The sequence below is a fragment of the Cheilinus undulatus genome, linkage group 20 (assembly GCF_018320785.1).
Source record: "Cheilinus undulatus linkage group 20, ASM1832078v1, whole genome shotgun sequence".
In the NCBI taxonomy this organism is placed as follows: Eukaryota; Metazoa; Chordata; class Actinopteri; order Labriformes; family Labridae; genus Cheilinus; species Cheilinus undulatus.
The window spans coordinates 41,867,421-41,921,482 of NC_054884.1; the positions used below are offsets into that span (position 1 = coordinate 41,867,421).

General features: G+C 41.8%; 2 protein-coding genes across 2 annotated transcripts; one reads left to right on the forward strand and one right to left on the reverse strand.

Moving 5' to 3' along the window:
• Window positions 1–12,889: 12,889 nt before the first annotated feature.
• LOC121528051 (interferon-induced protein with tetratricopeptide repeats 5-like) lies at window positions 12,890–19,439 on the reverse strand. Its single transcript, XM_041815157.1, has 6 exons — window positions 19,308–19,439; window positions 18,461–18,628; window positions 17,722–17,911; window positions 13,771–13,962; window positions 13,229–13,453; window positions 12,890–12,931 (listed from the first exon to the last, which is right to left on the reverse strand). The coding sequence occupies exons 1-6, from the start codon at window positions 19,310–19,312 to the stop codon at window positions 12,890–12,892; spliced, it is 822 nt and encodes a 273-aa protein (XP_041671091.1). The 5' UTR covers window positions 19,313–19,439.
• An 869-nt stretch (window positions 19,440–20,308) lies between these two features.
• On the forward strand, window positions 20,309–25,117 carry ch25h (cholesterol 25-hydroxylase). The gene is made up of 2 exons (XM_041815990.1): window positions 20,309–20,748; window positions 23,826–25,117. Exons 1-2 carry the CDS (start codon window positions 20,326–20,328, stop codon window positions 24,159–24,161), a joined length of 759 nt encoding a protein of 252 aa, XP_041671924.1. The 5' UTR covers window positions 20,309–20,325; the 3' UTR covers window positions 24,162–25,117.
• The last annotated feature ends 28,945 nt before the right edge of the window (window positions 25,118–54,062 follow it).

Consider the following 54,062-nt stretch of genomic DNA (forward strand, 5'->3'; position numbering starts at 1 on the left):
TAGGATCACTAATCGCCATTCATTAGACTTCACAACAACTATTTACCAAGAACCAAGTGCTTGATCAATCAAAAAGAGCTGTGCAAAGAAATCCCAGAAGTAGAGCAGGACAGTGCGAGCTAACTATAGTTGGGAAACTCATTCAACCACTGGGGGCAGCAGTGGAGAATAGTCTGGCTGAGACTCAATCTACTACTGGGGACAACAGTAGAGAATTGCCTAGCTATGTGCTTTGTGTTCTCTGAAGAGCTGGGTCTTTTGCCTTCTCTTGAAAGTAGTCAGGGAGTCTGTAGATCGTATGGTGTTGTGTTATTACTTCCACCATTTAGTGACAACAGATGATAAGAGTCTAGCTAGTGACTTAGGAGCATGATGTGCTGGAAGTACCAGGCGCCTTTCGCTGGCTGAGCGTAGTGGGCGAGAAGGGTGTAGACCTGGATGAGGGACGCCAGGTAAACATGAGCAGTTTTAGTTACTGCTTTGTAAGCAATGATTAGAGTTTTGAATTTAATGCGAGCTGCAACTGGAAGCCAGTGTAGAGAGATTAAAAGAGGCGTGACATGAGCTCTCTTGGGTTGGTTGAAGACCAGGCGTGCTGCTGCGTTCTGGATCAACTGCAGAGGTATAACTGTGCATGCAGGTAGGCCTGCCAGTAATGAGTTAGAGTAGTCAGTACGTGATATTATAAGAGCCTGTACCAGGAGTTGTGTAGCATGCTCTCTCAAGTAGAGTCTGATCCTCTTGATGTTGTAGAGGCGAAGCGGCAGGACCGAGCAATCGAGGCCACATGGAGCTTGAAGGTTAGCTGGTCATCAATCATGACACCCAGATTCCGGGCTGACTTAGTGGGCAAGAGATTATTTGATCCAAGCTGGATACTGATCTGCGGTTCCAATAGTGGGACTGGCTGGGATGATAATGAGCTCAGTTTTGGGCAGGTTGAGCTGAAGGTGACGTTCCCTCATCCATTTAGAAATATCAGCAAGGCAGGATGAGATCCGAGCTGAGACAGTTGTGTCATCTGGTGGAAAGGACAGGAATAGCTGTGTGTCGTCTGCATAGCAGTGATAAGAAAAGCCATGGGAGCGGATGATTGCACCAAGTGAGGTGGTGTATATTGAGAAAAGTAGGGGACCAAGCACAGACCCTTGAGGCACCCCTGTTGATAAGCCATGCAGTTTAGACACTCCTCCCTTCCATGATACTCTAAAAGATCTCCTGTGAGGTAGGACTTAAACCACTGTAGGGCAGATCCTGAGATACCAAGTGAAGAGAGTGTGGAGAGGAGGATTTGGTGGTTTACTGTGTCAAAGGCAGCAGACAGATCCAGCAGTAAGAGAACTGAGGACTGACCAGCTGCTCTGGCCAAGCGAAGTGATTCCGTTACCGACAAAGTGCAGTTTCAGTAGAGTGGCCCGCCTAAAGCCAGACTGATTCTGATCAAGTAGATCATTGTTCTGCAAGTGTTCTGAGAGCTGGTTGAAGACTGTGCGCTCCAGTATTTTTGATAGGAATGGGAGAAGTGAGACCGGCCTGTAATTTTCAACCAGGGCTGGGTTGAGAGTGGGTTTTTGAGCAGTGGTGTAACCGCGCTTGCTTGAAAGCAGCTGGGAAAACACCTGTGGACAGAGAGGAGTTAATGATACAACTCACAGCAGGGCTGATTGTGGGCTCAATCGCCTGCAAGAGATGTGATGGTATCGGATCGAGGACAGGTTGTGGGCTTAGAGTCAAGCAGAAGCCTGGTGACCTCGCTCTCACTTAGTGGAGAGAATGAGCTAAGTGATGCATCACTAGCTGGTGGCAGAAAACTGAGTTGGACAGGCTCAGAGAATTGGTTGCTGATGTTAGAAACCTTGTCAGTGAAGTAGGAGGCGAACATGTCTGGAGTCAACCTACTGGAGGGTTGTGGGTTTGAAGGAGAGGAGCGAGTTAAAAGCAGAGAAGAGTTTGCGTGCATCAGTGGCAGCACAGATCTTTGATTGATAGAACGCCTTCTTAGCAGATTTTAGAGCAGAGGTAAAACAGGACAGTTTTTGCTGATAAGCACTCAAGTCAGTGGTTTGTTTGGATTTACGCCATTTTCTCTCTGCCGCTCTGAGCCCTGCCCTTTGGGTTCTGATGACCTCAGTGAGCCAGGGACAAGGTGGAGTATTTCGAATAGGCTTAGACACCAGAGGGCAGAGTTTGTCCAGAGAGGAGGTCAGTGAGGAGCAGAATGTGTCTGTGGCCTCGTTAACAGTGAGTGTGAAGGACTCGTTACATGAGGCTAGTGCAGCTGAGACCTCGTCAGACAGCTGTGTTGGGTCAAGTGACTGAAGGTTTCTGCGGTATGATCTTAACTGAGTAGTAGATTGTTGAAGTTCAGGTAAGCCAAGTGAGAACTGAATGAAGTAGTGGTCAGAGAGGTGAAGTGGTGTTACACTCAAATTAGCCGTGGAGCAATTGCGAGTTAGAATCAAATCCAGTGTATTACCAGCCTTGTGTGTAGGAGGCGTTTGAACCAGTTTCAAGTCAAAGGAGGACAGTAGTGAAATAAAATCAGTAGCCTGGGCTCTATCCAAGTGGATGTTCATGTCACCCATGACAACCAATGGTGTGCCATCATCAGGATGTCTGAGAGTAACATGTCCAGTTCCACAATAAAGTTGTCCAGGTGACCCCAGGTGGTATACCACAACCATGTAAGCCTTTATTGGGGCAGTGACCTGTACTGCATGATATTCAAATGAGGTGTTATTGTCCAAGGGTTTGAACTGGCTGAAGTTCCAGCTATGAGAAAGAATAATGCCTGTGCCACCTCCTCGCCAGAAGAGCGAGGTGTATGAGAGAACACTGCATCAACTGATAGAGCAGTTGGTGTTACAGTGTTCTCAGGACGGACAAGTTTCTGTCAGGGCTAGAACCTGAATGTTAGACAGTTTAGTGAGGGAATTGATGAATTCTGCTTTGTTAACTGCAGACTGGCAGTTCCAGAGGCCAACTGTGATAAAAGGTTGTGGAAAAGAGGCATTCTGCAAAGTGGATAGATTATGCAGGTTTCGTTTTCTGTAACTATTGTGCTTCTTTCTGTTCCCATATATGACTTGTATTTTTTGGTTGCACATGTTGCGTTAGACTGCTGAGGTGCGTTAGACTGTTATGAGGCAGTGCTGCCTGTCTGTGGCCTTGCTCGGTGGACTCGCACAGGTAGACTCGCTGGTCTTTACCCAATGTGGTCTTCACACAATTGGGCTTCCACAAGGGCTGACGCTTCAGCGCAGTCTGTGTACTTATATAGAGAGATATGCCACAGATGTGCACAATTGAGTTGATTGTGCACAGCCGCTAACCGCCCCAGCTGGCAAATTTAGATTCAAACTCTCTTAAAGCTTGGACTACAGTGAAACTCCGCCCCGGCAGTTTACACTTTAGCAATCAATAGAGGGAGCCACACGCGTCAACTGCCTCACCTATTGTTGCGGAGAGAGTGAAACTAACACGTTCAGCCTAAGCAAAACTGCCAACAACCTACTTCCTACTTTGGGTTTTTTTTTCCACATTATTGCTGTTTAAATTTATGTTATTATTGTTTTTATTTAAGTTGTTGTTTTTAATTTGTTATTGTATTTTATTAATATTATTAATGTTTTTATTTGTTATTGTGTTTTCAATTATTTTATTGTTGTTTATATTTATGTTATGATTGTTTATATATTTGTAATTGTTGTTTATATTTATTTTATTATTGTTTATATATATGTTTTGTGTTTTTTATTTATGTTATTGTTTTTATTTATACTATTGTTGTTTTAATTTATTTATTGTCATTTTATTTATGTTATTCTTGTTTATATGTATGTTATTGTTCTAATTATGTTATTGTTGGGGGGATTTTTTACATTTTTTTAATGGTATTTTTTCTTTCTGTTATTAGTGTTTTTATTTATAAAGTTATTGGTTTTATTTCTGTTTCTTATGTATGTTGTAATTGTTCTTATTTATGTTGTCATTGTTTTTATTTATGTTATTACTGTTATTGCTTTTATCATTGGTTTTATTTAATTTATTTTTGTTTTTTTATGTTGTCGTTTTAATCATTATTACTGTTGTTATGTATGTTATTGGTTTTTTATTTATGTTATTAGCGCTATTTTTTTTGTTATTGGTTTTATTAACATTATTATTTTTTTCAGTTGCATGAATAATGTTTTTATGCGTATTATGATTTTTATTTCACATTTTCATGCCATGCTGGAGGCTTTATCTTCATTCAGGCTTTTATTGTGAAGGTCTAGAGGGATTTTTGTTGAGCTTTTATTGTGAAGGTTTAGATACATTTTTGTTGAGCTTTTATTGTGAAGGTTAAGATAGATTTTTGTTGAGCTTTTATTGTGAAGGTTTAGATACATTTTTGTTGAGCTTTTATTGTGAAGGTTAAGATAGATTTTTGTTGAGCTTTTATTGTGAAGGTTTAGATAGATTTTTGTTGAGCTTTATTTGTGAAGGTCTAGATAGATTTTTGTTGAGCTTTTATTGTGAAAGTCTAGAGAGATTTTTGTCGAGCTTTTATTGTGAAGGTTTAGATAGATTTTTGTTGAGCTTTTATTGTGAAGGTCTAAAGAGATTTTAGTCGAGCTTTTATTGTGAAGGTTTAGATAGATTTTTGTTGAGCTTTTATTGTGAAGGTTTATATAGATTTTTGTTGAGCTTTAACTGTGAAGGTCTAAAGAGATTTTTGTCGAGCTTTTATTGTGAAGGTTTAGATAGATTTTTGTTGAGCTTTTATTGTGAAGGTCTAGAGAGATTTTTGTTGAGCTTTTATTGTGAAGGTCTAGAAAGATTTGTGTCGTGCTTGTATTGTGAAGGTCTAGAGGGATTGTTGTCGAGCTTTTATTGTGAAGGTCTAGAGAGATTTTTGTCGAGCTTTTATTGTGAAGGTCAAGAGAGATTTTTGTCGAGCTTTTATTGTGAAGGTTAAGAGAGATTTTTGTCGAGCTTTAATGGTGAAGGTCTAGAAAGATTTTGTGACGATTTCTTTATTGTGAAGGTCTAGAGAGATTTTTGTCGAGCTTTTATTGTGAAGGTCAAGAGAGATTTTTGTTGAGCTTTTATTGTGAAGGTCTAGAAAGACTTGTGTCGTGCTTTTATTGTGAAGGTCTAGAGGGATTGTTGTCGAGCTTTTATTGTGAAGGTCTAGAGAGATTTTTGTTGAGCTTTTATTGTGAAGGTCCAGAGAGATTTTTGTCGAGCTTTTATTGTGAAGGTCCAGAGAGATTTTTGTCGAGCTTTTATTGTGAAGGTCTAGAGAGATTTTTGTTGAGCTTTTATTGTGAAGGTCTAGAAAGATTTGTGTCGTGCTTTTATTGTGAAGGTCTAGAGAGATTTTTGTTGAGCTTTTATTGTGAAGGTCTAGAGAGATTTTTGTCGAGCTTTTATTGTGAAGGTCTAGAGAGATTTTTGTCGAGCTTTTATTGTGAAGGTTAAGAGAGATTTTTGTCGAGCTTTTATTGTGAAGGTCTAGAAAGATTTTGTGACGATTTTTTTATTGTGAAGGTTTAGATAGATTTTTGTTGAGCTTTTATTGTGAAGGTCCAGAGAGATTTTTGTCGAGCTTTTATTGTGAAGGTCCAGAGAGATTTTTGTCGAGCTTTTATTGTGAAGGTCTAGAGAGATTTTTGTTGAGCTTTTATTGTGAAGGTTTAGATAGATTTTTGTTGAGCTTTTATTGTGAAGGTCTAGAGAGATTTTTGTTGAGCTTTTATTGTGAAGGTCTAGAGAGATTTTTGTTGAGCTTTTATTGTGAAGGTTTAGATAGATTTTTGTTGAGCTTTTATTGTGAAGGTCCAGAGAGATTTTTGTCGAGCTTTTATTGTGAAGGTCCAGAGAGATTTTTGTCGAGCTTTTATTGTGAAGGTCTAGAGAGATTTTTGTTGAGCTTTTATTGTGAAGGTCTAGAGAGATTTTTGTTGAGCTTTTATTGTGAAGGTTTAGATAGATTTTTGTTGAGCTTTTATTGTGAAGGTCTAGAGAGATTTTTGTCGAGCTTTTATTGTGAAGGTTTAGAGAGATTTTTGTCGAGCTTTTAATGTGAAGGTCTAGAGAGATTATTGTCGAGCTTTTATTGTGAAGGTCTAGAGAGATTTTTGTTGAGCTTTTATTGTGAAGGTCTAGAGAGATTTTTGTCGAGCTTTTATTGTGAAGGTCTAGAGAGATTTTTGTCGAGCTTTTATTGTGAAGGTTTAGAGGGATTTTTGTCGAGCTTTTATTGTGAAGGTCTAGAAAGATTTTTGTCGAGCTTTTATTGTGAAGGTCTAGATAGATTTTTGTTGAGCTTTTAATGTGAAGGTCTAGAAAGATTTTTGTCGAGCTTTTATTGTGAAGGTCTAGAGGGATTTTTGTCGAGCTTTTATTGTGAAGGTCTAGAGAGATTTTTGTTGAGCTTTTATTGTGAAGGTCTAGAGGGATTTTTGTCGAGCTTTTATTGTAAAGGTCTAGAGAGATTTTTGTCGAGCTTTTATTGTGAAGGTTAAGAGAGAATTTTGTCGAGCTTTTATTGTGAAGGTCTAGAGAGATTTTTGTTGAGCTTTTATTGTGAAGGTTTAGATAGATTTTTGTTGAGCTTTTATTGTGAAGGTCTAGAGAGATTTTTGTTGAGCTTTTATTGTGAAGGTCTAGAGAGATTTTTGTTGAGCTTTTATTGTGAAGGTTTAGATAGATTTTTGTTGAGCCTTTATTGTGAAGGTCTAGAGAGATTTTTGTTGAGCTTTTATTGTGAAGGTTTGGATAGATTTTTGTTGAGCTTTTAATGTGAAGGTTTAGATAGATTTTTGTTGAGCTTTTATTGTGAAGGTCTAGAGAGATTTTTTGTTGAGCTTTTATTGTGAAGGTTTAGATAGATTTTTGTTGAGCTTTTATTGTGAAGGTCTAGAGAGATTTTTGTTGAGCTTTTATTGTGAAGGTTTAGATAGATTTTTGTTGAGCTTTTATTGTGAAGGTCTAGAGAGATTTTTGTTGAGCTTTTATTGTGAAGGTCTAGAGAGATTTTTGTTGAGCTTTTATTGTGAAGGTTTAGATAGATTTTTGTTGAGCTTTTATTGTGAAGGTCTAGAGAGATTTTTGTTGAGCTTTTATTGTGAAGGTTTAGAGAGATTTTTGTCGAGCTTTTATTGTGAAGGTCTAGAGAGATTTTTGTCGAGCTTTTATTGTGAAGGTCTAGAGAGATTTTTGTTGAGCTTTTATTGTGAAGGTCTAGAGAGATTTTTGTCGAGCTTTTATTGTGAGGGTTTAGATAGTTTTTTGTTGAGCTTTTATTGTGAAGGTCTAGAGAGATTTTTGTCGAGCTTTTATGGTGAAGGTTTAGATAGATTTTTGTTGAGCTTTTAATGTGAAGGTTTAGATAGATTTTTGTTGAGCTTTTATTGTGAAGGTCTAGAGAGATTTTTGTTGAGCTTTTATTGTGAAGGTTTAGATAGATTTTTGTCGAGCTTTTATTGTGAAGGTCTAGAGAGATTTTTGTCGAGCTTTTATTGTGAAGGTCTAGAGAGATTTGTGTCGTGCTTTTATTGTGAAGGTCTAGAGGGATTTTTGTCGAGCTTTTATTGTGAAGGTCTAGAGAGATTTTTGTCGAGCTTTTATTGTGAAGGTCTAGAGAGATTTTTGTTGAGCTTTTATTGTGAAGGTCTAGATAGATTTTTGTTGAGCTTTTATTGTGAAGGTCTAGAGAGATTTTTGTTGAGCTTTTATTGTGAAGGTTTAGATAGATTTTTGTTGAGCTTTTATTGTGAAGGTCTAGAGAGATTTTTGTTGAGCTTTTATTGTGAAGGTTTAGATAGATTTTTGTCGAGCTTTTATTGTGAAGGTCTAGAGAGATTTTTGTCGAGCTTTTATTGTGAAGGTCTAGAGAGATTTTTGTCGAGCTTTTATTGTGAAGGTCTAGAGAGATTATTGTCGAGCTTTTATTGTGAAGGTCTAGAGAGATTTTTGTTGAGCTTTTAATGTGAAGGTCTAGATAGATTTTTGTTGAGCTTTTAATGTGAAGGTCTAGAAAGATTTTTGTCGAGCTTTTATTGTGAAGGTCTAGAGAGATTTTTGTTGAGCTTTAATTGTGAAGGTCTAAAGAGATTTTTGTTGAGCTTTTATTGTGAAGGTTTAGATAGATTTTTTGTTGAGCTTTTATTGTGAAGGTTTAGATAGATTTTGTTGAGCTTTTATTGTGAAGGTATAGATATTTTTTTGTTGAGATTTTATTGTGAAGGTTTAGATAGATTTTTGTTGAGCTTTTATTGTGAAGGTCTAGAGAGATTTTTGTTGAGCTTTTATTGTGAAGGTTTAGATAGATTTTTGTTGAGCTTTTATTGTGAAGGTCTAGAGAGATTTTTGTCGAGCTTTTATGGTGAAGGTTTAGAGAGATTTTTGTTGAGCTTTTAATGTGAAGGTTTAGATAGATTTTTGTTGAGCTTTTATTGTGAAGGTCTAGAGAGATTTTTGTTGAGCTTTTATTGTGAAGGTTTAGATAGATTTTTGTCGAGCTTTTATTGTGAAGGTCTAGAGAGATTTTTGTCGAGCTTTTATTGTGAAGGTCTAGAGAGATTTTTGTTGAGCTTTAATTGTGAAGGTCTAAAGAGATTTTTGTTGAGCTTTTATTGTGAAGGTTTAGATAGATTTTTTGTTGAGCTTTTATTGTGAAGGTTTAGATAGATTTTTGTTGAGCTTTTATTGTGAAGGTTTAGATAGATTTTTGTTGTGCTTTTATTTGTAAGGTTTAGATAGATTTTTTGTTGAGCTTTTATTGTGAAGGTCTAGAGAGATTTTTGTGAGCTTTTATTGTGAAGGTTTAGAGAGATTTTTGTTGAGCTTTATTGTGAAGGTCTAGAGAGATTTTGTCGAGCTTTTATTGTGAAGGTCTAGAGAGATTTTTGTTGAGCTTTAATTGTGAAGGTCTAGATAGATTTTGTTGAGCTTTTATTGTGAAGGTTTAGATAGATTTTTGTTGAGCTTTTATTGTGAAGGTTTAGATAGATTTTTTTTATCATTTATTTTGAAGGTTTAGATAGATTTTTGTTGAGCTTTTATTGTGAAGGTTTAGATAGATTTTTGTTGAGCTTTTATTGTGAAGGTTTAGATAGATTTTGTTGAGCTTTTATTGTGAAGGTTTAGATAGATTTTTTGTTGAGCTTTCATTGTGAAGGTTTAGATAGATTTTTGTTGAGATTTTATTGTGAAGGTTTAGATAGATTTTTGTTGAGCTTTTATTGTGAAGGTTTAGATAGATTTTTGTTGAGCTTTTATTGTGAAGGTCTAGAGAGATTTTGTCGAGCTTTTATTGTGAAGGTCTAGAGAGATTTTTGTTGAGCTTTTATTGTGAAGGTTTAGAGAGATTTTTTTTGAGCTTTTATTGTGAAGGTCTAGAGAGATTTTTGTTGAGCTTTTATTGTGAAGGTCTAGAGAGATTTTTGTCGAGCTTTTATTGTGAAGGTTTAGATCGATTTTGTCGAGCTTTTACTGTGAAGGTTTAGAGAGATTTTTGTTGAGCTTTTATTGTGAAGGTTTAGATAGATTTTGTTGAGCTTTTATTGTGAAGGTTTAGAGAGATTTTTGTTGAGCTTTTATTGTGAAGGTTTAGATAGATTTTGTCGAGCTTTTATTGTGAAGGTTTAGAGAGATTTTTGTTGAGCTTTTATTGTGAAGGTTTAGATAGATTTTGTCGAGCTTTTATTGTGAAGGTTTAGAGAGATTTTTGTTGAGCTTTTATTGTGAAGGTTTAGATAGATTTTGTCGAGCTTTTATTGTGAAGGTCTAGAGAGATTTTTGTTGAGCTTTTATTGTGAAGGTTTAGAGGGATTTTTGTCGAGCTTTTATTGTGAAGGTTTAGATAGATTTTGTTGAGCTTTTATTGTGAAGGTCTAGAGAGATTTTTGTCGAGCTTTTATTGTGAAGGTCTAGAGAGATTTTTGTTGAGCTTTAATTGTGAAGGTCTAAAGAGATTTTTGTTGAGCTTTTATTGTGAAGGTCTAGAGAGATTTTTGTTGAGCTTTAATTGTGAAGGTCTAAAGAGATTTTTGTTGAGCTTTTATTGTGAAGGTTTAGATAGATTTTTTGTTGAGCTTTTATTGTGAAGGTTTAGATAGATTTTGTTGAGCTTTTAATGTGAAGGTTTAGATAGATTTTTGTTGAGCTTTTATTGTGAAGGTCTAGAGAGATTTTTTGTTGAGCTTTTATTGTGAAGGTTTAGATAGATTTTTGTTGAGCTTTTATTGTGAAGGTCTAGAGAGATTTTTGTTGAGCTTTTATTGTGAAGGTTTAGATAGATTTTTGTTGAGCTTTTATTGTGAAGGTCTAGAGAGATTTTTGTTGAGCTTTTATTGTGAAGGTCTAGAGAGATTTTTGTTGAGCTTTTATTGTGAAGGTTTAGAGAGATTTTTGTTGAGCTTTTATTGTGAAGGTCTAGAGAGATTTTTGTTGAGCTTTTATTGTGAAGGTTTAGATAGATTTTTGTTGAGCTTTTATTGTGAAGGTCTAGAGAGATTTTTGTTGAGCTTTTATTGTGAAGGTTTAGATAGATTTTGTCGAGCTTTTATTGTGAAGGTTTAGATAGATTTTTGTTGAGCTTTTATTGTGAAGGTCTAGAGAGATTTTTGTTGAGCTTTTATTGTGAAGGTTTAGATAGATTTTTGTCGAGCTTTTATTGTGAAGGTCTAGAGAGATTTTTGTCGAGCTTTTATTGTGAAGGTCTAGAGAGATTTTTGTTGAGCTTTAATTGTGAAGGTCTAAAGAGATTTTTGTTGAGCTTTTATTGTGAAGGTTTAGATAGATTTTTTGTTGAGCTTTTATTGTGAAGGTTTAGATAGATTTTGTTGAGCTTTTATTGTGAAGGTTTAGATAGATTTTTGTTGAGCTTTTATTGTGAAGGTTTAGATAGATTTTGTTGAGCTTTTATTGTGAAGGTTTAGATAGATTTTTGTTGAGCTTTTATTGTGAAGGTTTAGATAGATTTTTTGTTGAGCTTTCATTGTGAAGGTTTAGATAGATTTTTGTTGAGCTTTTATTCTGAAGGTTTAGATAGATTTTTGTTGAGCTTTTATTGTGAAGGTTTAGATAGATTTTTGTTGAGCTTTTATTGTGAAGGTCTAGAGAGATTTTGTCGAGCTTTTATTGTGAAGGTCTAGAGAGATTTTTGTTGAGCTTTTATTGTGAAGGTTTAGAGAGATTTTTTTTGAGCTTTTATTGTGAAGGTCTAGAGAGATTTTTGTTGAGCTTTTATTGTGAAGGTCTAGAGAGATTTTTGTCGAGCTTTTATTGTGAAGGTTTAGATCGATTTTGTCGAGCTTTTACTGTGAAGGTTTAGAGAGATTTTTGTTGAGCTTTTATTGTGAAGGTTTAGATAGATTTTGTTGAGCTTTTATTGTGAAGGTTTAGAGAGATTTTTGTTGAGCTTTTATTGTGAAGGTTTAGATAGATTTTGTTGAGCTTTTATTGTGAAGGTTTAGAGAGATTTTTGTTGAGCTTTTATTGTGAAGGTTTAGATAGATTTTGTCGAGCTTTTATTGTGAAGGTTTAGAGAGATTTTTGTTGAGCTTTTATTGTGAAGGTTTAGATAGATTTTGTCGAGCTTTTATTGTGAAGGTTTAGAGAGATTTTTGTTGAGCTTTTATTGTGAAGGTTTAGATAGATTTTGTCGAGCTTTTATTGTGAAGGTCTAGAGAGATTTTTGTTGAGCTTTTATTGTGAAGGTTTAGAGTGATTTTTGTCTAGATTTTATTTTTAAGGTTTATATAGATTTTGTTGAGCTTTTATTGTGAAGGTCTAGAGAGATTTTTGTCGAGCTTTTATTGTGAAGGTCTAGAGAGATTTTTGTTGAGCTTTAATTGTGAAGGTCTAAAGAGATTTTTGTTGAGCTTTTATTGTGAAGGTTTAGATAGATTTTTTGTTGAGCTTTTATTGTGAAGGTTTAGATAGATTTTGTTGAGCTTTTATTGTGAAGGTTTAGATAGATTTTTGTTGAGCTTTTATTGTGAAGGTTTAGATAGATTTTGTTGAGCTTTTATTGTGAAGGTTTACATAGATTTTTGTTGAGCTTTTATTGTGAAGGTTTAGATAGATTTTGTTGAGCTTTTATTGTGAAGGTTTACATAGATTTTTGTTGAGCTTTTATTGTGAAGGTTTAGATAGATTTTTTGTTGAGCTTTCATTGTGAAGGTTTAGATAGATTTTTGTTGAGATTTTATTGTGAAGGTTTAGATAGATTTTTGTTGAGCTTTTATTGTGAAGGTTTAGATAGATTTTTGTTGAGCTTTTATTGTGAAGGTCTAGAGAGATTTTGTCGAGCTTTTATTGTGAAGGTCTAGAGAGATTTTTGTTGAGCTTTTATTGTGAAGGTCTAGAGAGATTTTTGAGCTTTTATTGTGAAGGTCTAGAGAGATTTTTGTTGAGCTTTTATTGTGAAGGTATAGAGAGATTTTTGTAGAGCTTTTATTGTGAAGTTTTATTTCTATTTTGTGTAGATTTTAGTGTGAAGTTTTAGAGAGATTTTTGTTGAGCTTTTATTGTGAAGGTTTAGATAGATTTTGTCGAGCTTTTATTGTGAAGGTTTAGAGAGATTTTTGTTGAGCTTTTATTGTGAAGGTTTAGATAGATTTTGTCGAGCTTTTATTGTGAAGGTTTAGAGAGATTTTTGTTGAGCTTTTATTGTGAAGGTTTAGATAGATTTTGTCGAGCTTTTATTGTGAAGGTTTAGATAGATTTTTGTTGAGCTTTTATTGTGAAGGTTTAGATAGATTTTGTCGAGCTTTTATTGTGAAGGTCTAGAGAGATTTTTGTTGAGCTTTTATTGTGAAGGTTTAGAGGGATTTTTGTCGAGCTTTTATTGTGAAGGTTTAGATAGATTTTGTTCAGCTTTTATTGTGAAGGTCTAGAGAGATTTTTGTAGACTTCCACAGCTGTTCGCCCTGATCTGAGGATTAAACTCATAGATTTGGAGGTCAGAGGTTTTAGAAGCTTGTGGGTGTTTAAATCTGTCAGGTGGTTGTTCTAGTCAGACACCAAAGTGCTGGTATGTTTTTTATATCTTTAATTTACCAAATGCTTAAAAACGGACATTTCCCTCAATGTTTTAATGAGAGTCAGACAGAGAGGATGGCACCAGCAGAGTTTGGACCAAAGGTGGCGCTGTGTGATAACAAGTGTTCCTGTTATTCTGATTAAAAATGTCCCAGGATTGGGCTCCTGGGTTTGTGTGGCATGAATTTACCCGTATGCGTAGATATTTGGCGACGTAGCGCATGACGTGAGGGTTGTCGGGCTCGGCCCTCAGCGCCCTCTCCACCAGGTCCTCGGCCTCTCGGTGCTTGTAGAAGTTAAGGAGCTTCAGGGCGAGCATGGAGGACAGAACGCCGTTGTTGGGGTCGATCTGCAGGGCGCGGCGGAGCTGTTTGACAGCCGGGGAGGACTTTTCATCCTGGGACGATGTCGGTCTCTGCAGATGACAAACAAGTGTAAAAACCAGCCCCAGAGGTTTCTGTGAGCTACATGAAAGAGACCTGAAGTCAGGGTCTGGTTTACTGAAGGAGTGTGTCTGCCACTGTCTAATTAACCAGCACAGGAAGGGTTAAACTCCCCCTAACAGTGGGTCTGGATCAGAGGGCCACATCAGGTTGATCTTCTCTGACCTCTCTTATATTTCACTTCTTTTTAAATGCACCTTTGAATAAATGCCAATCAGATCTGGTATTGATAAAGGCTGTTAGCGTCTCTGTGGTTCCTAGGAGAACTCCAGGACCGTGACCCACTGACCGATTCCATGCGGTACAGAGCGATAGCACAGCCGGCATTCCACTCGCTGTCATCAGGCTGGAGCGCCAACGCTTTCTGGAAACACGCCACAGCCTTCTGGTAATAGGACCGGGAAAACTTCAGGTAGCTCCACCCCTTTTCTCCGTAAACCTCCGGATGGAGGTCAGCAGGAGGGCCGGTAGGAAACTTCCTCTGTAAGAAGAATAAATCCACACTTAGAGAGCTGACACCCTGATAGCATTCACAGAAAATCTTACAGTCTTTTTCTCTGTCAGACTCCTGGTTCATCAGTTTTCCTTGCTACCATTACACCATGAAGACAAAAGAACACTCAGAGAAAAGGTTAGTGAAAAGTCCAAGTCAGGAGTTGGAGACAGAAACATCTCCAAGTCTCTGAACATCACCCAGAGTTCAGTTAAATCATCCTGAAGAAATGAAGGAATATGTCACATGTGTAAATCTGCCTAGATCAGACCGTCCTCACAGACTGAGTGGGCGTGCAAGAAGGAGACTAGTGAGAGAGGACACCAAGACACTTATGACTACTCTGAAGGAGCTCCAAGCTTCAGCAGCTGAGATGGAGAGACTCTGCAGACAACAACTGTTGGCCGGGTTCTTCACCAGTCAGAGCTTTATGGGAGAGTGGCAAAGAGAAAGACACTGTTGAAGAAAACTCAGATTCAGTCTGGACTAGAGTTCACCAGAAGGACTGTGGGAGACTCCATGGTCAAGAGGAAGAAAGGTCTTTGGTCTGATGAGACCAGAATGGAGCTTTAGACCAGCGATACTCAGCTCTGCTCAAACAAAGAGCATAACTGTTAAAAGATACCTTTGTAAGAGCCGCAATCGAAGCGGTGAACAGTGGCACGAAGGGGTAAAAGTGGCAACAAAAATAAGTACGAGGTGGGAAAAAAAGTCAAAAGTGACAAAAAAGTGGCAGAAATGGGTGAAAGGGAGCAAAGTAGGCATAAAAAGAGGAAAAAGCATGCAAAGAAATGAGTGAAACGGGCTAGAATGGGCAAAAAAGCAACAAGAAGGAGAAAAACAGGCAAAAAGCAGCAAAAGGTAAAAAAAAAAAGGGGGGAAGTGGCCTTAAATGGCAAAAGGCAGCTTAAATGGGAGAAAAGTTGCAAAAAATTGGAAAAAAAAAGCTAAAAGAGGGAAAAAGTGGCAAGAAATGGCAAAACAGGATAAAGTGGCAAAAAGAAGTGGCCAAAGTGTGCTTGAAGAGAAAAACAAGATTTAAAGTGGCAAAAATGGGTGAAAAGCCGCTAAAAATGGCTGGAAATTAGTGAAATGGGACTACAACAGGAAAAACAGCAAAAAGATGGGAGAAAAAATGGGGGGGGGGTAATGGAAGAGGACAGCCTTAATGGGCAAAAAGTGGCAAAAAGCAGGATTAAAGAGGCAAACTGGTGATAAAGGGTGTCAATGGGAGAAATGGGCAAAAATGGCTTAAAGCACTAAAAATGAATTTAAAGGGGCAAAAAACTAAAAATAAGGGCGATGGACATGAACAGAAACAAATAAAGGTTGACAATGTAAGCCTGGGAGACAAACCGGTTACTGGAAAATTTCTGAGTTTCCCATTTTTAAGATTTCTGGGGGAAAAATTTTCACATTCAGACATAAAAGAGCTTCATGAGGCTCCAGAGCCACGCTTTGGTGTCCCTGGTTTAGACCATCAGACCAGACGCCAAACACTGACATCACCACAGACACACCATCCCCACTGTGGAGCACGCTGGTGGCAGCATCATGCTGTGGGGATGCTTCTCAGCAGCTTGTAAAGGTAGAGGAAAATCCTGGAGGACAATCCTCTTCAGTCTGACAGAGAACTACGGCTTAGAGATTTATTTTCCAGTCAGAAAATGAGCCGAAGCATCCAGAGGAATGGTTTAAAGACAACAAGGAGAATGTTCTGGAGTCAAAGACCAGACCTCAGTCCAAGAGAGGATTAGTGTGTGGACTTTAAAGGTCTGTTCAGTCCTGGTCCCTGATCAACCTGAGAGAGTTTGAGCAGTTTATCAAAGAAGAATGGAGTAAAATTCCAGAGTCCAGATGTTTGATCCTGACTGAGACCTATCCACACAGACTCAGAGAGACTGAGACCTATCCACACAGACTCAGAGACTGAGACCTATCCACACAGACTCAGAGACTGAGACCTATCCACACAGACTCAGAGACTGAGACCTATCCACACAGACTCAGAGACTGAGACCTATCCACACAGACTCAGAGACTGAGACCTATCCACACAGACTCAGAGACTGAGACCTATCCACACAGACTCAGAGACTGAGACCTATCCACACAGACTCAGAGACTGAGACCTATCCACACAGACTCAGAGACTGAGACCTATCCACACAGACTCAGAGACTGAGACCTATCCACACAGACTCAGAGACTGAGACCTATCCACACAGACTCAGAGACTGAGACCTATCCACACAGACTCAGAGACTGAGACCTATCCACACAGACTCAGAGACTGAGACCTATCCACACAGACTCAGAGACTGAGACCTATCCACACAGACTCAGAGACTGAGACCTATCCACACAGACTCAGAGACTGAGACCTATCCACACAGACTCAGAGACTGAGACCTATCCACACAGACTCAGAGACTGAGACCTATCCACACAGACTCAGAGACTGAGACCTATCCACACAGACTCAGAGACTGAGACCTATCCACACAGACTCAGAGACTGAGACCTATCCACACAGACTCAGAGACTGAGACCTATCCACACAGACTCAGAGACTGAGACCTATCCACACAGACTCAGAGACTGAGACCTATCCACACAGACTCAGAGACTGAGACCTATCCACACAGACTCAGAGACTGAGACCTATCCACACAGACCCAGAGACTGAGACCTATCCACACAGACTCAGAGACTGAGACCTATCCACACAGACTCAGAGACTGAGACCTATCCACACAGACTCAGAGACTGAGACCTATCCACACAGACTCAGAGAGACTGAGACCTATCCACACAGACTCAGAGACTGAGACCTATCCACACAGACTCAGAGAGACTGAGACCTATCCACACAGACTCAGAGACTGAGACCTATCCACACAGACTCAGAGACTGGGACCTATCCACACAGACTCAGAGACTGAGACCTATCCACACAGACTCAGAGACTGAGACCTATCCACACAGACTCAGAGAGACTGAGACCTATCCACACAGACTCAGAGACTGAGACCTATCCACACAGACTCAGAGAGACTGAGACCTATCCACACAGACTCAGAGAGACTGAGACCTATCCACACAGACCCAGAGACTGAGACCTATCCACACAGACTCAGAGAGACTGAGACCTATCCACACAGACTCAGAGAGACTGAGACCTATCCACACAGACCCAGAGACTGAGACCTATCCACACAGACTCAGAGAGACTGAGACCTATCCACACAGACTCAGAGAGACTGAGACCTATCCACACAGACTCAGAGAGACTGAGACCTATCCACACAGACTCAGAGAGACTGAGACCTATCCACACAGACTCAGAGACTGAGACCTATCCACACAGACTCAGAGACTGAGACCTATCCACACAGACTCAGAGAGACTGAGACCTATCCACACAGACTCAGAGACTGAGACCTATCCACACAGACTCAGAGACTGAGACCTATCCACACAGACTCAGAGACTGAGACTGCAGACAGAGGAGACTCTACTAAAGACTAGAAGGAGGAGTATTTATGCACTCACTGATTTTAATTTAATGACATAACTCTGTAGAAATCAGTTCTGACTCTGAGGATTTTTGTCAACAATCAGCTGATATAGAGAACGACTGATAGATTTAACAGCATGGTGAATCCTCCTCCTTTAATAGGCGTGTGTGTCGGTTTTAGGGCGGTAGATTATTTCAGTCTTGGCCGTAGAGCGGAGCGTGCTCACCAGAGTCTCCTCCACCATGCTGCAGTATCTCTGACTCTCCGTGATCGCTCCGGTCTCATACTTCAGCCACGCCAGGTCTCCGTACGTCACCACGAGCCGACGCTCGCTCTCCTCACCGTAGCACTTCCTGGTCGTCTCCTCTGATTGGCTGAGGAGTGACAGCGCCTCGTCTGGTTGACCTTGGAGGTACCTGAGGTCACACAGACCGTCATGACGTGTTAGATCCCATCAGGGTTTGGGGGCTCTAGTAAAATGATGTGTATATTTGACATTTTTTTGAGGTTTTAAGAAATGATTAGAAGAAATCAAACCTTGAAATGTTTCTGTTTCTTACTCAGATTTCCTGGTTTGAACAGTTGTAAATGTCTAAATCAGTGTGCTGCTCTCCTCTAAAGCTCCAGATGTTTCTGTAGAGATATTTATGTCTTTATATGCTGATGATACTCTGATATAATCCTGATATCAGACCAGCAGCTCCAGCTTGGCTGTCACCCATAAAACAGACCACTGTTGACTTTCCACTCTTAAAGAAATCCAAGTTTAGTTTCCCCTGAAAGTTCTGAGTTAGTTTTCTGATAAGTGTCTGACTTGATCCTCTCAGAAGTTTCTTTTTCTCAGTTCTGATATTTTTACAGTGGCACTAATTCACCGTCATAGACTGCTGTAGGTCAGACATTCGACCAGAGTCTTTGGCAGTTAAAGAACCAGAGTTAGAGAAAACGTCCTGAGGGGGCGGTACCTGACGTAGGCCAGGAAGCTGTAGGAGCGTGCCAGCGCCCCCTGCTGTCCCAGCTGCAGGGCGATGTGTTCCTGCAGTCGAGTGCTCAGGTTCTCCAGGTCCGTGTCGTCCCGCTTCAGGTCCCAAGTGAACCGACACTCCAGCCGCTGCAGTCTGCAGAGCAGAGAACTGGGGGGGCGGGGTTAGGAGTGTAATGTTACACAGCGGATCATAATGTTACCGCATAGAGTGTCTTTGTTGGAATGAATAAGAAGACTCTAATCTCAGGATTAAACAAGCCTACCTCATTCTGAATAAGAAGACTCTAATCTCAGGATTAAACAAGCCTACCTCATTCTGAATAAGAAGACTCTTATCTCAGGATTAAACAAGCCTACCTCATTCTGAATAAGAAGACTCTAATCTCAGGATTAAACAAGCCCACCTCATTCTGAATAAGAAGACTCTAATCTCAGGATTAAACAAGCCCACCTCATTCTGAATAAGAAGACTCTAATCTCAGGATTAAACAAGCCCACCTCATTCTGAATAAGAAGACTCTAATCTCAGGATTAAACAAGCCCACCTCATTCTGAATAAGAAGACTCTAATCTCAGGATTAAACAAGCCTACCTCATTCTGAATAAGAAGACTCTAATCTCAGGATTAAACAAGCCCACCTCATTCTGAATAAGAAGACTCTAATCTCAGGATTAAACAAGCCTACCTCATTCTGAATAAGAAGACTCTAATCTCAGGATTAAACAAGCCTACCTCATTCTGAATAAGAAGACTCTAATCTCAGGATTAAACAAGCCTATCTCATTCTGAATAAGAAGACTCTAATCTCAGGATTAAACAAGCCCACCTCATTCTGAATCTCCTCAGTGGTCCACTTTAAAAGTCCAGGTGATCAGTAGAGACCTCCACAGGGACCTTGGATGGATCGGGGTTTTCAGTCCTTCTGTTGTCTTTGATTTTCTGTTCAGGAGAAACGAAACTGAAACTGAGTCTGATGATACGTTCACTGACCTTTAGTGAAACCATGTGAAGATTCATTCACAGAAAGCAGTTTCTTCTTCAGAGGTTTGGTTTGAATAAAAAGTGAGATATAAAACAAAGCAAACAGGATAATTATACATTTAAAAGAAAAGCTCATAATGACGTCAGACACATGAGGCTGTGATCAGAGTCCTGATTCAGTCAGCAGGGGGCAGCACTGCTCCACAGAGGAGGACCAGGAGAGGCACTCTACAACAACAGTCACAATAATACTGATAATAATAAATCAATCAATAAATACAACAGCAACAACAATGATAATAATAATAATAACAAAAATAATAGAAAAAAACAGATTTGTCAGCTCTGTCAGATGATTTTCTGTTGATCTTTTTTTTAATATTGTAAAAACAGAATAATGCTGGAAGTTACAGCTGATGGTCAGAGTGATTTTATCTTTATTTTATTAAACAGCTGATGGTCAGAGTGATTTTATCTTTATTTTATTAAACAGCTGATGGTCAGAGTGATTTTATCTTTATTTTATTAAACAGCCCCACACACACACACACACACAGACACACACACACACACACACACAGGAATCATACTGTTTTGGAAGTGATTTGGTGGCCCACTTGCAAAACCGTCACTGCCCACCATGGGGCCGCAGCCCACAGGTTGGGAATCACTGTTCTAGAGGGATTATAAGGAAGGAGCGTCATGTGGAGGCTGGACTACAGCACTCCTTAGTTTCCATGTCCTTATCTCAGGAATGACCATATATGGGCGGTGGGTGTGGTGTGAGTGTTGATAAAAGCAGCAGGAATGATCACTCTCACTCATTTTCTCCAGTAGAAACTCGCCGTGAACCTGATGGCACCATGTTCCTGCAGCCTCTGTGGACCGCCCTCCTCCACCACTCCCCCGTCCTCTCCTCGCCGCTCTTCCCCTTGTTCTTCTCGCTCTCCGTCTACCTGGCCTTCTGCCTGCCCTTCCTCCTCCTGGACCTGCTCTCCACCAGGTGGGCTCTGGTGCGCAGGTACAAGCTGCAGCCTCAGAGCTCCGTGAGCTGGTCCTCAGCGTGGACCTGCCTGACCCTGACGCTCTACAACCACCTGGTGTTCATCTTCCCGCTGACGCTGCTCCACTGGTACCTGCGGCCCGTCCACCTGCCCGCCCAGGCCCCGCCTCTGCCCCGCCTCCTGGCCCAGGTGTTGGTCTGCCTGCTGCTCTTTGACTTCCAGAGTTTCACCTGGCACCTGCTGCACCACAGGGTGCCGTGGCTCTACAGACACTTCCACAAGGTGAGCACGACGAGCAATTAATCAGTTCTACGGAGGCCCAGTAGTGTCTTTACTGTGGAGCAGATCATTAAATAGTCTACAGAGGCCCGTTAGTGTCTTTACTGTGGAGCAGATCATTAAATAGTTTAAGGAGGCCCGTTAGTGTCTTTACTGTGGAGCAGATCATTAAATAGTCTACAGAGGCCCGTTAGTGTCTTTACTGTGGAGCAGATCATTAAATAGTCTACGGAGGCCCGTTAGTGTCTTTACTGTGGAGCAGATCATTAAATAGTCTACGGAGGCCCGTTAGTGTCTTTACTGTGGAGCAGATCATTAAATAGTCTACGGAGGCCCGTTAGTGTCTTAACTGTGGAGCAGATCATTAAATAGTCTACAGAGGCCCGTTAGTGTCTTAACTGTGGAGCAGATCATTAAATAGTCTACAGAGGCCCGTTAGTGTCTTAACTGTGGAGCAGATCATTAAATAGTCTACAGAGGCCCGTTAGTGTCTTTACTGTGGAGCAGATCATTAAATAGTCTACAGAGGCCCGTTAGTGTCTTAACTGTGGAGCAGATCAATAAATAGTCTACTGAGGCCCAGTAGTGTCTTAACTGTGGAGCAGATCATTAAATAGTCTACAGAGGCCCGTAAGTGTCTTTACTGTGGAGCAGATCATTAAATAGTCTACAGAGGCCCGTTAGTGTCTTTACTGTGGAGCAGATCATTAAATAGTTTAAGGAGGCCCGTTAGTGTCTTTACTGTGGAGCAGATCATTAAATAGTCTACGGAGGCCCGTTAGTGTCTTAACTGTGGAGCAGATCATTAAATAGTCTACGGAGGCCCAGTAGTGTCTTTACTGTGGAGCAGATCATTAAATAGTCTACAGAGGCCCGTTAGTGTCTTAACTGTGGAGCAGATCATTAAATAGTCTACAGAGGCCCGTTAGTGTCTTTACTGTGGAGCAGATCATTAAATAGTCTACAGAGGCCCGTTAGTGTCTTAACTGTGGAGCAGATCATTAAATAGTCTACGGAGGCCCGTTAGTGTCTTAACTGTGGAGCAGATCATTAAATAGTCTACAGAGGCCCGTAAGTGTCTTTACTGTGGAGCAGATCATTAAATAGTCTACAGAGGCCCGTTAGTGTCTTTACTGTGGAGCAGATCATTAAATAGTCTACAGAGGCCCGTTAGTGTCTTTACTGTGGAGCAGATCATTAAATAGTTTAAGGAGGCCCGTTAGTGTCTTTACTGTGGAGCAGATCATTAAATAGTCTACGGAGGCCCGTTAGTGTCTTAACTGTGGAGCAGATCATTAAATAGTCTACAGAGGCCCGTTAGTGTCTTTACTGTGGAGCAGATCATTAAATAGTTTAAGGAGGCCCGTTAGTGTCTTAACTGTGGAGCAGATCATTAAATAGTTTAAGGAGGCCCGTTAGTGTCTTAACTGTGGAGCAGATCATTAAATAGTTTAAGGAGGCCCGTTAGTGTCTTTACTGTGGAGCAGATCATTAAATAGTCTACAGAGGCCTGTTAGTGTCTTTACTGTGGAGCAGATCATTAAATAGTTTAAGGAGGCCCGTTAGTGTCTTAACTGTGGAGCAGATCATTAAATAGTCTACAGAGGCCCGTTAGTGTCTTTACTGTGGAATTAACTTTAAAAAATCTAAAGACAACCAGGTTTCATTTATCAGCTGTATGGAGGTAAATCAGTGACTTGACCAAACTTTTTTTAAAGCAGCCAAGGGGTTTTATTAACAACCAAAGATTTTTGACCCGCTACCAACAAAAAATTATTTACAAGCAAAGGTTTTTGGTCCATGGCAAAATATTTTATGACCCTTAATCAGATATATTGATTTATACAAATATTTTGATTTGCAAGGGACACTTAAAAAAAATTTGACATTTAATTCTATAGTAATTTTTTTCAATCAAACTTATTTAAAAAAAAAATGTAATTGCAAAACAAACTGTAAAATCAATTTTTAATTGTATTTTCAAAATGATTGCAATTTTAAGGTTTTGCTCTCAAATTAATTTTACATTTTTGAAAATATGAAGACACAAAATGACCTCCATACAGTAACTTTTTTTGCGCGGGGTCAAATGTTTTTACATTCTAATTTTTAAAAATCTGTTTTGTGTCAGTTTTTGATATTTTATGAGATCTTCTTGTGTTATGTAACATTTTTGTGAAATATTTTTTCTTTTCATTACATTTTTCTGCTTTATGTTAATTAATTAATTCATTTATTTATTGACTTGGTGAAACAGTTTTTTTTTGTTGTGTAATATTTTCATATGTTGTGATGTGTTTTGTTCTTCTTTTATCTATATTTCCTTAGTTAAGTGCATTTTTGCAGTTGCATTTCAGGGCCTCCGTAGCAATTCTGTTGTAATGCCATGTTTTTTTAATCAATAATTATCGTCCCTAACCTGACACGCCAGATGGATGTTTCCATGTGTTTCACTCATCCATCTGTGAAAGCTTCGATAGGAAACGTTTGAGAAAAGGCAGAGGATTTGAAAAAAAAAAACTCTGAGTGTGATTGGATGAACGTTCTGTCTGTCACATCTCTATGGGCCAATCAGAGCAACAAAACACGTGACATAACGGTTATCAAGCTGAGGGTGTGCAGCTACTGAGGAATAACGGTAACCATGGCGACTGTAGACATGTCAGTACTCGACTTTTGTGGTTTTTGAAAAGGAAACAGCTCACTGCTGTTCTTTGTTCTTTTAATGAAGAATCGTCATGTTCTGATAAACTGGCGCTTTAGCAGCATCCACGCTGATCTCTTCCTCCATAACTGCACCAGCTCTTGCTGCTGCTCATTAATGTAACGACTCTGCTGGGCCTAAAGGTACCGCCCCTCGTCACTGATTGGTCCTGTCACTTTCTAATCGGGCCCAAACGTTTCATACAGGAGCTTAACAAGATGGATTCACCAGTGAAAAACAGGGCAACGGGCGTGTCCATCTGCTTTGCAAAGTCTTATCGTCCCAGCATCTTTAGCTAAGTATAAAAACAGGGATAAAACTCTGAGAATGCTTCATGACCTTATTGGACGTGTTTTTTTGGCTCCTCCTCCTGCAGGTTCACCACACCTTCACCTCCACCTCGGCCCTCACCACCGAGTACTCGGGGGCGTGGGAGACGCTCAGCCTGGGCTTCTTCGCCGCCTCTAACCCTCTCCTGCTGGGCGTGCACCCGCTCACAGAGCTCGCCTTCTTCGTGGTCAACATCTACCTGTCGGTGGAGGACCACTGCGGCTACGACCTCCCCTGGGCCACGCACCGCCTGGTTCCCTTCGGCCTGTACGGGGGAGCACGCCACCACAACCTGCACCACCTCAAGCCCAGGTACAACTACGCCCCCTACTTCACCCACTGGGACCGACTGTTCGGGACGCTCCACACTCAGGACGGCTGAACGAACGGACGGTTTAAGAAGTTTCTGGACTCATCAGGACGGCTCTGAGAAGAACCAGCTGGACCAATCAGGACATTCGATTTCTGAACTTCCTGGACTGATGGAGAAATGAAGGAGACTTGAGATGTTCACCTGTGAACGAGACACCCCTAGCCCACAGTAGTCTCTAAAACCTGCTCAGTATTTCTATAAAACTTTATACTTTCCTCCTACAGAGATATTTATAGTCTTTATTTTGCTGAAGTATTTATTCAGAGAGCGGCGCCGTGAGGACGACGGCGGCGTGGACTTTACTCGCTCAAACACGGGGACTATGTGAAATGTTTTATTTAGAAAACTAGTGAACTGAACAGACGTGAAACTGGTCTAGACTGTTAAAGAAATGCTGAAAACAGGATCTTCTCCATGTTTAATGAGGTGGGAGGAGTCTTGTCTTAACTGGAATAACTGGACCAGAGGAAGAAGCAGCAGAGCCGTCCTGTCTCTGTTAACTCGTTTTTACTTTACCCTCAGCCATCCCTGCAGACATTTTTGTCACTATGGGCCAATGTTTCCTCTTCCTCTCTCACCGTTCTGGCTGTGTCGGTGCATACGGTCTCATTTTTTACAACAAAGTTTCTTTCTAAGCAAATTTTCAAATTCAAATTTCATTTGCTCTAACAGGTCAGAGAAACACTGAAACACATTTACTACGCTTTAAAACGTCCACTTCCAAAAAACTGCTATAAAACTTAAGAGAATATTTCTTTCTGCTTTTTTTTGGTCAAATCTTTTGATCAACTTCAGTTCTGATCGAAACAATCAGTTATTAGATAATTTTGAGGATTTTAACCTTTTAAATGCCACTTTGATTACAGGACAGTCATATTTTTTCTAAAAAAAACACTAAACAGTCATTATTTTCCCGATAACTAGTGTTGGGGGGGTGGGGGGTGTTTTTTAAAATCAGTCCTGGGTATGTCAAACATTAGCCAAAATATTGACTTTGATGCATTTTTAGTTTTTGTGTAGCGTCTGATTTTAAATTTACTACCCTTTAGAGTCGTTAAGGACAAAAACGTCCCACTGACTCCCATTCAAACCACAGTTTTGATCTTTAAGTAATCAAACTGGCATTTAAAGGGTTAAAATCCTCAAAATGATGAATGTTTGATAGTTTTGAGCACAGCTGAAGTTGTTAAAGAGATTCATGCAAAAAAAAAGCAGAAAACATATGAATCTGTTCAGTTTTTATAGCAGTTTGTTGAGGTGGACATTTTTGTCCTTAATGGCTTCAAAGAGAGTTAATGAAAGTTAACTCAGGGATGATTCAGTGATCATTAAAGCAGAGATTACTGCCTGCTGGATGATGTAGAACAAATTCAGAGAATGTTGACAAAATTTGTTACATATGGAAAAGTTACTGAAGTTAATCTGATGTTAATCTGAGGTTAATCTGAGGTTAATCTGAGGTTAATCTGATGTTAATCTAAGGTTAATCTGAGGTTAATCTGAGGTTAATCTGATGTTAATCTGAGGTTAATCTGAGGTTAATCTGATGTTAATCTGAGGTTAATCTGAGGTTAATCTGAGGTTAATCTGATGTTAATCTGAGGTTAATCTAAGGTTAATCTGAGGTTAATCTGATGTTAATCTGAGGTTAATCTAAGGTTAATCTGAGGTTAATCTGAGGTTAATCTGATGTTAATCTGAGGTTAATCTGAGGTTAATCTAAGGTTAATCTGAGGTTAATCTGATGTTAATCTGATGTTAATCTGAGGTTAATCTGAGGTTAATCTGAGGTTAATCTGATGTTAATCTGAGGTTAATCTAAGGTTAATCTGAGGTTAATCTGAGGTTAATCTGATGTTAATCTGAGGTTAATCTGAGGTTAATCTGAGGTTAATCTGATGTTAATCTGAGGTTAATCTGATGTTAATCTGAGGTTAATCTGAGGTTAATCTGATGTTAATCTGAGGTTAATCTGAGGTTAATCTGATGTTAATCTGAGGTTAATCTGATGTTAATCTGAGGTTAATCTGAGGTTAATCTGATGTTAATCTAAGGTTAATCTGAGGTTAATCTGAGGTTAATCTGATGTTAATCTGAGGTTAATCTGATGTTAATCTGAGCTTAATCTGAGGTTAATCTGACGTTAATCTGAGGTTAATCTGATGTTAATCTGAGGTTAATCTGAGGTTAATCTGATGTTAATCTAAGGTTAATCTGAGGTTAATCTGAGGTTAATCTGATGTTAATCTGAGGTTAATCTGAGGTTAATCTGAGGTTAATCTGATGTTAATCTGAGGTTAATCTGAGGTTAATCTGAGGTTTATCTGATGTTAATCTGATGTTAATCTGAGGTTAATCTGATGTTAATCTGATGTTAATCTGAGGTTAATCTGATGTTAATCTGAGGTTAATCTGAGGTTAATCTGATGTTAATCTGAGGTTAATCTGAGGTTAATCTGATGTTAATCTGAGCTTAATCTGAGGTTAATCTGACGTTAATCTGAGGTTAATCTGATGTTAATCTGAGGTTAATCTGAGGTTAATCTGATGTTAATCTTAGGTTAATCTGATGTTAAAGTGATGCATCCTCTCTGCTGATTAATGTTAATCTGAGGTTAATCTGCATGTCTCAATCTGAGGTTAATCTGATGTTAATCTGATGTTAATCTGATGTTAATCTGAGGTTAATCTGAGGTTAATCTGAGGTTTATCTGATGTTAATCTGATGTTAATCTGAGGTTAATCTGATGTTAATCTGATGTTAATCTGAGGTTAATCTGATGTTAATCTGAGGTTAATCTGAGGTTAATCTGATGTTAATCTGAGGTTAATCTGAGGTTAATCTGATGTTAATCTGAGGTTAATCTGAGGTTAATCTGATGTTAAAGTGATGCATCCTCTCTGCTGATGTTAAACTGACTAGAATGATGAAGAATCCTGCATGTCTCAATGGTTTTATCCCTAAATAGATGAAGGTGTGCTCTGTCCAGGTGCAGCTGGTTAGAATTTGTCAGTATTTAAATGTTTTGAAGGTTTTCTTTGAAGCTCAGAGAAAGTGATGAAGATCAGAGAGAGTGATGAAGATTAGAGAGAGTGATGAAGATCAGAGAGAGTGATGAAGATCAGAGAGAGTGATGAAGACCAGAGAAAGTGATGAAGATCAGAGAGAGTGATGAAGATCAGAGAGGGTGATGAAGATCAGAGAGAGTGATGAAGGTCAAAGAGAGAGATAAAGATCAGAGAGAGTGATGAAGATCAGAGAAAGTGATGAAGATCAGAGAGAGTGATGAAGATCAGAGAGAGTGATGAAGATTAGAGAGAGTGATGAAGACCAGAGAAAGTGATGAAGATCAGAGAGAGTGATGAAGATTAGAGAGAGTGATGAAGATCACAGAGAGTGATGAAGATTAGAGAAAGTGATGAAGATCAGAGAAAGTGATGAAGATCAGAGAGAGTGATGAAGATTAGAGAGAGTGATGAAGATCAGAGAGAGTGATGAAGATCAGAGAGAGTGATGAAGACCAGAGAAAGTGATGAAGATCAGAGAGAGTGATGAAGATCAGAGAGAGTGATGAAGATCAGAGAGAGTGATGAAGATTAGAGAGAGTGATGAAGATCAGAGAGAGTGATGAAGATCAGAGAGAGTGATGAAGACTTGTTGTTGCTGTGGTTATGGATGGATGAAGAAAGCTTTCAATGTGAATGAGAATAAAAATGTGAAGTTAAAAATCTGTGAATAAACTTTATTTTGAAAAACAAACTTCTCTCCTTGTTTCCTGTTGGACCCTGGTAAAGATCAATACGACCGCACTCAGTCACAGTGAGAGGTCCAAAAGTATGAGTTCATTCAGTCAGTCATTCATTCATACATTCATTTATTATTCATTCAATCAATCATTCATACATATATACACATTCATTCTCTCATTAATACATTCATACATTCATTCATTCATTCATACATATATACACATTCATTCTCTCATTAATACATTCATACATTCATTCATTCATTCAATCGTTCATAGGTGACTCAGACCTAACTGAGAGTCTACAGGGTCATTCATTCATACATTCATTCATTCATTCATACAAACATACATATATACATTTATTCATACATTCATACATTCATTGATACATTCATTCAGTCATTCATTCATACTCTCATTTGTTCATTCATACATACATTCAATCATTCGTACATTCATTCATACATTCATTCTTTCATAGGTGTTTCTGACTTGAATGGCTGCAGTGAGATTCTACAGGGTCATTCATTCATTCATTCATAGGTGACTCTGACTTTAGTCAGTGAGAGTCTACAGGGTCATTCATTCATTCATTCATTCATTAATACATTCATTAATTCATTCATTCATAGGTGACTCTGACCTTAGTGAGAGTCTACAGGGTCATTCATTCATTCATTCACTCATTCATAGGTGACTCTGACTTTAGTTAGTGAGAGTCTACAGGGTCATTCATTCATTCATTCATACATTCATACATTCATTCATTCATAGGTGACTCTGACCTTAGTTAGTGAGAGTCTACAGGGTCATTCATTCATTCATTCATTCATTCATTCATACATTCATTCATTCATTCATTCACTCATTCATAGGGCACTCTGACTTTAGTTAGTGAGAGTCTACAGGGTCATTCATTCATTCATTCACTCATTCATAGGTGACTCTGACCTTAGTTAGTGAGAGTCTACAGGGTCATTCATTCATTCATTCACTCATTCATAGGTGACTCTGACTTTAGTTAGTGAGAGTCTACAGGGTCATTCATTCATTCATTCACTCATTCATAGGTGACTCTGACTTTAGTTAGTGAGAGTCTACAGGGTCATTCATTCATTCATTCATTCACTCATTCATAGGTGACTCTGACTTGAGTTAGTGAGAGTCTACAGGGTCATTCATTCATTCATTCATACATTCATTCATTCATTCATTCATTCATTCACTCATTCATAGGTGACTCTGACTTGAGTTAGTGAGAGTCTACAGGGTCATTCATTCATTCATTCATACATTCATTCATTCATTCATTCATTCACTCGTTCATAGGTGACTCTGACTTTAGTTAGTGAGAGTCTACAGGGTCATTCATTCATTCATTCATTCAGTCATTCATTCATTCATTCACTCGTTCATAGGTGACTCTGACTTTAGTTAGTGAGAGTCTACAGGGTCATTCATTCATTCATTCATTCATTCATTCATTAATACATTCATTAATTCATTCATTCATAGGTGACTCTGACCTTAGTGAGAGTCTACAGGGTCATTCATTCATTCATTCACTCATTCATTAATACATTCATTGACTTTAGTTAGTGAGAGTCTACAGGGTCATTCATTCATTCATTCACTCATTCATAGGTGACTCTGACTTTAGTTAGTGAGAGTCTACAGGGTCATTCATTCATTCATTCATACATTCATACATTCATTCATTCATAGGTGACTCTGACCTTAGTTAGTGAGAGTCTACAGGGTCATTCATTCATTCATTCATTCATTCATTCATACATTCATTCATTCATTCATTCACTCATTCATAGGGCACTCTGACTTTAGTTAGTGAGAGTCTACAGGGTCATTCATTCATTCATTCACTCATTCATAGGTGACTCTGACCTTAGTTAGTGAGAGTCTACAGGGTCATTCATTCATTCATTCACTCATTCATAGGTGACTCTGACCTTAGTTAGTGAGAGTCTACAGGGTCATTCATTCATTCATTCACTCATTCATAGGTGACTCTGACCTTAGTTAGTGAGAGTCTACAGGGTCATTCATTCATTCATTCACTCATTCATAGGTGACTCTGACCTTAGTTAGTGAGAGTCTACAGGGTCATTCATTCATTCATTCACTCATTCATAGGTGACTCTGACTTTAGTTAGTGAGAGTCTACAGGGTCATTCATTCATTCATACATTCATTCATACATTCATTCATTCATTCATTCACTCGTTCATAGGTGACTCTGACTTTAGTTAGTGAGAGTCTACAGGGTCATTCATTCATTCATTCATTCAGTCATTCATTCATTCATTCACTCGTTCATAGGTGACTCTGACTTTAGTTAGTGAGAGTCTACAGGGTCATTCATTCATTCATTCACTCATTCATAGGTGACTCTGACCTTAGTTAGTGAGAGTCTACAGGGTCATTCATTCATTCATTCACTCATTCATAGGTGACTCTGACTTTAGTTAGTGAGAGTCTACAGGGTCATTCATTCATTCATTCATTCAGTCATTCATTCATTCATTCACTCGTTCATAGGTGACTCTGACTTTAGTTAGTGAGAGTCTACAGGGTCATTCATTCATTCATTCATTCAGTCATTCATTCATTCACTCATTCATAGGTGACTCTGACTTTAGTTAGTGAGAGTCTACAGGGTCATTCATTCATTCATTCACTCATTCATAGGTGACTCTGACTTGAGTTAGTGAGAGTCTACAGGGTCATTCATTCATTCATTCATACATTCATTCATTCATTCATTCATTCATTCATTCACTCGTTCATAGGTGACTCTGACTTTAGTTAGTGAGAGTCTACAGGGTCATTCATTCATTCATTCATTCAGTCATTCATTCATTCATTCACTCGTTCATAGGTGACTCTGACCTTAGTTAGTGAGAGTCTACAGGGTCATTCATTCATTCATTCACTCATTCATAGGTGACTCTTACCTTAGTTAGTGAGAGTCTACAGGGTCATTCATTCATTCATTCACTCATTCATAGGTGACTCTGACTTTAGTTAGTGAGAGTCTACAGGGTCATTCATTCATTCATTCATTCAGTCATTCATTCATTCATTCACTCGTTCATAGGTGACTCTGACTTTAGTTAGTGAGAGTCTACAGGGTCATTCATTCATTCATACATTCATTCATACATTCATTCATTCATTCATTCACTCGTTCATAGGTGACTCTGACTTTAGTTAGTGAGAGTCTACAGGGTCATTCATTCATTCATTCATTCAGTCATTCATTCATTCATTCACTCGTTCATAGGTGACTCTGCAGGTTAAATGTTACAGAGATTTCCTCTGCTGGCTTTGGTGACCCCTGCAGGACTTCCTGTCCTCCAGTAGCGTTTCTCAGAGAAGCGGCTGGCGGCTCTTTAATCTCGTGTTTATTATTTAATGAGGCTGAACTGAGAGTTAAAGAGAAGAGGTCTGATTCCTCATTAACGTCACAGTTTCTGCAGTAATCATTCATGTTTGATTTTCATTTCTGAGAAAAGGGTGTTTTTAAGGCCTACCAGCCCACCGTATATCATAAAAATATCTGCTGACCTCTGACCTATATGCACATTTGTGCAAATAATGTGCAAAAATCCCTCCTGTGGCGTCTGTGTAGCCGATGATCAGTGATTCTAGTCTGATGTTATGAAGCCTGGGGACAGATGCAGGCGGGCACACATGTCCACGTGAACCACAGCGCTGTCTCTACCTGGCTCTTGACTGCTAACCATAGGAGACGTGGTCAAACCATCAGGACTTTAATCCAAAGAAGGATTCAGTAATCCAGCCTCCTCTGACCTCCACCACTGGTGGTAGGAAGGAGACTCATGGTTTCCCAGAAACCCTCGCAGACAGAGGCAGAGACACATGAACATGCATCATACAGTTACTACGTTGTTCACAGAGGATCAGCTGTTTGAGGCTCATGTTGGGACTGACTTTTATTTGCTCCTTATTACCAGTTAAAGTCACTTACAGTAATATTAGATGCACCTCTCTAAGGTCTAGATCTGGTGGCCCTGGTGATAATGGTGAAACCGGCTGTCTGCAGCAGAGGAGGTGTACCTAATGAAGTGGTTGGTGAGTGAATGTGTCATTAGGAATGTCAGCATTCATGATCAGTGTTTCAGATTATTTAAGTTCTCATGGAGGTGAGTCAGAGGAAAAGTATTATTTTCCCAGCATGCACTGCTTCTGCCCCACATTAGTCACCTCTGCCAGCAGCAGGAAGTGGCACTGTTGCTGAGCTTTAGTCTGGTCCTAACGGTTTAAACAGAATTCTGAGGAACGGGAGCAGGCCTTTGACAGGAACAGAGACAAGTGATTAAACAGTGAGGAGAATTCAGAGAAAGGCCTGAGTCAGGCTGCAGACCAGTTCACTGGAACACAGCTCCAGCTTTATCTGCAGCTGATAGAGGACACAACAGAGGGAAGTAATAAAAAGGAACGGGTCCACATTAAACCTGAGGAGGAAATCCCTGCAGACAGAGAAACCACAGGAGAGGAAGAGCAGAGATGCTTCCTGTTCAGACAGAAATCTCACTTAAACAATAAACCATCATCTCTGCAGACGTTCAGACCGCTGCTTCTCTCTGAGGCCATCATGGGGTTCTGGGGTTCTGGGGTCCTGGTATGAGACCAGTAAAGAACCTCCACTCTAGTCTAAGCTTCAGCATCAAACAGCAGAACAGCCATGTTGGGGAGGTCATTGACCGCCATAGCGGGGGCTCTGGTCTCTCCGGTCTGGCTGATATGACTCGGGACCTGCAGAGACTCGCCTCCTCCTAGTCTCTCTACGACCTGTCTCAACACTGCACTGCTCTCTGATTGGTTCACTGTGGAGTCGTGTTCAGGCAGGAGAGGGAAAAATAAAACCACCCTGACGGTGAAAGAATGAAGTCACCGGTTATATAACGGACAGGTGTAAGCACGGATTAATGCCACACCTTTAAGATCAGACCCAACGAGCCGATCACAGAGTCAGACACCCACAGTGAAGAGTGGAATCTGGATCCTGTTTGGAGACAGAAAGGGGGATCCTTTCTAATGGAAGTCACATTTGACCTCAAAGTAGCCCACGATGGTTTTTCCCCAAGCGGACCAGCTTTCCCAGCCGTAAACAGCAGATCTGTGCTCTGAGGTGGGGGGTCAGGGGGGTTGGGGGGGTCAGGGGGGTCAGGGGGGTTAGGGGGGCACATCATAATCTCATCTAGGGCTCTAAAAAAGCTGGGGCCGGCCCTGTCAGTAAGTTTCCACGGCAGTGACGGAGCTCAGCGGGACGTCCCGTTCCCATAGAAAAGGCCTGAGGTACGTGTCGGTACGGATGACGGGGCCTGCTGGAACTGACAGAGTTTCACAATTTCCTCTGAACACTGAGTCCTTTGTGAAACATGATGAACGGATGATGGATGGGTGGGTATGAGTCTTTCTGAGGCATGATGGCTCTGTGAACTTTACCACAGAGGACTGAAGGTCACGTAGAGACTAGGGCGGGGACATTATGGCAAAAATAATAATCACAATTATTTTGATTGATATTGAAATCACCATTAATAAACACAATTATTCATTAATTTCAAAATTTGAGTATTAATTGAACCACAACTTAAAAGAACAATCAAAAATAAATTAGTAAAAAGTAAAATAATAACCATATATCAAATTATAGCAATAAAAAACTATAAATAAAAATGAATATCCAATCTACATGCACTCCTGTAAAACTTGCAAAATTTGCAATATGCAAAAAACACTAATAACACACACAACAACACACACAACCCAAAAATACTCTTTGAAGCACACATTCACCGTTTATCTTCCATTATAATGTTTTTATGATCATGAGAAGCCAAAATTGAAATCACGATTAAAATTCAATGAATTGTCCGGCCTCAGCAGAGACTCTAAACGGCCTTCATCCTCAAGATCCTCTCACACAGAAAACTCAGGTCTAAAGGGTTCACCCAGGTCTAAAGGGTTCACCCAGGTCTAAAGGGTTCACCCAGGTCTAAAGTGGTTAACGCAGGACTGAGGGGTAGACCCGGGACTGAAGGGTTCACCCAGGACTGAGGGGTAGACCCAGGACTGAAGGGTTCACCCAGGACTGAGGGGTAGGCCCAGGACTGAAGGGTTCACCCAGGTCTAAAGGGTTCACCCAGGTCTAAAGGGTTAACTCAGGTCTAAAGGGTTCACCCAGGTCTAAAGGGTTCACCCAGGTCTAAAGGGTTCACCCAGGTCTAAAGGGGTTAACGCAGGACTGAGGGGTAGGCCCAGGACTGAAGGGTTCACCCAGGTCTAAAGGGTTTACTCAGGCCTAAAGGGTTCACCCAGGTCTAAAGGGTTAACTCAGGTCTAAAGGGTTAACCCAGGTCTAAAGGGTTAACTCAGGTCTAAAGGGTTCACCCAGGTCTAAAGGGTTAACTCAGGTCTAAAGGGTTCACCCAGGTCTAAAGGGTTCACCCAGGTCTAAAGGGTTAACTCAGGTCTAAAGGGTTCACTAAGGTCTAAAGGGTTAACTCAGGTCTAAAGGGTTAACTCAGGTCCAAAGGATTAACTCAGGTCTAAAGGGTTAACTCAGGTCTAAAGGGTTAACTCAGGTCTAAAGGGTTCACCCAGGTCCAAAGGATTAACTCAGGTCTAAAGGGTTAACTCAGGTCCAAAGGGTTAACTCAGGTCTAAAGGGTTAACTCAGGTCTAAAGGGTTAACTCAGGTCTAAAGGGTTCACCCAGGTCCAAAGGATTAACTCAGGTCCAAAGGGTTAACTCAGGTCCAAAGGGTTAACTCAGGTCTAAAGGGTTAACTCAGGTCTAAAGGGTTAACTCAGGTCCAAAGGATTAACTCAGGTCCAAAGGGTAAACTCAGGTCCAAAGGGTTCACTAAGGTCTAAAGGGTTAACTCAGGTCTAAAGGGTTAACTCAGGTCTAAAGGGTTCACCCAGGTCTAAAGGGTTAACCGAGGTCTAAAGGGTTAACTCAGGTCTAAAGGGTTAACCCAGGTCTAAAGGGTTTACTCAGGTCTAAAGGGTTCACCCAGGTCTAAAGGGTTAACTCAGGTCTAAAGGGTTAACCCAGGTCTAAAGGGTTCACCCAGGTCTAAAGGGTTAACTCAGGTCTAAAGGGTTCACCCTGGTCTAAAGGGTTAACCCAAGTCTAAAGGTTAACTCAGGTCTAAAGGGTTAACTCTAGTCTAAAGGGTTAACCCAGGTCTAAAGGTTAACTCAGGTCTAAAGGATTAACTCAGGTCCAAAGGGTTAACTCAGGTCTAAAGGGTTCACTCAGGTCTAAAGGGTTAACTCAGGTCCAAAGGATTAACTCAGGTCCAAAGGATAAACTCAGGTCCAAAGGGTTAACTCAGGTCTAAAGGGTTAACTCAGGTCTAAAGGGTTAACTCAGGTTTAAAGGGTTCACTCAGGTCTAAAGGGTTCACTAAGGTCTAAAGGGTTAACCCAGGTCTAAAGGGTTAACCCAGGTCTAAAGGGTTAACCCAGGTCTAAAGGGTTCACCCAGGTCTAAAGGGTTAACCCAGGTCTAAAGGGTTCACCCAGGTCTAAAGGGTTAACTCAGGTCTAAAGGGTTCACCCTGGTCTAAAGTATTAACTCAGGTCCAAAGGGTTAACCCAGGTCTAAAGGGTTCACCCAGGTCTCAAGGGTTAACTCAGGTCTAAAGGGTTAACTCAGGTCCAAAGGGTTCACTAAGGTCTAAAGGGTTAACTCAGGTCTAAAGGGTTAACTCAGGTCCAAAGGGTTCACTAAGGTCTAAAGGGTTAACTCAGGTCTAAAGGGTTAACTCAGGTCCAAAGGATTAACTCAGGTCCAAAGGGTTAACTCAGGTCTCAAGGGTTAACTCAGGTCTAAAGGGTTAACCCAGGTCTAAAGGGTTCACCCAGGTCTAAAGGGTTCACCCAGGTCTAAAGGGTTCACCCAGGTCTAAAGGGGTTAACGCAGGACTGAGGGGTAGGCCCAGGACTGAAGGGTTCACCCAGGTCTAAAGGGTTAACTCCGGTCTAAAGGGTTCACCCTGGTCTAAAGGGTTAACCCAGGTCTAAAGGGTTCACCCAGGTCTAAAGGGTTCACCCAGGTCTAAAGGGTTAACTCAGGTCTGAAGGGTTCACCCAGGTCTAAAGGGTTAACTCAGGTCTAAAGGGTTCACCCAGGTCTAAAGGGTTCACCCAGGTCTAAAGGGTTGACTCAGGTCTAAAGGGTTCACCCAGGTCTAAAGGGTTCACCCAGGTCTAAAGGGTTAACTCAGGTCTAAAGGGTTCACCCAGGTCTAAAGGGTTCACCCAGGTCTAAAGGGTTGACTCAGGTCTAAAGGGTTCACCCAGGTCTAAAGGGTTCACCCAGGTCTAAAGGGTTGACTCAGGTCTAAAGGGTTCACCCAGGTCTAAAGGGTTCACCCAGGTCTAAAGGGTTAAAGCCTGATTTCTGAAGTTATAGCCAGAAAATTATCATTGTTCTCGAGACTGGTCTCAGTCCTGGAATCCCCTGGAATCCAGTCAAGGATATCATCCTGGCCCCCTGGGCTCTGAGGGTCCTGGTCTCTCTGTGTGGTATCAGACGAAAACAGAGGAAGGAAGAGAAGCACACTGGAGGAAGTGTTTGTTGGAGCAGAGGCGTCTGAATGAGGCGTCTGTGAGCTAAGAATGATGCCTTCTGGGAAATTCCAGCGTGAAGTCCAGAGTTTATTTCCAGAGTCTGAGGACTGGTTTCTGTTTCAGAAAAGGGAAAGTTGACAGAGCGAGTTAGAAATAGCCAGGATCGTTGTTTCTTAATCTGTTGGTGTGATGAGTCATGATAACAATAATCAAAGTTAATCAATGACTGTGTTATCAATATGACCTTCTACCAGTGCTGATTGCAAACATGCAGACAGAGAGGATTTATCCTCTCGAGTTTAATCCTCATTTTAATAATCCAGGTGTAGAAATCCAGGTAATCCTGTCGACTTTAACCCCAGTTTATACAGGTGAAACTGGGTTTGATCAGAATGATCCAGAAACACACCTTAGGTTTCAGTGAATGTGCTGGTTAACAGAAGAGCTAAACCTGCCTAGATACAGCTGGGCTCTCCTCAATTCTGATTGGTCCAGTAATCATCAGAACTGGAGGGATGGATGGACAGATGGATGGATGGATGGATGGATGGATGGATGATGAATGGATAGACGATGGATGGATGATGGATGGATAGATGATGGATGGATGGATGGATGGATGATGAATGGATCGATGATGGATGGATGATGGATGGATAGATGATGGATGGATGGATGGATGATGGATGGATAGATGATGGATGGATGGATGGATGGATGGATGGATGGATGATGAATGGATGGATAGATGATGGATGGATGGATGATGAATGGATAGATGATGGATGGATGGATGATGAATGGATAGATGATGGATGGATGGATGGATGGATGGATGGATGGATGGATGGATGGATGATGAATGGATAGATGATGGATGGATGGATGGATGGATAGATGGATGGATGGTGGATGGATGGATGATGAATGGATAGATGATGGATGGATGGATGGATGGATAGATGGATGGATGGATGGATGGATGGATGATGAATGGATAGACGATGGATGGATGATGGATGGATAGATGATGGATGGATGGATGGATGATGGATGGATAGATGATGGATGGATGGATGGATGGATGGATGGATGATGAATGGATCGATGATGGATGGATGATGGATGGATAGATGATGGATGGATGGATGGATGATGGATCGATAGATGATGGATGGATGGATGGATGGATGGATGGATGGATGATGAATGGATGGATAGATGATGGATGGATGGATGATGAATGGATAGATGATGGATGGATGGATGATGAATGGATAGATGATGGATGGATGGATGGATGGATGGATGGATGGATGGATGATGAATGGATAGATGATGGATGGATGGATGGATGGATAGATGGATGGATGGTGGATGGATGGATGATGAATGGATAGATGATGGATGGATGGATGGATGGATAGATGGATGGATGGATGGATGGATGGATGATGAATGGATCGACGATGGATGGATGATGGATGGATAGATGATGGATAGATGATGGATGGATGGATGGATGATGGATGGATAGATGATGGATGGATGGATGGATGGATGGATGATGAATGGATCGACGATGGATGGATGATGGATGGATAGATGATGGATGGATGATGGATGGATAGATGATGGATGGATGGATGGATGGATGGATGGATGGATGGATGATGAATGGATGGATAGATGATGGATGGATGGATGATGAATGGATAGATGATGGATGGATGGATGATGAATGGATAGATGATGGATGGATGGATGGATGGATGGATGGATGGATGATGAATGGATAGATGATGGATGGATGGATGGATGGATAGATGGATGGATGGTGGATGGATGGATGATGAATGGATAGATGATGGATGGATGGATGGATAGATGGATGGATGGATGGATGATGAATTGATGGATAGATGATGGATGGATGGATGATGAATGGACGGATGGATGGATGGATGGATGGATGGATTGATGGATGGATGGATGGACGGATGGATGGATGGATGGATGGATGATGAATGGACGGATGGATGGATGGATGGATGGATGGATGGATGGTTGGATGGACCGATGGCTGGAGGGATGGATGGATAGATGATGGATGGATGGATGATGAATGGACGGATGGATGGATGGATGGATGGATGGATGGATGGATGATGAATGGATAGATGATGGATGGATGGATGGATGATGGATGGATAGATGATGGATGGATGGATGGATGGATGGATGGATGGATGATGAATGGATGGATAGATGATGGATGGATGGATGATGAATGGATAGATGATGGATGGATGGATGATGAATGGATAGATGATGGATGGATGGATGGATGGATGGATGGATGGATGGATGGATGATGAATGGATAGATGATGGATGGATGGATGGATGGATTGATGGATGGATGGTGGATGGATGGATGATGAATGGATAGATGATGGATGGATGGATGGATGGATAGATGGATGGATGGATGGATGGATGGATGATGAATGGATCGACGATGGATGGATGATGGATGGATAGATGATGGATGGTGGATGGATGGATGATGAATGGATAGATGTTGGATGGATGGATGGATGGATAGATGGATGGATGGATGGATGGATGGATGATGAATGGATCGACGATGGATGGATGATGGATGGATAGATGATGGATAGATGATGGTTGGATGGATGGATGATGGATGGATAGATGATGGATGGATGGATGGATGGATGGATGATGAATGGATCGACGATGGATGGATGATGGATGGATAGATGATGGATGGATGGATGGATGATGGATGGATAGATGATGGATGGATGGATGGATGGATGGATGGATGGATGGATGATGAATGGATGGATAGATGATGGATGGATGGATGATGAATGGATAGATGATGGATGGATGGATGATGAATGGATAGATGATGGATGGATGGATGGATGGATGGATGGATGGATGGATGATGAATGGATAGATGATGGATGGATGGATGGATGGATAGATGGATGGATGGTGGATGGATGGATGATGAATGGATAGATGATGGATGGATGGATGGATAGATGGATGGATGGATGGATGATGAATTGATGGATAGATGATGGATGGATGGATGATGAATGGACGGATGGATGGATGGATGGATGGATTGATGGATGGATGGATGGACGGATGGATGGATGGATGGATGGATGATGAATGGACGGATGGATGGATGGATGGATGGATGGATGGATGGATGGATGGATGGACCGATGGATGGATGGATGGATGGATGGATGGATGGATGATGAATGGACGGATGGATGGATGGATGGATGGATGGATGGATGGATGGACGGATGGATGGATGGATGGATGATGAATGGACGGATGGATGGATGGACGGACGGACGGATGGATGTATCTCTGATTGGTCCATAAAGATGTGACAGATAGAACGTTCATCCAATCACACTCCTAGTTTTTTTCAAATCCTCTGCCCTCACCAAACGCTGTCTATGAGAGGTTTACCAGATGGATCCATCTGGCGTGTCAGGTTATGTCAGTAGCAGAGGCCAGTGCATAAACAGAGAGTGAAGTGAAAGTACACTAATGAGGCCCTCAGAGATCAGAAACAGCTCTGAGAGGAAGAGGAGGGGGGTTTCCTCTCACTGTTCCTGTTAGACTTGGAGGGTAATGACTTCTGAGATCAGATCACATGGTTTATGGGAAGGAGAAGACAAAGAGGAAGAAAAGAAGGCTAAATCTGGACCCAGCCCTGACCACAGATGGCGACGTCATCACTGACACTGTCACACTGATGAAACAACAGAAATGGGTCAGAGGTCACTGAAACCAGGACTCTAGTATAAAAATATGTAAGAATAAAACACCAGCTGTTGAGAGAGGTCTTACTGAATCAGTGAATTACAGACCTCTAGAGTCTCTAGGTCACTGATGAAGACTCTAGGTCACTGATGAAGACTCTAGGTCACTGACGAAGACTCTAGGTCACTGATGAAGACTCTAGGTCACTGATGAAGACTCTAGGTCACTGATGAAGACTCTAGATCACTGATGAAGACTCTAGGTCACTGATGAAGACTCTAGGTCACTGATGAAGACTCTAGGTCACTGACGAAGACTCTAGGTCACTGATGAAGACTCTAGGTCACTGACGAAGACTCTAGGTCACTGACGAAGACTCTAGGTCACTGACGAAGACTCTAGGTCACTGATGAAGACTCTAGATCACTGATGAAGACTCTAGGTCACTGATGAAAACTCTAGGTCACTGATGAAGACTCCAGGTCACTGATGAAGACTACAGATCACCGATGAAGACTCTAGATCACTGATGAAGACTCTAGGTCACTGATGAAGACTCTAGGTCAATGATGAAGACTCTAGGTCACTGATGAAGACTCTAGGTCACTGATGAAAACTCTATGTCACTGATGAAGACTCCACGTCACCGATGAAGACTCTAGGTCACTGATGAAGACTCCAGGTCACTGATGAAGACTACAGATCACCGATGAAGACTCTAGATCACTGATGAAGACTCTAGGTCACTGATGAAGACTCTAGGTCACTGATGAAGACTCTAGGTCACTGATGAAAACTCTATGTCACTGATGAAGACTCCACGTCACCGATGAAGACTCTAGGTCACTGATGAAGACTCCAGGTCACTGATGAAGACTACAGATCACCGATGAAGACTCTAGATCACTGATGAAGACTCTAGGTCACTGATGAAGACTCTAGGTCACTGATGAAGACTCTAGGTCAATGATGAAGACTCTAGGTCACTGATGAAAACTCTAGGTCACTGATGAAGACTCCAGGTCACTGATGAAGACTCTACGTCACTGATGAAGACTCTAGGTCACTGATGAAGACTCTTGGTCACTGACGAAGACTCTAGGTCACTGATGAAGACTCTAGGTCAATGATGAAGACTCTAGGTCACTGATGAAGACTCTTGGTCACTGACGAAGACTCCAGGTCACTGATGAAGACTCCAGGTCACTGATGAAGACTCTAGGTCACTGATGAAGACTCTAGGTCACTGATGAAGACTCTTGGTCACTGACGAAGACTCTAGGTCACTGACGAAGACTCTAGGTCACTGACGAAGACTCTAGGTCACTGATGAAGACTCTAGGTCACTGATGAAGACTCTAGATCACTGATGAAGACTCTAGGTCACTGATGAAAACTCTAGGTCACTGATGAAGACTCCAGGTCACTGATGAAGACTACAGATCACCGATGAAGACTCTAGATCACTGATGAAGACTCTAGGTCACTGATGAAGACTCTAGGTCAATGATGAAGACTCTAGGTCACTGATGAAGACTCTAGGTCACTGATGAAAACTCTATGTCACTGATGAAGACTCCACGTCACCGATGAAGACTCTAGGTCCCTGATGAAGACTCCAGGTCACTGATGAAGACTACAGATCACCGATGAAGACTCTAGATCACTGATGAAGACTCTAGGTCACTGATGAAGACTCTAGGTCACTGATGAAGACTCTAGGTCAATGATGAAGACTCTAGGTCACTGATGAAAACTCTAGGTCACTGATGAAGACTCCAGGTCACTGATGAAGACTCCAGGTCACTGATGAAGACTCTAGGTCACTGATGAAGACTCTAGGTCACTGATGAAGACTCTTGGTCACTGATGAAGACTCTAGGTCACTGATGAAGACTCTAGGTCACTGATGAAGACTCTAGGTCACTGATGAAGACTCTTGGTCACTGACGAAGACTCCAGGTCACTGATGAAGACTCCAGGTCACTGATGAAGACTCCAGGTCACTGATGAAGACTCTAGGTCACTGATGAAGACTCTAGGTCACTGATGAAGACTCTTGGTCACTGACGAAGATTCTAGGTCACTGACGAAGACTCTAGGTCACTGATGAAGACTCTTGGTCACTGATGAAGACTCTAGGTCACTGATGAAGACTCTAGGTCACTGACGAAGACTCTAGGTCACTGATGAAGACTCTAGGTCACTGACGAAGACTCTAGATCACTGATGAAGACTCTAGGTCACTGATGAAAACTCTAGGTCACTGATGAAGACTCCAGGTCACTGATGAAGACTACAGATCACCGATGAAGACTCTAGATCACTGATGAAGACTCTAGGTCACTGATGAAGACTCTAGGTCAATGATGAAGACTCTTGGTCACTGACGAAGATTCTAGGTCACTGACGAAGACTCTAGGTCACTGATGAAGACTCTTGGTCACTGATGAAGACTCTAGGTCACTGATGAAGACTCTAGGTCACTGACGAAGACTCTAGGTCACTGATGAAGACTCTACGTCACTGATGAAGGCTCTAGGTCACTGATGAAGACTCTAGGTCACTGACGAAGACTCTAGGTCACTGATGAAGACTCTACGTCACTGATGAAGACTCTAGGTCACTGATGAAGACTCTAGGTCACTGATGAAGACTCTACGTCACTGATGAAGACTCCAGGTCACTGATGAAGACTCTAGGTCACTGATGAAGACTCTTGGTCACTGACGAAGACTCTAGGTCACTGACGAAGACTCTAGGTCACTGATGAAGACTCTTGGTCACTGATGAAGACTCTAGGTCACTGATGAAGACTCTAGGTCACTGACGAAGACTCTAGGTCACTGATGAAGACTCCAGGTCACTGATGAAGACTCCAGGTCACTGATGAAGACTCCAGGTCACTGATGAAGACTCCAGGTCACTGATGAAGACTCTAGGTCACTGATGAAGACTCTTGGTCACTGACGAAGACTCTAGGTCACTGACGAAGACTCTAGGTCACTGATGAAGACTCTTGGTCACTGATGAAGACTCTAGGTCACTGATGAAGACTCTAGGTCACTGATGAAGACTCTTGGTCACTGATGAAGACTCTAGGTCACTGATGAAGACTCTAGGTCACTGACGAAGACTCTAGGTCACTGATGAAGACTCTACGTCACTGATGAAGGCTCTAGGTCACTGATGAAGACTCTAGGTCACTGACGAAGACTCTAGGTCACTGATGAAGACTCTACGTCACTGATGAAGACTCTAGGTCACTGACGAAGACTCTAGGTCACTGATGAAGACTCTACGTCACTGATGAAGGCTCTAGGTCACTGATGAAGACTCTAGGTCACTGACGAAGACTCTAGGTCACTGATGAAGACTCTACGTCACTGATGAAGACTCTAGGTCACTGATGAAGACTCTAGGTCACTGATGAAGACTCTAGGTCACTGATGAAGACTCCAGGTCACTGATGAAGACTCTAGGTCACTGATGAAGACTCTAGGTCACTGATGAAGACTCTAGGTCACTGATGAAGACTCTAGGTCACTGATGAAGACTCTTGGTCACTGATGAAGACTCTAGGTCACTGATGAAGACTCTAGGTCACTGATGAAGACTCTAGGTCACTGATGAAGACTCCAGGTCACTGATGAAGACTCCAGGTCACTGATGAAGACTCCAGGTCACTGATGAAGACTCCAGGTCACTGATGAAGACTCCAGGTCACTGATGAAGACTCCAGGTCACTGATGAAGACTCTAGGTCACTGATGAAGACTCTGGGTCACTGATGAAGACTCTTGGTCACTGACGAAGACTCTAGGTCACTGACGAAGACTCTAGGTCACTGATGAAGACTCTTGGTCACTGATGAAGACTCTAGGTCACTGATGAAGACTCTAGGTCACTGATGAAGACTCTAGGTCACTGATGAAGACTCTACGTCACTGACGAAGGCTCTAGGTCACTGATGAAGACTCTACGTCACTGATGAAGACTCTAGGTCACTGATGAAGACTCTACGTCACTGATGAAGGCTCTAGGTCACTGATGAAGACTCTAGGTCACTGACGAAGACTCTAGGTCACTGATGAAGACTCTACGTCACTGATGAAGACTCTAGGTCACTGATGAAGACTCTACGTCACTGATGAAGACTCTAGGTCACTGATGAAGACTCTACGTCACTGATGAAGACTCTAGGTCACTGATGAAGACTCTACGTCACTGACGAAGGCTCTAGGTCACTGATGAAGACTCACCCAGGGCAACCAATCACCAGGCTGCTCGTTCAGCTCTAAACAGCAATGTATGATGGGATATATACAACTCCACTCCCAAAAAAGCTAGGTCGCTGTGTACAAAGTAAATAAACAGAAGTCAGTCTTTGATTCACAATTGAACAGAAAAACATCAGAAAATGAGACGTTTTACCATTTCAGGAAAATATGAGCTCCTTTGTACCTTGATGGCAGCTACACATCTCAAAAAAGTAGGGACGGGGCAACAGAGGTCTGGAAAGTAAGTAGATCTAATGAAAGTGGTACTAATGAGATTCATTATCATCAGGTCAGTCACATGACTGGGTATAAAAGGAGCATTTTAGAGAGGCAGAGTGTCTCAGAAGTAAAGATGGGTAGAGGTTCATTAATCTGTGAAAAACTGAGTTTAAAAATGTGGAACAATCAGACTTATGAGATTTGACAATCATTGACTTCTGTTATTTATATTTTAAAGAGTGACCCAACTTTTCTGGAACTGGTGATAAAGACGAGATGGTGACACACAGAGAAGAAGGAGACAGTGAATAAAAGTGTGAGGTAGAACCAGACCAGTGTAATCTCAGCTCTAAAGCTCATCTGCTACTCTCATTAAATATTAACCCACAGCACCACCTACAGGTCATCACAGGTTACTACAAGACAGCTGCAGATAAGCAGAGTTACCTGTGCTGACTGTCTGTTGCCTGTAGGGGGGGCTACAGGTACAATTAAATAACAGGAGAGGAAGAGAAGAAGGACAGGAGGTAGAGAATCAGGAGGAGCTAAAGGAGGAGCTGGAGGAGAAGGAGGAGGAGGAAGAAGAAGGAGGAGGAGGAGGAGGAGGAGGAGGAAGAAGAAGGACGAGGAGAAATAGGAGGAAGGTAAAGATGAGAGGACATGAAGGGGAGGAATGATCACAGTAGGGAAGACTCTAGATCACTGATGAAGACTCCAGGTCACTGATGAAGACTGTAACTTAGTGATGAAGACTGTGGATCAGTGATGAAGACTCTAGGTCACTGATGAAGACTCCAGGTCACTGATGAAGACTCCAGGTCACTGATGAAGACTCTAGGTCACTGATGAAGACTCTAGGTCACTGATGAAGACTCTAGGTCACTGATGAAGTCTCTAGGTCACTGATGAAGACTCTAGGTCACTGATGAAGACTCCAGGTCACTGATGAAGACTCTAGGTCACTGATGAAGACTCTAGGTCACTGATGAAGACTCTAGGTCACTGATGAAGACTCCAGGTCACTGATGAAGACTCCAGGTCACTGATGAAGACTCTAGGTCACTGATGAAGACTCTAGGTCACCGATGAAGACTCTAGGTCACCGATGAAGACTGTAACTTAGTGATGAAGACTGTGGATCAGTGATGAAGACTCTAGGTCACTGATGAAGACTGTAACTTAGTGATGAAGACTGTGGATCAGTGATGAAGACTCCAGGTCCCTGATGAAGACTCTAGGTCACTGATGAAGACTCCAGGTCACTGATGAAGACTCTAGGTCACTGATGAAGACTCTAGGTCACTGATGAAGACTCTAGGTCACTGATGAAGACTGTGAATCAGTGATAAAGACTCTAGGTCACCGATGTAGACTCTAGGTCACTGATGAAGACTCTAGTTCACTGATGAAGACTCTAGGTCACTGATGAAGACTCTAGGTCACTGATGAAGACTCCAGGTCACTGATGAAGACTCCAGGTCACTGATGAAGACTCTAGGTCACTGATTAAGACTCCAGGTCACTGATGAAGACTCTAGGTCACTGATGAAGACTCTAGGTCACCGATGAAGACTCTAGGTCACTGATGAAGACTCTTGGTCACTGATGAAGACTCTAGGTCAATGATGAAGACTCTAGGTCACTGATGAAGACTCCAGGTCACTGATGAAGACTCTTGGTCACTGATGAAGACTCTTGGTCACTGATGAAGACTCTCAGTCACCGATGAAGACTCTGGGTCACCGATGAAGACTCCAGGTCACTGATGAAGACTCTAGGTCACTGATGAAGACTCCAGGTCACTGATGAAGACTCCAGGTCACTGATGAAGACTCCAGGTCCCTGATGAAGACTACAGGTCACTGATGAAGACTCCAGGTCACTGATGAAGACTCTACGTCACTGATGAAGACTCTAGGTCACTGATGAAGACTCTTGGTCACTGACGAAGACTCTAGGTCACTGATGAAGACTCTAGGTCAATGATGAAGACTCTAGGTCACTGATGAAGACTCTTGGTCACTGACGAAGACTCCAGGTCACTGATGAAGACTCCAGGTCACTGATGAAGACTCCAGGTCACTGATGAAGACTCTAGGTCACTGATGAAGACTCTAGGTCACTGATGAAGACTCTTGGTCACTGATGAAGACTCTAGGTCACTGATGAAGACTCTAGGTCACTGATGAAGACTCTAGGTCACTGATGAAGACTCTAGGTCACTGATGAAGACTCTAGGTCACTGATGAAGACTCTAGGTCACTGATGAAGACTCTAGATCACTGATGAAGACTCTAGGTCACTGATGAAAACTCTAGGTCACTGATGAAGACTCCAGGTCACTGATGAAGACTACAGATCACCGATGAAGACTCTAGATCACTGATGAAGACTCTAGGTCACTGATGAAGACTCTAGGTCAATGATGAAGACTCTAGGTCACTGATGAAGACTCTAGGTCACTGATGAAAACTCTATGTCACTGATGAAGACTCCACGTCACCGATGAAGACTCTAGGTCACTGATGAAGACTCCAGGTCACTGATGAAGACTACAGATCACCGATGAAGACTCTAGATCACTGATGAAGACTCTAGGTCACTGATGAAGACTCTAGGTCACTGATGAAGACTCTAGGTCACTGATGAAAACTCTATGTCACTGATGAAGACTCCACGTCACCGATGAAGACTCTAGGTCCCTGATGAAGACTCCAGGTCACTGATGAAGACTACAGATCACCGATGAAGACTCTAGATCACTGATGAAGACTCTAGGTCACTGATGAAGACTCTAGGTCACTGATGAAGACTCTAGGTCACTGATGAAAACTCTAGGTCACTGATGAAGACTCCAGGTCACTGATGAAGACTCCAGGTCACTGATGAAGACTCTAGGTCACTGATGAAGACTCTAGGTCACTGATGAAGACTCTTGGTCACTGATGAAGACTCTAGGTCACTGATGAAGACTCTAGGTCAATGATGAAGACTCTAGGTCACTGATGAAGACTCTTGGTCACTGATGAAGACTCAGGTCACTGATGAAGACTCCAGGTCACTGATGAATACTCTAGGTCACTGATGAAGACTCTAGGTCACTGATGAAGACTCTAGGTCACTGATGAAGACTCTAGGTCACTGAGGAAGATTCTAGGTCACTGACGAAGACTCTAGGTCACTGATGAAGACTCTTGGTCACTGATGAAGACTCTAGGTCACTGATGAAGACTCTAGGTCACTGATGAAGACTCTAGGTCACTGATGAAGACTCTAGGTCACTGATGAAGACTCTAGATCACTGATGAAGACTCTAGGTCACTGATGAAAACTCTAGGTCACTGATGAAGACTCCAGGTCACTGATGAAGACTACAGATCACCGATGAAGACTCTAGATCACTGATGAAGACTCTAGGTCACTGATGAAGACTCTAGGTCAATGATGAAGACTCTAGGTCACTGATGAAGACTCTAGGTCACTGATGAAAACTCTATGTCACTGATGAAGACTCCACGTCACCGATGAAGACTCTAGGTCACTGATGAAGACTCCAGGTCACTGATGAAGACTACAGATCACCGATGAAGACTCTAGATCACTGATGAAGACTCTAGGTCACTGATGAAGACTCTAGGTCACTGATGAAGACTCTAGGTCACTGATGAAAACTCTATGTCACTGATGAAGACTCCACGTCACCGATGAAGACTCTAGGTCCCTGATGAAGACTCCAGGTCACTGATGAAGACTACAGATCACCGATGAAGACTCTAGATCACTGATGAAGACTCTAGGTCACTGATGAAGACTCTAGGTCACTGATGAAGACTCTAGGTCAATGATGAAGACTCTAGGTCACTGATGAAAACTCTAGGTCACTGATGAAGACTCCAGGTCACTGATGAAGACTCCAGGTCACTGATGAAGACTCTAGGTCACTGATGAAGACTCTAGGTCACTGATGAAGACTCTTGGTCACTGATGAAGACTCTAGGTCACTGATGAAGACTCTAGGTCAATGATGAAGACTCTAGGTCACTGATGAAGACTCTTGGTCACTGACGAAGACTCCAGGTCACTGATGAAGACTCCAGGTCACTGATGAAGACTCCAGGTCACTGATGAAGACTCTAGGTCACTGATGAAGACTCCAGGTCACTGATGAAGACTCTTGGTCACTGACGAAGACTCTAGGTCACTGACGAAGACTCTAGGTCACTGATGAAGACTCTTGGTCACTGATGAAGACTCTAGGTCACTGATGAAGACTCTAGGTCACTGACGAAGACTCTAGGTCACTGATGAAGACTCTACGTCACTGATGAAGGCTCTAGGTCACTGATGAAGACTCTAGGTCACTGACGAAGACTCTAGGTCACTGATGAAGACTCCAGGTCACTGATGAAGACTCCAGGTCACTGATGAAGACTCCAGGTCACTGATGAAGACTCTAGGTCACTGATGAAGACTCTTGGTCACTGACGAAGACTCTAGGTCACTGACGAAGACTCTAGGTCACTGATGAAGACTCTTGGTCACTGATGAAGACTCTAGGTCACTGATGAAGACTCTAGGTCACTGATGAAGACTCTTGGTCACTGATGAAGACTCTAGGTCACTGATGAAGACTCTAGGTCACTGACGAAGACTCTAGGTCACTGATGAAGACTCTACGTCACTGATGAAGGCTCTAGGTCACTGATGAAGACTCTAGGTCACTGACGAAGACTCTAGGTCACTGATGAAGACTCTACGTCACTGATGAAGACTCTAGGTCACTGATGAAGACTCTACGTCACTGATGAAGACTCTAGGTCACTGATGAAGACTCTACGTCACTGATGAAGACTCTAGGTCACTGATGAAGACTCTAGGTCACTGACGAAGACTCTAGGTCACTGATGAAGACTCTACGTCACTGATGAAGACTCTAGGTCACTGATGAAGACTCTACGTCACTGATGAAGACTCTAGGTCACTGATGAAGACTCTACGTCACTGATGAAGACTCTAGGTCACTGATGAAGACTCCAGGTCACTGATGAAGACTCTAGGTCACCGATGAAGACTCTAGGTCACCGATGAAGACTGTAACTTAGTGATGAAGACTGTGGATCAGTGATGAAGACTCTAGGTCACTGATGAAGACTGTAACTTAGTGATGAAGACTGTGGATCAGTGATGAAGACTCTAGGTCACTGATGAAGACTGTAACTTAGTGATGAAGACTGTGGATCAGTGATGAAGACTCTAGGTCACTGATGAAGACTCTAGGTCACTGATGAAGACTCCAGGTCACTGATGAAGACTCTAGGTCACTGATGAAGACTACAGGTCACTGATGAAGACTCCAGGTCCCTGATGAAGACTCTAGGTCACTGATGAAGACTCCAGGTCACTGATGAAGACTCTAGGTCACTGATGAAGACTCTAGGTCACTGATGAAGACTCTAGGTCACTGATGAAGACTGTGAATCAGTGATAAAGACTCTAGGTCACCGATGTAGACTCTAGGTCACTGATGAAGACTCTAGTTCACTGATGAAGACTCTAGGTCACTGATGAAGACTCTAGGTCACTGATGAAGACTCCAGGTCACTGATGAAGACTCCAGGTCACTGATGAAGACTCTAGGTCACTGATTAAGACTCCAGGTCACTGATGAAGACTCTAGGTCACTGATGAAGACTCTAGGTCACCGATGAAGACTCTAGGTCACTGATGAAGACTCTAGGTCACTGATGAAGACTCTAGGTCACTGATGAAGACTCCAGGTCACTGATGAAGACTCCAGGTCACTGATGAAGACTCTAGGTCACTGATTAAGACTCCAGGTCACTGATGAAGACTCTAGGTCACTGATGAAGACTCTAGGTCACCGATGAAGACTCTTGGTCACTGATGAAGACTCTAGGTCAATGATGAAGACTCTAGGTCACTGATGAAGACTCCAGGTCACTGATGAAGACTCTTGGTCACTGATGAAGACTCTTGGTCACTGATGAAGACTCTCAGTCACCGATGAAGACTCTGGGTCACCGATGAAGACTCCAGGTCACTGATGAAGACTCTAGGTCACTGATGAAGACTCCAGGTCACTGATGAAGACTCCAGGTCACTGATGAAGACTCCAGGTCCCTGATGAAGACTACAGGTCACTGATGAAGACTCCAGGTCACTGATGAAGACTCTAGGTCACTGATGAAGACTCCAGGTCCCTGATGAAGACTACAGGTCACTGATGAAGACTCCAGGTCACTGATGAAGACTCTAGGTCACTGATGAAGACTCTAGTTCACTGATGAAGACTCTAGGTCACTGATGAAGACTACAGGTCACTGATGAAGACTCCAGGTCACTGATGAAGACTCTAGGTCACTGATGAAGACTCTAGGTCACTGATGAAGACTCTAGGTCACTGATGAAGACTCTAGGTCACTGATGAAGACTGTGAATCAGTGATAAAGACTCTAGGTCACTGATGAAGACTCTAGGTCACTGATGAAGACTCTAGGTCACTGATGAAGACTACAGGTCACTGATGAAGACTCCAGGTCCCTGATGAAGACTCTAGGTCACTGATGAAGACTCCAGGTCACTGATGAAGACTCTAGGTCACTGATGAAGACTCTAGGTCACTGATGAAGACTCTAGGTCACTGATGAAGACTCCAGGTCACTGATGAAGACTCTAGGTCACTGATGAAGACTCTAGGTCACTGATGAAGACTCTAGGTCACTGATGAAGACTCTAGGTCACTGATGAAGACTCTAGGTCACTGATGAAGACTCTAGGTCACTGATGAAGACTCTAGGTCACTGATGAAGACTCCAGGTCACTGATGAAGACTCTAGGTCACTGATGAAGACTCTAGGTCACTGATGAAGACTCTAGGTCACTGATGAAGACTCTTGGTCACTGATGAAGACTCTAGGTCACTGATGAAGACTCTAGGTCACTGATGAAGACTCCAGGTCACTGATGAAGACTCTTGGTCACTGATGAAGACTCTTGGTCACTGATGAAGACTCTCAGTCACCGATGAAGACTCTGGGTCACCGATGAAGACTCCAGGTCACTGATGAAGACTCTAGGTCACTGATGAAGACTCCAGGTCACTGATGAAGACTCCAGGTCCCTGATGAAGACTACAGGTCACTGATGAAGACTCTCAGTCACCAATGAAGACTCTGGGTCACTGATGAAGTCTCTAGGTCACTGATGAAGACTCTAGATCACTGATGAAGACTCTAGGTCACTGATGAAGACTCTAGATCACTGATGAAGACTCTAGGTCACTGATGAAGACTGTGGGTCACTGATGAAGACTGTGGGTCACTGATGAAGACTCTACGTCACTGATGAAGACTGTAACTTAGTGATGAAGACTGTGGATCAGTGATGAAGACTCTAGGTCACTGATGAAGACTCTAGGTCACTGTTGAAGACTCCAGGTCACTGATGAAGACTCTAGGTCACTGATGAAGACTACAGGTCACTGATGAAGACTCCAGGTCCCTGATGAAGACTCCAGGTCACTGATGAAGACTCTAGGTCACTGATGAAGACTCTAGGTCACTGATGAAGACTCTAGGTCACTGATGAAGACTCTAACTTAGTGATGAAGACTGTGAATCAGTGATAAAGACTCTAGGTCACCGATGTAGACTCTAGGTCACTGATGAAGACTCCAGGTCACTGATGAAGACTCTACGTCACTGATGAAGACTGTAACTTAGTGATGAAGACTGTGGATCAGTGATGAAGACTCTAGGTCACTGATGAAGACTCTAGGTCACTGATGAAGACTCCAGGTCACTGATGAAGACTCTAGGTCACTGATGAAGACTACAGGTCACTGATGAAGACTCCAGGTCCCTGATGAAGACTACAGGTCACTGATGAAGACTCCAGGTCACTGATGAAGACTCTAGGTCACTGATGAAGACTACAGGTCACTGATGAAGACTCCAGGTCACTGATGAAGACTCTAGGTCACTGATGAAGACTCTAACTTAGTGATGAAGACTGTGAATCAGTGATAAAGACTCTAGGTCACCGATGTAGACTCTAGGTCACTGATGAAGACTCTAGGTCACTGATGAAGACTCTAGGTCACTGATGAAGACTCTAGTTCACTGATGAAGACTCTAGGCCACTGATGAATACTCTAGGTCACTGATGAAGACTCTAGGTCACTGATGAAGACTCCAGGTCACTGATGAAGACTCTAGGTCACTGATGAAGACTCTAGGTCACTGATGAAGACTCTAGGTCACTGATGAAGACTCTAGGTCACTGATGAAGACTCTAGGTCACTGATGAAGACTGTGAATCAGTGATAAAGACTCTAGGTCACCGATGTAGACTCTAGGTCACTGATGAAGACTCTAGTTCACTGATGAAGACTCTAGGTCACTGATGAAGACTCTAGGTCACTGATGAAGACTCCAGGTCACTGATGAAGACTCCAGGTCACTGATGAAGACTCTAGGTCACTGATTAAGACTCCAGGTCACTGATGAAGACTCTAGGTCACTGATGAAGACTCTAGGTCACCGATGAAGACTCTAGGTCACTGATGAAGACTCTTGGTCACTGATGAAGACTCTAGGTCAATGATGAAGACTCTAGGTCACTGATGAAGACTCCAGGTCACTGATGAAGACTCTTGGTCACTGATGAAGACTCTTGGTCACTGATGAAGACTCTCAGTCACCGATGAAGACTCTGGGTCACCGATGAAGACTCCAGGTCACTGATGAAGACTCCAGGTCACTGATGAAGACTCCAGGTCCCTGATGAAGACTACAGGTCACTGATGAAGACTCTCAGTCACCAATGAAGACTCTGGGTCACTGATGAAGTCTCTAGGTCACTGATGAAGACTCTGGGTCACTAATGAAGACTCTAGATCACTGATGAAGACTCTTGGTCACTGATGAAGACTCTAGGTCACTGATGAAGACTGTGGGTCACTGATGAAGACTCCAGGTCACTGATGAAGACTCTACGTCACTGATGAAGACTGTAACTTAGTGATGAAGACTGTGGATCAGTGATGAAGACTCTAGGTCACTGATGAAGACTCTAGGTCACTGTTGAAGACTCCAGGTCACTGATGAAGACTCTAGGTCACTGATGAAGACTACAGGTCACTGATGAAGACTCCAGGTCCCTGATGAAGACTCCAGGTCACT

Excerpts from the sequence above, each read along its gene's own strand:
- LOC121528051 (XM_041815157.1), bottom strand. Across the intron at positions 13,963-17,721 it reads GCATGGTGGAGGAGACTCTG|AGGAAGTTTCCTACCGGCCC; the intron begins GTGAGCACGCTC and ends TTCTTCTTACAG. Across the intron at positions 12,932-13,228 it reads CCAAATATCTACGCATACGG|ATCAGGGCGAACAGCTGTGG; the intron begins GTAAATTCATGC and ends TTTAATCCTCAG.
- ch25h (XM_041815990.1), top strand. The coding sequence starts at position 20,326 with ATGTTCCTGCAGCCTCTGTGGACCGCCCTCCTCCACCACTCCCCCGTC. Across the intron at positions 20,749-23,825 it reads TCTACAGACACTTCCACAAG|GTTCACCACACCTTCACCTC; the intron begins GTGAGCACGACG and ends CTCCTCCTGCAG.